Source organism: Pleurodeles waltl, chromosome 5 (assembly GCF_031143425.1).
Source record: "Pleurodeles waltl isolate 20211129_DDA chromosome 5, aPleWal1.hap1.20221129, whole genome shotgun sequence".
In the NCBI taxonomy this organism is placed as follows: domain Eukaryota; kingdom Metazoa; phylum Chordata; class Amphibia; order Caudata; family Salamandridae; genus Pleurodeles; species Pleurodeles waltl.
Window position 1 is genome coordinate 1,621,141,966 of NC_090444.1, and position 72,089 is coordinate 1,621,214,054.

The window sequence follows — 72,089 nt, forward strand, 5'->3', positions numbered from 1 at the left end:
GAGCGTCGGTGCAGTGATTCTTTCATTCATAGGCAGGCTGTGTATTGATTCCGCCAGGCTGTGCATCGATTTTCAATGCACAAGGAGTTCTTTGAAAGGGAAGAAGTCTTTTTGGCTCTGAGACTTCAAGAAACAGGAGGCAAGCTCAATCCAAGCCCTTATAGAGCACTTTGCAGCAGAGCCAGAGGCCAGCAGGGCAGCAGGGCAATAGCAAGGCAGCAGCCCTTCACAGCAAAGCAGTCCAGGTGAATCCTTTGGGCAGCCAGGCAGCTCCTTTTGGCAGGTTGCAGGGTCTGGTTCAGAGTATCTGTCCCAGGAAGTTTCTGAGTTGGTAGGGTCAGCTTCTTCAGTGCCCAGACCACAGCAAATGCTTCTCTTTTAATAGCAGTCCACCTCTGTTCCCATGGTAATAGACTACCGATGGTCTAGGCCCTCCGCATTCAGCTATGCTCTGAAACGTCTGTCTGCACAATTAATTCTTTGGAGTAGTCAGGGGCCTTGAGCACGGGGGGCGTAAACATGGCTTCCTTCAGGGAGGCAAAGGCTTTCTGACAAGCCTCTGTCCAATTCACCAACTTAGGTTGCTTTTTGGAAGTGAGCTCTGTTAAGGGGGCCACTATGGTGCCTTAACCCTTAACAAATCATCAGTAGTATCTGGTGAGACCTAAGAAGGCTCTCACCTCTCTCTGGGTTCTGGGTGGTTGCCAGGGCATGATTGTTTCAACGTTGGCCTGGAGGGGCCTGCACCTTGGCACCAACTACTAGGTGTTCCGAGTACACCACTGAACCCTCCCCAATCTGCCACTTACTGGCCTTGATGGTCAGGCCTGCCTGTTGCAGGGCCTGAAGCACGTCCTTGAGGTGGAGCAGGTGCCCCTCCCAGCTGGAACTATAGAGGGCGATGTCATCTAGATAGGCTGTGCAAAAGGCATCCTGACCAGCTAGGTCCCCGTTAACCAACTGTTGGAACGTAGAAGGGGGATTTTTCAGTCCAAAGGGCATGACCCGGAATTGGTAATGACCCTCAGGAGTAGAAAAAGCTGATCTCTCTTTTGCCCCCTCAGTCAAGGCGATCTGCCAGTACCCTGACGTGAGATCAAAGATACTGAGGAACTTGTCAGAGCCTAGCCTGTCTATGAGTTCATCAGCTCGGTAGATGGGGTAAGCATCTGTCTTTGTGACAGAGTGAGGCCCCGGTAGTCCATGCAGATCCTAAGCTCTGGCTTGGCACTGGGAGCGGCAGCCTTGGAAACCAACAGCACTGGGCTGGACCAGGGTCTGCTGGACTTCTCAATTACCCCAAGAGCCAGCATCTTGGCAACTTCATCCTTGATGCTAGACCTCACCTTATCTGCAATCCTATAAATGTTATTCTTTACAGGGGGACTGTCTCCGGTGTCAATATCATGAACGCACAGGTGTGTGAGCCCAGGGGCGAGGAAAAACAGGGAAGAGAACTGCTCCAATAACTCGTAGAGGTCTCCTCTCTGATCTAGGGTCAGGGAGTCACCAGAAGCATGCTGACGTCAGACCTCTCAAAATGAGACTTCAGTCTGTTCTGATGGAGCACCCTTATTGGGCTTCTAGGGGACTTGAGGTCCACTAAGTAAGTAGCCTCCCCCTTCCGCTCCTTGATCTCAAATGGGACAGTCCAGCGGTCCTGGAGAGCTTTAGGCTCTGCTGGCTCCATTACCCATACTTTGTCTCCAGGTGAGAATTCTACCAGGGTGGCCTTCTGGTCATACCATTGCTTCATCACCTCTTGACTGGCCTGAATGTTGCTCTTGGCCTGTTTCCAGAAGCGTTGCATCTGTTTGCAATGGCAGGCCTGGAACACGTTTAAGGGGCTACTTATGTGGGTGGCACAACCAGTGCTGTAGGCCCACTAGCAGCATTTAAACTAAATATCCCAGGGGCACATGTAGTGCACTTTACTAGGGACTTATAAGTAGATCAAATATGTCATTTGGGTGTGAAGCAATGTTACCATGTTTTAGGGAGCGGGCATATGCACTTTAACACTGATTAGCAGTGGTAAAGTGTGCAGAGTCCTAAAGCCAGCAAAAACAGTGTCAAAAAAGTTGAGAGAGGCAGGCAAAACTTTGGTGGTGACCACCCTAAGGCTGTCAGGTTTAACAGACTGTCACTCTGCTGACTTGCTGCTTGAGTAATTGGCTGGACGTGCTTCTTGAACACAGGACCACCAAAGTGACTCCAGTGGTTAGTTAGCTAGCCTCCTGATCAGAAGCTTCATGGTCAGAATAGGCTTCCTCCATCTTCTACTCTGTACCTGGACACTACCAGCGGTGAACCCTATCCTGCCAAGTGGTTCCAACTCACTGCTGGACCCTTGGAAGTGGGTCTAGTGATGCTCTACCAGCTCTGGCATTTGGACCCAGCAGAATCAACACATCAGAGCTGCAGCGCCACAGATCTCAGTCTAGAAACTTTGCCTCGGAGCCACTGTATGATGCATCGCCTCATCAAACACGCCTCAAAACTGCTGTGTCTCTTGTCTCCAATTCAGCACATTGCACAGCCTTGTAAGAACCACAGCTACATGATGCTTCCTCAGTGCAGTCCTTCACATTGCAATCTCTTCGATGAGGGCATCCTTGATGATGATGCAGGACTTAGCATTGCAAGTTCTATAAACAACTTTTATAGGCTTAGACTTACTATTTTTCTGCTGGTGGGGTAATATTAATTTCTATACCACCGAGCAAAAGAAACAGTCATGTTTGTCTGTTCACTTATGAATTCTATGCATCCATAGATATTATATGATATGGGCTTCACAGACATACACACATCTTTGATAAAGTAGTACATGTAAGGCATATCATCAAGGGGGAGGGATGGCCAGTGAAAGAAGAACATTACACAGACTAGGAACATCAACAGAACATGCACCTGAGCAATAACAGTATCCGTCTATAGAGACTAAACTACTAATGGCACTATGAGATTATGTTATGAATCCCTCCTTTGAGTGTTACTGGAGACACGTATGATTTTCATGTTGCTGTGCAGTTTTGTGCTGCACTTGCAGCCATTTTTTTGTTAAGTAAAACAATGCAATGTTTGGTGTCACAATTATTCACTTTATGTCAAGTAAGTAAGAACAACCATGAAAACTATCAGTGAAAACCCCTTTGTGTCTCATGCGAGAAACCTTTTATATGGAATTGTTCCTCGTCACTATGGGGGCCATAGATGATACACAGTTTGCAAATCAAGAAAAGTCCAAAATGACCATTTGCATATTTAAAGTGCAAGAGATACAGCATCTTCAAAATAAAACAAATTTGTAATGAAGGCATACATTAAATGCTTCTCTTGTTCATGAACATGAGGGTCTCCAAATTGAATCAACTAGAAGATAATGAAATTAAGTTCTAATAGCTGAATCCGCTTGCATGAACTACAAGACCCCAGATCTAACAGTTATGTTATATGCATTTGTTGAAAATTCAATCACCTCAGAGGTATCCTGGCACTTGAGCAGGAGCAGCATTGTCAGGCCTAGGTACAAGTTGGAGGAGTGTAGTTAAATATCTACATATTCAGCATCCTGTGGACTAAGAGTATTGAAGAGGTGGTTCCAATGTCAGCAGCAAGCCCTTACAGGCTTTTGGAGCAATGTAGGAGACAGCCCGCCTGCAGGCTCAGAGTAAGTGAGATGTGCACACTAATAGGAGGTCTTAAGGTGGCAGTGGTCCGGCCCAGCAGCAGTCTCTTGTGGGTTTGTGGAAAGTAATGCAGTTTAGCCAGCCTGGAGGGATGTTGTTTAACACCTGAATGTGTGTGTGTAGAGTTTGAAAATAGCTTGTTTTGTATGGGCAGTCAGCCGAGCTCACAGAGGTGTGTAGTAATGTGCATGTGTCGTGGAAGGTTGAGTGTTGTTCTGGCTGCTAAATTCTGTACAATTTGGAAGTGTCTTATCAGTTGTGTGCTGATTAGTTGGAGAAGGTTTTACTGTAATCTGTTGATATTGGATTGATCAATGACAATGCTCACGTCAACAAGATATTTTTGGTAACAAACAGATTTTCATACATAAAGGAATTCGCATCACAACTGTTAGATATCCCCCTTGTGAACTCTCTGTCAGCCCTAGCATGTAGGAACATGGTCAGGCAGGCTCTCAGACCAAGACCTGAAGGTTAATGACTGACAGATCACAGGTGGGATAACACTTAGCCTGCAACCACAAAAACAAACATGAAAACTTAGATCAGATCCCACAGAGAGGCAGGAACACCACAAAAGTCCCCAGATATTGGCCCCAGTAAAAATCACATGGCCAGAGGTGTACGTGCATTCCCAAAACACTGTAAATGTTAGATGCCTTCTGCAGTTAGGTACACTTAGCAGTAACCACACACCCCTCAGGCCGGACATCTGGACACATACTTTCTGACCCACATTGTGTCCATGCCAGGTCAAGGCCCACCTGCATTTCTATTGGAATTTCGTTTACAACTCCTTGGAAACTGTTTCCATTACTTAGCAAGGGAGTCATGTTTTTTATGACTTTATTGCACCCGGAGAAATGTATAAAACTTGCTTCAATTCGATGTACGACATTCAGTCCTCAGAATGTGGTTCTGTAACTGCTCTCCCAATCCATTATATTTAATTAAACAAATAATTTCCTGCTTTGCTATACACCTTTTGTCTTTTTAAGATAAATTTTCATTTCGAACAACATATCAAATGTGTTGGTAAATGAGCTAAGGGTTCTGCATGTGATGATGGGTGCCATTGACAGCGTTGACTTGGATGGTCATGGTAAGTTGATTGTTGAGGACAATGCAAAGATTCTTGGCATGGGCGGTGGAGGTAGGACCTATTTCTAATGGCAGCCATTTAAGTTGGCGTCTTATAAGGGTCATGTAAGTGTTGAAGAAGGTCAGGCTAAGAGATGATCTTTGTGGTACTCAATAGATGTGTTTGTGGGCATTCGAGCAGTACTTGGGCAGACAGAGTTACTATTTTCAGTCCGGTAGGAAGGAGCATATCCAGTTGAGTGTGGGTGCTTGGATGTCAATTTCATAGAATCATATGATGAGAATAGGGTGGTATACCATGTGGAATACTGCGGAGAGCCCCAGTATGATGAGGGCTGTGATTCCTTCTCAGTCCATTATCATCTGGATGTCATAAGTAGCAGCAATGACGGCTGTTTCCATGCTATACTTAGGTCTGGTGATGTGGTAGGAGGATGGTGAATCTGATGAGGCTTTGGGTGTGGGCAATCCAGGTGATTGTCTTAGGCTTGTTTACATGATGTCACTTAAGGTGGTAAATAATGGGTCTACTTAGTATCGTGTGGTGCAACTGGAACCATCCACTCCTTGGGTGAGGAAGTGGTTTCCCAGGTCTTCAAATGGGGCAGTGGTGTTTGGGTCAGTGTGGTCTAAGGGAAACTAAATTCTTCAAGAGAATGAAAAGGTTTGATTCAAAGATGAGGGGTGTGACAAGCTTAGTACCTTTTCTATATCTTTCTAATTATTTTAGCATGTGGCCTAGAGTTCCAAAGGGCCATTTAGCCAGTTGGCCCAGTACTATAGTCATCAGTACATGAAATAAATGTTTCAGTGGTATATGTTTTTAAAACTTAATTTTGGGCAGGGATGGCATTGGATTGCATTTAAAATGGTGGCTATTTTTTGCTTTTCAATTATTTTGCAAAAAGTATATATATTGTGGAATAATAATATTTGATGGCATAGAAGGATGTTGTTTGACCATGTGGCTGGCAGTCATTTTGTGCTTGCAGCCAGTGTCCCTTTGCCATCGGCTTGCATGTTTTCTTTGTTTGCCATGTGTCCTTTTCCTTGTTGTTGTTTGATCATGTGGCTGGCAGCCATTTTTTGCATGCAGCCAGTGTTCCTCCCTTTTTCATAGGCTTGAATGTGTTCTTTGTTTGCCATACCTCCGAGCTCCTTGTTGTTGTTTGACCACGTGGCTGGTAGCCATTTTGTCCATCTAGCCAGTGTCCCATGCCATAGGCTTGCATGTGTTCTTTGTTTGCCATGCCTCCTTGCTCCTTGTTGTTGTTTGACCATGTGGCTGGCTGGCAGCAGTTTGTCCATCCAGCCAGTGTTCCTTGCCATAGGCATCTGTTCTTTGTTTGCCATGCCTCCTTGCTCATTACTGTTGTTGTTTGACTAATTGGCTGACTGGCAGCCATGTTGTCCATTCAGTCATTGTCTCTTGTCATAGGCATGCATGTGATCTTTCTTCTCAATGCCTTCTACTTGTTCCTTGTTGCAATTGTTTGATTTGATCATGTAACTAGCAGCCATTTTGTGCATGCAGCCAGTGTTCCTCCCTTTGCCATAGGCTCGCATGTGTTCTTTGTATGCTATGCCTCCTTGCTCCATGTTGTTGTTGTTTGACCATGTGACTGGCTGATAGACATTTTGGCCATCCGGCTAGTGTCCTTTGCCATAGGCTTGAACGTGTTCTTTGTTTGCCATGCCTCGTTGCTCCTTGTTGTTTGATCATGTTGCTGTCAGCCATTTTGTGCATGCAGCCAGCGCCCCTCCCTTTGCCATATGCTTGCATGTGTTATTTGTTCACCATGCCTCCTTGCTCCTTGTTGTTGTTGTTTGACCATGTGGCTGTCTGACAGCCATTTTGTCCATCCAGCTAGTGTCCCTTGCCATAGGCTTGCATATGTTCTTTGTTTGCCATGCCTCCTTGCTCCTTGTTGTTGTTGTTTGATCATGTGGCTGGCTGGCATCCCCTTTGTCCATCCAGCCAGTGTCCCTTGCCATACGCCTGCATGTGTTCTTTGTTTACATGCCTCCTTGCTCCTTGTTCTTTGACCATGTGGCTGGCTGGCACCCATTTTGTCCATCTAGCTGGTGTCCCTTGCCATAGGCTTGCATGTGTTCTTTGTCTACCATGCCTCCTTGCTGGTGTTGTTTGATCATGTTGCTGGCAGTCATTTTGTGCATGCAATCAGTGCCTCTCCCTATGCTATAAGCTTGCACGTGCTCTTTGTTCTCCATGCCTCCTTCTTGCTCCTTGCTGTTGTTACTTGTTGTTTGACCATGTGGCTAGCTGGCAGCCATTTTGTGTGTGAGCCAGTTTGTGTTTAACACAGGCTTACACAAACATATTAATTATTGATCATTTGTTTTTTACGTTTTTTTAAGTTTTTCCATTTTAATTTACAAATTTTTATTTTTCATTTACATTTTTATGCCAGTTCTTAAAACGTTTGAATTCCTTCTTTATTTCATTTTCAGTATTTTTATTTTTATTTTTTTTAATCATTTTTAATTTTTATTTAACTCTGCATTTTGGCTTGCTCCATCCATCCACGTTCACCCGAACCATTCCTTCATCCATCCACAACAGACGCACATCTGCACTACAGCATTCACTTTCTTAGGTGTAGTTCCATTTCCGTAATGACACCCTTGCTGAGGAGCATGGCAGACAAATCAATTTAAAGGATTATTCCATTTACCCATGGATCTCTCTCTGACTACCCCAGATGTCTTTTTACAACAGATGGACATAAAGCAAAGAGCTAGATCTGATTGTTGTGCTGTCTGATTTGAAATGTATTTTTTTATGGTGTGGTTTGCCTTTACAATGTTTGATTAAATAAGTATATTACATAAGTAACCAACCACACTACGATTGCATCTGCACTACAGCATTCACTTTCTTAGGTGTAGTTCCATATCCATAATGACACCCTTGCTGAGGAGCATGGCAGACAAATCAGCAGCATAATTCATTTTGTTAATGATTATTCCATTTCCTCTGGACCACCTTACTGGCATAGGTTATTTAAAGGATTATTCCATTTACCCATGGATCTCTCTCTGACTACCCCAGATGTCTTTTTACAACAGATGGAGATAAAGCAAAGAGCTAGATCTGATTGTTGTGCTGTCTGATTTGAAATGTATTTTTTTATGGTGTGGTTTGCCTTTACAATGTATGATTAAATAGGTATATTACATAAGTAACCAACCGCACTACGATTGAATTTTTCTGTACTGTTGTCAAACTGCAACAATGCCACGTTTCACTAACTACATTTTTATTTTCTTCGTTGTTTTTAGGTGCACAAGAGAAGAGACCCCACATCACCTGCAGTATTGCCAAAGAGAAGGCCTTACAGTTACTTCAGTCCACAAGTACCAAACTCTTTCACTTGTGCAAATTAGTGCCACTGCCAACCTAGAGTTTAAGATGGTCCCAAAGAAAGTTGCTCTAAAATAAATGGGCCAGTGAGAAACAAAAGCAGCTTTATGCCAGTGGTATGCCAACCACACGGTTTTGCGGGAGACTTGTGCCTGCCACACCGGCCTACGGGGAGGAACGTGGGAGCAGCACTCCTGCATCAACAGCACCACCCAAACGCAAGCCGAAGGCCATGTCTGTCAGTGAAGCAGCCAGTGCAATCATGTTGACATTGACGAGTAGTGATGTTGAATTGGATTTGGCAGTTTTGCAAAGTAGTACCCAATTGTTTCAGAAAACTGAGCAAAGTGGAGAGCAGCTGCAGCTAGATCTTCCTGAAATTGAAGCAGAACAGGAGGTTGAGCTTCCTGCTGAGCAAGAACCTCTTCTTTTAGAATCAATGGCTCCCAGATCTCAAGCAAGAAAAAGTAAGGTGTAAGAGGTGTGGGTGTAGGGGGCCGCAGACAGAATAGAAACAAGTCGGGATATCAGAGAAACAAGTCGGGATATCAGGTGTATTTTTATATTATTTTAAGTGTTTCTTTTATGTTGTCTGATAGGTCCAAGTCCCAATAGTTCTTATATCTAATGTCCTTTCTCTCCTTCTTCCCAGGTGAGTCCTCCCAGGTAAAGGGCCACTGTGGGCACCAACCAGGTGAGGATCCAGTGGTGTTGGTTGGTCAGCAGAGGAAGCGGGAAAGAGAAAAGGAAAGGTAAGTCTCAGATTTTGGGGTCCTGGAGTGGGATTAGAAAGGGAAGAGTGCGGTGAGGTGGGAGGGGTCTTGGGGTACACATCAGTCCTGTATATGCTTTACCCTATAGTGTTGTGCTCCCCGTGATCCAGAGTATGTTTATATACCAACAAGGACAGTTCAGATACAAAGAAAGAAAAAAAAACTAAATATATCTAGTGATATAGTGAGAGGGGGACTGTTGTTAGCACAGTCCACCTCAGGACGACATGCAGTGAATTAGAGGGGCAGCTTATCTTCATTGATGGCAATAATTAATTTATTTTGGAGGGAAAGGAAAAAAAAAACAGAAGAAAATAAAAGAATAATCAGGCACATATACGTGTGGCAGGCTTTTCTACTTTTATCCTCCCTTCCCAGCCGTGAAGTCGTCCCCGCCTAACCCTTCCCTCCTCCTGCTCCCTCTTCCCTCCCAAGAAGTGTTTGATAGCTGCTTTGGAAGCAGGAACATACCTGCCTTAGCCACGCCTTTCCAGGGACGTGGCGGACAGTGAGTCTCCCAGGGTTTCAGTGCCCCGTGTCGTCGGATGATCCTGGTTCGCATTGCTTTCCTTCTCCGTCTCTAGAGGGGGGTTCTCGTCTCCGTGCATCCTCGTCCGGCTTCTCGCTTTCTTCTCCCGACGCGGACCACGTCGGTCATCCATCCTTTATGTTTTCAGAAACCCAGACTTCCGGGTTTCCGACGGCTTCCTCTTCTGGGTTGACGTCAGCGGTGCCCCTGGGGCACCCTTTCCTCCAGTCGTCGCGGCCATGAGTAGCCGGGCTGTGAGCCACCCGGCTACACATCCCTCCCCTAGATGTGGGTCCGCAGGGGACGCAGCGGCAGGAAGCTGAGAGCGGCTCAGAGAGAGCCGGCAGGGGGGAGCACACAAAGGGGTGAAAAGGCACAAAACCAGAAAAAGGCACAAGACGCGAAGACAATGGCAAAAACAGCACAAAGAGCAAGGCACAATAAAAAACAAGGCACAATAAATGCAGGCACAAATGTACAGGTCTAGAACACTTACCAGAAGCCCACTAGACACCAGGGATGAGGCACAGGCGTTTCCCTGTGGGTGGAGGAGTGCCTCAAATACACAAACAGCAGCGTGGGCGGGGGACAGGGACACAGGTGCAGCTAGGTGGTGCTGCGAGCGTGGGAGAGCGAGCTCCTGGCCAAACGTAGGTCAGAGGTCGCTCCACAAGTACAGGATCCCACCACTGCACACCAAAAATGTTGGAAAATGGGTTATTGGTAAGGGTAGGTAAGTACCTACACTTAGCAATAGGCCATTAACCTCCACGTAGGTCCAGTCAGGTCTCAGTAAATTAAACCCAGCTCAACCCTTGGTAGCTTGGCAACGAGCGACAAGGCTTAACTTCGGAGACAAAGCGTAAGGCATTCAAATATCACAAAACAGTAATTAAATAAAACACAGGAAATAGTATAAAAATCCGAAATCAATTCATAAAAATAGATTATTTTTTTATCTTTAAAATTACACCAAAACGAATAAAATCGGATAAGGGGAACCGGAGATATGATTTTTTTAAAGAATTAATGCTTTCTAGAGAATAGAAGCAACTAGTGCTCAAAGGGTTAAAAAAGGTCACACTGGAAAGGAACAAATTCCAGAGATCAGGCCACCCACGAGGTAACACTGTCACACTTACTTTCAGAAGTGTTTGATTCAGGAAAGTGGTCCACAGCACCAGCCAAGGGTTCAGAGGCTCTGGTGTGCCTCTTGGGGACTGGGACTACAACTCCCACAGTGCACCTCTTCAACTTATGCAGTTGCACCAAACGTCTCCAAACTTCTGGATCTTCTTCCAGAGGTCCTTGAAGTGTCCTTGATATGTCCACAACTTGATTCAAGGATCCAGAAGCTCTGAGTTGCTCCTTGGGAGTTGGGACTACAATTCCCAGAATGTACCTGGTCAGAATCCTCAAATGGCCAGTGGACGCTGGTCAGCTGGGCTCTGTTTGCAGGACTTGATGCAGGGGACTCTGGGCAGCTCCTTTGTACCTGTAGCAAACAGGGAGTCCCTTCTTGAAGCAGTAGAAGACAGGTAAAGTCCTTTTAGTGGTGAAGCCCAAGTGTGAATCTGGTGCAGTCTTCCAGAGTGCAGTGTCCAGGTGCAGGTCAGGGGTCCAGCAGGACAGTCCTTCTTCTCCTGTAGTTCTTCCTTGTTGGAATCTGATAGGGATCTGAGGTGTGGGTGCAGGTCTGCCAGTTTTATCCTTGCTCCTGGGTGAAAAACATGGGGATCCTGGTTTTCCAATCAGGGGCAGGGTCCTTCCCCCTGTGATGACCACTTCCTGGGAAGTGTGGCAAAAATCAATCCCAGGGAGCAACATTCCTCAAAAATCCATCATGGTTGAAAGTGATTTTTGTTACATCTAGCTGAGCCCACCCACTGGTGTGGCTAAAAATCCTAAACACGCCCCTCTCCTGCCCTCTCCTAATCTAATCAAGGGGGCACCTAATTGTCTGGGTTTGCAGGATGTGAGGGTGTTGCTGGGTTGCTCCAAATGTCCTTCTCTGCCTTTGGAAACCAGTTTGGCAGCCCTCCCCCTTCCTGCTTCACCATCTGCTGAGGAGAGATCTCCTCCCCTAGGCACATCTCTTTGTGCTGAGCCAGGCCCCTTCACACCACATCAAGTCAGCCTGGCCAGGCTGCCAGAGGCTGGCTAATCAGAGCACAGCAGCAAAAACACTGCAGGACTAAAGTTGGCAACTTTTCAGGTAACTCTTTACCTGAACAAGTTAAATGAAATCCAACAACTGGAAGTTGTGGGATTTAATAGGACAATTAATTTGATACCAAACCTCTGGTATGTGGTACTTAAGGGGATTTAGAAAATTAAAATAAAGTCTCCACATTCTAGCCAATGGAGGCCATTCACTACAATGGGGAAAAAACGAATTTGGCTGTTTTACCTCACCAGGGCTTATACAACTATTTTTATAAGGTCCCTGCTTATAGTTACATGGCACCCAGCCCTAGGGGCACATAGGGCACACCTTAGGGGTGACTTATATGTAAAAATAAGGTCGTTTAAGACTTTAGAACTACTTTTAATTCCAAAGTTGAATTTGCATGTAACTTTAATTTAAAAGCAGCCAGCAAGGCAGGCCTGCTTTTAAAATGACACTGGGCACCTCAGCAGTGCACCTATGGTGGCACTACCTATGCTGGGGTCCCTAAACCTCCATGCCCTACCATATACTAGGGACCTATAGGTAGGTTAATTTTGCCAATTGTAATTAGCCTAATTTGCATATCCACTTTACAAAGAGCACTGGCCCTGGGACTGGTAAGCAGTACCCAGGGCACAGCCAAGAGTCAGTAACCACCAGTACCTGCCCAAAACATTTTTGCGGTGAACAGGGCAAACAAGGAGGACTTTCCTGCAGCAGCTGAACTATGGGAAGAGGAAGAAGGAGGTGAAAAACGGACACTAGAGTAGACCTAACAACTAAAGACTCAAATACAGACGGTCTGGGAAGATGTACGTACACATCTTGAGAAGGCCCAAGAAAAGCAGAAACACTATTACGATCAGGGTACGAAGCTACAACAGTTACAACCAGATGACACGGTCCTTATCCCACTTCCTAGATCGGACAATAAACTGCTAGCTAAGTGACAAGGACCGCATAGAGTGGTGAAGGCTATAACCCCTGTTTCTTACCTGGTCGAGCTGTCAACGGATCCTAGAAAGACACAAATCTATCATAATAATCTGTTAAAAAAATGGGAAGACCACAACATATCACTTCCGTCTGTGTCCACGGGGTTCCTTGTGACCCCAACAAAAGAACTAGAGATAGAACTTTGCCCTACAACTCACAGTTCGGGGCCTGACAAACCCTAGATGAGTCCTGCATTGCTGCCACATCAGCAAAAACAACTCAATACCCTTCTCCATCAACACAAAGGGTTTTTCTCCTCAAAACCTGGGAGAACCTGTCTGACACAGCATCGTGGAAGGTCGTTCGCCTCCTGCCGTATCGTATCCCAGAAGCCCTGAAGTACTTAGTAGAACAAGAGGTAGAGAAAATGTTGCAATTGGGGATAATAGAACCCTTGGTAAGTCCGTAGTGCTCCCCAGTCATCCTGGTTCCAAAACCGGATGGCTCGGTTCGGTTTTGTATTGATTTTAGACAGTGAAATGTGATATCTCATTTTGATACCTATCCCATCCCTCAGGTAGATAAGCTGTTAGAAAGATTAGGAAAGGCCCGTTACTTGTCCACTCTGGACTTGACTAAGGGATATTGGCAGATACCGTTGGTCCCTGAAAATCAAGAGAAAACAGCCGTCTCCACGCCTTCGGGTCTTTATCATTTCACTGTACTCCCATTTGGACTGCATGGGGCCCACGCAACCTTTCAGAGACTTATGGACCAGCTTTTGAGACCTCACTATGCGTATGCTGGTGCGTATTTAGATGACATAGTGGTCTATAGTGAATCTTGGGAGGACCACCTCACTCACCTAGACAGAATGTTCCACTTACTATATGCTGCCGGCCTCACGGCCAACCGTTCCAAATGCCACCTTGCCTGCAATGACATCGCATATCTCGGTTACTACATAGTAAAGGGGCAAATTCAACCTCAAAAGAATTAGATAGAAGATATCCTACAGGTACCTGTCCCATCCACAAAAAGGGAACTCCGCTCCTTCCTTGGACCAGTAGGGTACTATAGGAGATTTATACCCAATTATTCCACCCTAGCTGCCCCACTGACCGATCTATTAAGGAAGGGACAACTGGTGAAGATATCAACCTTAACACCTGCTCAGCTGCATAGTTATCATACCCTAAAACAAAGTCTCACCACCGAACCCGTGCTGCGCTGCCAGGACTTCACAAAGCCATTCCATCTCCAGACTGACACTTCCGATGTGGCTATAGGGGCTGTACTCTTTCAGAAGGACGAATCTGATAATAATCACCCCATCGTGTTTATTAATCGAAAACTCCAATCCTGAGAACAACATTATCCTATAATTGAGAGGAAATGCTTAGCCATCAAATGGGCCATTGAAAACCTTCAATACTACCTGCTAGGGCACCCCTTTACGTTGTATACAGACCATGCTCCCCTTACTTAGTTGTCCCGACATAAGAACACAAATTCCCATATTCTCCAATGGTTCATGGAACTACAACCCTTTTCTTTTCAGGTACAACATATCCCAGGAAATCAACAATGCACAGCGGATTACCCATCCTGAAATCCCATGTGCTCAGAACTCCAACAGTCCAGAGGCACGCCAGAGGCAAGCCTGTCTGTGCCCGTCTGCGCCTGGACCGCGCCCAGCGCCGGTCCCCCTGGCCCACGGCCCTCCCACACCACCAAACGAATTTGGCTGTTTTACCTCACCAGGGCTTATACAACTATTTTTATAAGGTCCCTGCTTATAGTTACATGGCACTCAGCCCTAGGGGCACATAGGGCACACCTTAGGGGTGACTTATATGTAAAAATAAGGTCGTTTAAGACTTTAGAACTACTTTTAATTCCAAAGTTGAATTTGCATGTAACTTTCATTTAAAAGCAGCCAGCAAGGCAGTCCTGCTTTTAAAATGACACTGGGCACCTCAGCAGTGCACCTATGGTGGCACTACCTATGCTGGGGTCCCTAAACCTCCATGCCCTACCATATACTAGGGACCTATAGGTAGGTTAATTTTGCCAATTGTAATTAGCCTAATTTGCATATCCACTTTACAAAGAGCACTGGCCCTGGGACTGGTAAGCAGTACCCAGGGCACAGCCAAGAGTCAGTAACCACCAGTACCTGCCCAAAACATTTTTGCGGTGAACAGGGCAAACAAGGAGGACTTTCCTGCAGCAGCTGAACTATGGGAAGAGGAAGAAGGAGGTGAAAAACGGATACTAGAGTAGACCTAACAACTAAAGACTCAAATACAGACGGTCTGGGAACATGTACGTACACATCTTGAGAAGGCCCAAGAAAAGCAGAAACGCTATTACGATCAGGGTACGAAGCTACAACAGTTACAACCAGATGACACGGTCCTTATCCCACTTCCTAGATCGGACAATAAACTGCTAGCTAAGTGACAAGGACCGCATAGAGTGGTGAAGGCTATAACCCCTGTTTCTTACCTGGTCGAGCTGTCAACGGATCCTAGAAAGACACAAATCTATCATAATAATCTGTTAAAAAAATGGGAAGACCACAACATATCACTTCCGTCTGTGTCCACGGGGTTCCTTGTGACCCCAACAAAAGAACAAGAGATAGAACTTTGCCCTACAACTCACAGTTCGGGGCCTGACAAACCCTAGATGAGTCCTGCATTGCTGCCACATCAGCAAAAACAACTCAATACCCTTCTCCATCAACACAAAGGGTTTTTCTCCTCAAAACCTGGGAGAACCTGTCTGACACAGCATCGTGGAAGGTCGTTCGCCTCCTGCCGTATCGTATCCCAGAAGCCCTGAAGTACTTAGTAGAACAAGAGGTAGAGAAAATGTTGCAATTGGGGATAATAGAACCCTTGGTAAGTCCGTGGTGCTCCCCAGTCATCCTGGTTCCAAAACCGGATGGCTCGGTTCGGTTTTGTATTGATTTTAGACAGTGAAATGTGATATCTCATTTTGATACCTATCCCATCCCTCAGGTAGATAAGCTGTTAGAAAGATTAGGAAAGACCCATTACTTGTCCACTCTGGACTTGACTAAGGGATATTGGCAGATACCGTTGGTCCCTGAAAATCGAGAGAAAACAGCCGTCTCCACGCCTTCGGGTCTTTATCATTTCACTGTACTCCCATTTGGACTGCATGGGGCCCACGCAACCTTTCAGAGACTTATGGACCAGCTTTTGAGACCTCACTATGCGTATGCTGGTGCGTATTTAGATGACATAGTGGTCTATAGTGAATCTTGGGAGGACCACCTCACTCACCTAGACAGAATGTTCCACTTACTATATGCTGCCGGCCTCACGGCCAACCGTTCCAAATGCCACCTTGCCTGCAATGACATCGCATATCTCGGTTACTACATAGTAAAGGGGCAAATTAAACCTCAAAAGAATTAGATAGAAGATATCCTACAGGTACCTGTCCCATCCACAAAAAGGGAACTCCGCTCCTTCCTTGGACCAGTAGGGTACTATAGGAGATTTATACCCAATTATTCCACCCTAGCTGCCCCACTGACCGATCTATTAAGGAAGGGACAACTGGTGAAGATATCAACCTTAACACCTGCTCAGCTGCATAGTTATCATACCCTAAAACAAAGTCTCACCACCGAACCCGTGCTGCGCTGCCAGGACTTCACAAAGCCATTCCATCTCCAGACTGACACTTCCGATGTGGCTATAGGGGCTGTACTCTTTCAGAAGGACGAATCTGATAATAATCACCCCATCGTGTTTATTAATCGAAAACTCCAATCCTGAGAACAACGTTATCCTATAATTGAGAGGAAATGCTTAGCCATCAAATGGGCCATTGAAAACCTTCAATACTACCTGCTAGGGCACCCCTTTACCTTGCATACAGACCATGCTCCCCTTACTTAGTTGTCCCGACATAAGAACACAAATTCCCATATTCTCCAATGGTTCATGGAACTACAACCCTTTTCTTTTCAGGTACAACATATCCCAGGAAATCAACAATGCACAGCGGATTACCCATCCTGAAATCCCATGTGCTCAGAACTCCAACAGTCCAGAGGCACGCCAGAGGCAAGCCTGTCTGTGCCCGTCTGCGCCTGGACTGCGCCCAGCGCCGGTCCCCCTGGCCCACGGCCCTCCCACACCACCAAACGCCGCTACACCACTGAGGATCTCCTCGCCCTCAATCCAGGACGCTCCCCGACCTGCTTCCAGGCCACCCCCAAGCCTGCCACTTCACCTGCACCTCAAAACGCCTCAACAGACCTGCCAACAACCACTTGAACTGCATTCTACTCAACACCCGCTCCATCCACAAATACGCCATAGAACTTTGGGACCTGCTGACCTCCACATCACCGGACATCACCTTCCTTACCGAAACCTGGACTAACTCGGTCTCTGAACCGGACAGTGCCATTGCCATCCCTGAAGGCTACAAGATCACCAGGAGGGACCGCACCAATAAACCAGGAGGAGGAATCACCATAGTCCACAAAAAGCACCATCAAAGTCTCGACCAGCACCCACGACACCCTCAACTCCACCGAACACCTCCACTTCAACATCTATGTGAATGCTAACACCACCCTCAAAGGAACACTGATCTTCAGACCCCCAGGCCCCCAACCACAATTCTGTGACACCATTGCCGACGTCATCAGCGCCCAGGCCCTCGCATCAGCAGATTACATCCTCCTCGGCGACAGGAACTTCCACCAAGAAAACAACTGCAACGTCAAAACCAATCACCTGCTGGACAACCTCGCTAACCTTGGCTTCAAACAACTCGTCACGGCACCCACCCACATCGCAGGCCACACACTCGACCCCATCTTCGCTGCCAACAGCCACGTCTCCTTCAGCCACACCTCCAAGCTCGACTGGACAGACCACCGCTGCATCCACTTCACCTACCAGAAACCAACTACTCACCATCACCGCACAACCCCCCCCGATGCAACTGGAGCAAAGTCTCGACAGAACAACTGATCTCCACCCTCGCCCAGACCCCACCGCCATGAACCTCGGACCCCGACACAGCCGCCACCGACCTGTATCACTGGTTAGCTGACTGCACCAATACCCTTGCGCCGCTCAAAAAACCCTCAAACACCCTGCACAGCGCCAAGGCCATCTGGTTCACCCCTGATCTTCAGAACTCCAAATGAGAACGCCGCAAAAGAGAGAAGGCCTGGCGCATGGATCCCACTGAACCTATCCACATCGCACTCAAGGAGTCCATCCGCAAGCATCACCAACTGATCCGCACCACCAAAAGAACCCACTTCAAGAACCGCATAGACAACAATGCCCACAACAGTAAAGAACTCTTCAGCATCGTCAGAGATCTCTCAAACCCCAAGTCCTGCTCCAATGAACCCCCTCTGTCGCAAAATCTCTGCAACTCCCTCGCAACCCACTTCTGCCGCAAGATAGAAGAAATCCACAACAGCTTCATCCCCAAACAGACCACAAACATCCACGAACCCGACACCCTGAGCAACACCAACCTCCTCCACAACTGGACCCTCGTCAGCACAGAAGTCGTCACTCACACCATGGCTTCCATCCACTCCGGATCCCCAGCGGACCCTTGCCTTCACCACATTCTCAACAAAGCTAGCAACATCATTGCCCCCCCAACTCTGCAACACCATCAACAGCTCCTTCGAATCAGCCACCTTCCCGGAAATCTGGAAACACACAGAAGTCAATGCACTACTGAAGAAACCCAAGGCAGACCCAGATGACCCGAAGACCTACCAGCCGATCTCCCTCCACCCCTTCCCTGCCAAAGTCATTGAAAAAGTCATCAACACCCTGCTCTCCTGTTTCCTAGAAGACAGTAAGGCGCTCAACACCTCCCAATCCGGATTCTGAAAAAACCGCAGCACCGAGACCGTACTCATCGCTGCCACAGACGACATAAGGACCATGCTCGACAAAGGAGAAACCGCAGCACTCATCCTGTTGGACTTCTCTGCCGCTTTTGACACAGTATGTCATCACAACCTCCGCACACAACTCCACAACGCTGGAATCCGCGACAAGGCTCTCAACTTGATCTCATCATTTCTCACTGGTGAACCCAGATAGTCCGCCTTCCGCCATTCCTGTTAGAGGCCTCCAAGATCATCTGTGGCGTCCCTCTCGCATCCTTACTCAGCCCAACGGTCTTCAATGTCTACATGGCCCCCCTCGCCAACATCGCACGGACATACCATATCAACATAGTATCATATGCAGACGACATCCAGCTGATCCTCTCCCTCACAAAAGACCCCACTGCTGCCAAAAACAACCTACACAATGGACTTCACGCCATCTCCAACTGGATGGAATCTAGCCACCTCAAACTAAACACCGAAAAAACTGAGATCGTCATCTTCGGCTCCAACCCCTCAGCATGGAACGACTCCTGGTGGCCCAACTCCCTAGGCACCACACCCTCGCCCATCACCCATGCTCGCAACCTGGGCTTCATCCTGGACTCCACTCTCAACATGACCCAACAGGTCAATGCAGTCTCCTCCTCCTGCTACAACACTCTCCACATGCTCCGCAAGATCTTCAAATGGATCCCCGTTGAGACCAGGAAAACCGTCACCCACGCACTGGTCAGCAGCAGATTGGACTACGGCAACACCCTATATGCAGGAAGAACGGCCAAGCTACAATCCAAGCTACAACTAATCCAGAACACTTCCGCCCGCCTCATCCTTGACATCCCGCACCACAACCACACCCCCCCCCCCTCAGAGACCTGCACTGGCTACCTGTACCGAAAAGGATCACTTTCAAACTCCTTTCCCACACTCACAAAGCTCTCTACAACACCGGCCCAGCCTACCTCAACGACAGACTTACCTTCCATGCTCCCACACGCCTTTTCTGCTCCGCCAACCTTGCTCTTGCCGCACCACCGCCAGAGGAAGATCCTTCTCACACCTCGCCACCAAGACCTGGAACTCACTACCTCTCCAGCTACGCCAGACCCAAGACCCCCTAACTTTCAGGAGGCGCCTCAAAACATGGCTTTTCAACCAGTAGCTTCCCCTCCCCCCAGCGCCTTGAGACCCTAACGGGTGAGTAGTGCGCTTCATAAATATTCTGATTGATTGATTGTGTTCAGTATCACATTACAGTTCTAAGTAAAACAAATGAAAAATCCTTTAAATTATCCTAGTGCAAAAATTGTTTTTAATTTTTAATTTGGATTAATTTAAATTATTGAATTTTTGTGATTTTTCTAAATTCTTGTTTCCAATTTTTGCTAAAAGTTTTTTGTTGACACAAAGCTAGGGAACCATGGAGCTTGATTTGGCTAGCCTACCTACACTGACAGTAGTCCAGCTTAGGGGGTTGTGTACTGCAAGGAGGTTGCCTGCAACCACTGACCTCAGGAAGCATGTCCTGATTAAATCCCTGACAGCATGGGCTGAGGCCCAAGAGGCAGGCTCAGAGGAATCTCAAGAGGAGGAAGAAGCAGGGGAGGATACTAGCTCCAACCACTCAGGGGAGGGAGGGCATCTGAGCCTAGGTGAGGAGGAGGAAGACCGGTCCTCACTGCACAAGGTCACTAGGGTCATACCCAAAGCTAGTTGGGGGGAGGGGGTCCCTTCAGGAGGAGTGAACCTGTCCATCAGGGAAAGAGAGCTGGAGGCCCAGCTAGCATTTATAGCTTTGGAGGCAGAGAAGCAGGCCCAAGAAAAGTAAAAGTGAGCAAGGGAAGAGAAAAAAAGATGGTGGCAGTGACAGAGAAGCTGAGGTGTCCATGGGTGGGGGGGGGTTTGCCCCAGATTACCCATGGGGGTGGTTACTGCCTATGTAAAGGGGGATGACATAGATAAGTGGCTGGGGGCCTTTGAGAGGGTGCTCCAGATGAGGAGAGTTAAGCCTCAGTACTGGGGTTTACTTATTTGGGAGTTGGCCCCCAACTCATGGAGGGATAGGCTTCTGACCTTAAGTGGGGAGGAGGCAGATTCATACCCTAGTATGAAGAGGTGCTTAACCAAAAAGTTTGGACTGACCCCAGAGCAGTATAGTATGAAGTTCAGGGACACCCAGAAGGTCAATATTCAGTCTTGGGTTGACTTTGTAGACACCTCACTTAAGGCAGTGGAGGGCTGGATTCATGGTAACAAAGTAAATACTTATGAGGGGTTATACAATCTGATCATGAGAGAGCACATCTTGACCAATTGTACCCAAGAAAGGTTACGCCAGCATCTAGTGGACTCTAAGCTGACCAACCCTAGAGAGCTGGGGGAGGCAGCTGATGAGTGGTTGAGAACAAGGGCGGTTGTCAAGTCCCAGGGGGAAGACTCCAAGAAGGAGGGGTCAGGTCCCCAAAAACCTAAGGAGGGAGGTGGTAAGCCCACCACAGAGACTCCCTCTGTACCCCAGAACCCTAAGAAGGAGGAGAGTAAATCCCACTCTACTCTGACAAGCAATTAATTGTTATAATAAATCCCACAACTTCCAGTTGTTGGATTTAATATAACTTGTTCAGGTAAAGAGTTTTAAACTTGACCTGAAAAGTTGCAGTGTTTTTGCTGCTGTGCTCTGATTAGCCAACCTCTGGCTGCCTTGCCAGGCTGCCTTGATGAGGTGTGAAGTGGCCTGGCTTCACACAAAGAGATGTGCCTGTGGGAGGAGATCTCCCCTCAGCAGATGGTGAGGCAGGAAGGGGGAGGGCTGCCAAACTGGTCTTCAAAGGCAGAAAAGGACATTTGGAGCAACCCAGCAGCACCCTCACATCCTGCAAACCCAGACAATTAGGTGCCCTCTTGATAAGATTAGGAGAGGGCACAAGAGGGGTGTGTTTAGGATTTTTAGCCACACCAGTGGGTGCGCTCAGCCAGATGTAACCTCCAAAAATCACTTTCAGCCATGATGGATTTTTGAGGAATATTGCTCCCTGGGATTGATCTTTGCCACACTTCCCAGGAAGTGGTCATCACAGGGGGAAGGACCCTGCACCTGATTGGAGAACCAGGACCCCCCTGTTTTTCACCCAGGAGCAGGGATACAACTGACAGACCCGCACCCACACCTCAGATCCCTATCAGATTCCAACAAAGAAGAACTACAGGAGAAGAAGGACTGCCCTGCCGGAACCCTGACACTGCACTCTGGAGGACTGCACCAGCTTCACACTTGGGCTTCACCACTAAAATGACTTTACCTGTCTTCTATGCTTCAAGAAGGGACCCCCTGTTTGCTACAGGTACAAAGGAGCTGCCCAGAACCTCACTGCATCAAGTCCTACAAGCAGAGCCCAGCTGACCAGCGTCCAGTGGCCATTTGAGGATTCTGGAGTGGTGCATTCTGGGAATTGTAGTCCCAACTCCCAAGGAGCAACTCAGAGCTTCTGGAACCTTAGATCAAGTTGTGGACACTCCAAGGACACAAAAAGGACCTCTGGAAGAAGATCCAGAAGTTTGGAAACATTTGTTTCAACTCCATAAGTTGAAGAGGTGCATTGTGTGAGTTGTAGTCCCAGACCCCAAGAGGCACACCAGAGCCTCTGAACCCTTGGCTGGTGCTGTGGACCACTTTCCTGAATCAAACACTTCTGAAAATAAGTGTGACAGTGGTACCTCGTGGGTGGCATGAACTCTGGACTTTGTTCCTTTCCAGTGTGACCTTTTATAACCCTTTGAGCGCTAGTTGCTTCTATGTGCTAGAAAGCATTAATTATTTAAAATGTCATATCTCCGGTTCCCCTTATCCAATTTTATTCGTTTTGGTGTCATTTTAAAGATAAAAATATATCTATTTTTATTAATTGATTTTGGATTTTTAAACTGTTTCCTGTGTTTGATTTAATTACGGTTTTGTGATTTTGAATGCTTTACGCTTTGTCTCCTAAGTTAAGCCTTGTCGCTCGTTGCCAAGCTACTAAGGGTTGAGCTGGGTTTAATTTACTGAGACCTGACTGGACCTAAGTGGAGGTTAGTGGCCTATTGCTAAGTGTAGGTACCTACCTGCCCTTACCAATCACCCATTTTCCAACAAAGCATATTAGCTGACAAATATCTGGGAGAACAACCAAAGTTTGAGGATTAACTCTGTTTCCCAGATTGAGTATGCCAGTGCTACCAAAGATTATTTTTTCATTAATTCTTGTTCAGCTTCTTTTTCTCTTTCTTTCTTTGCAAAACAGAAAAAAGGAAAAATATGCTAGTGTAACATTATGTTAGTGTCGATTTATGCTGCCCCACCATTGATATTATAGTCACATATAAACCAGGAATGGATTTGGACAAGTGTGCAGTGAAGAAACCCCCACATGCCCTTCAGGACATTGGGGATTATGCCTGCTTCTCTCACATGCCATTGCCTATCCTATTTTTACATCACCTAGCAGGGCTGCCCTAAAAGATAATTGATTAAAAGACTACCAGTGTCAATGCCTAATACCAATGTGTGGATACCATCAAAGATTAGGGGGGTCATTCCGACCCCGGCGGGGTCGGCGAGCACCGCCAACAGGCTGGCGGTGCTCCGCTGGGCATTCTGACCGCGGCGGTACAGCCGCGGGCAGAAACGGAAAGTCGGCGGTGTACCGCCGACTTTCCGCTGCCCATGGGAATCCGCCATGGCGGCGCAGCTTGCTGCGCCGCCATGGGGATTCCGACCCCCTCACCGCCATCCTGTTCCTGGCGGTTTCGACTGCCAGGAACAGGATGGCGGTGAGGGGTGTCGTGGGGCCCCTGGGGGCCCCTGCAGTGCCCATGCCAATGGCATGGGCACTGCAGGGGCCCCCGTAAGAGGGCCCCACTTTGAATTTCAGTGTCTGCTCAGCAGACACTGAAATTCGCGACGGGTGCCACAGCACCCGTCGCACACCTTCCACTCCGCCGGCTCCATTCGGAGCCGGCTTCATCGTGGAAGGGTGTTTCCCGCTGGGCTGGCGGGCGGCCTTTTGGCGGTCACCCGCCAGCCCAGTGGGAAACCCAGAATGACCCCCGCGGTCTTTTGACCGCGGTACAGTCTTCTGGCGGTCCCAGCCAGGCCGGCGGCTACCGCCGCCGGCCGGGGTCAGAATGACACCCTAGGTATTTTATTCAACCAACATGCTTGGATTGGAAAAGGTAACTGAGTAAACTATTGAACCAATGAGTGGTGGTATATTTATTGATTGTGATTGTCAATTTGTGAGTGGTAACTGATGTATCTGGTGGCTGACAGTCAGGGAGGGAGTTCAACAAATTTGTAAACTTGCTTTTGATGATGTGTAATGTTTGTGGGCTGATGGGTGGTCATTTTTTTCCTGAAAGTGATTGGCCTTTCAAAAGTAGTAAAATTTCCTGCAGGGTCTACTCCTTTTTTTCTGTTTCCTCATAACAAACCAGCCACTTTAGTTACTGCTTTGCTTTACTGCTGACAGAGCTGAAATACACACACACTGAAAAGAATCTCTTGAATGCACCTCTTAGTCTAGAGAAGACATTTATTAAAACACTCTGCAAGGTTCGTAAAGGAAGGTGAGTACAACCGAAAGTGCATGTTTAGAATGTGCGCAATAATGAATTGAAAACATGTACAAAGAATCTTCAGTCTATCAACAGCAAATATATATATGCAAAGATACAAATATGTATATAGATATATATATATTCATACACTATGCAAAGCAAATAATTAGTAAAAAGTCATCACCATGGGGCACAGTTGCTCCTTCATTTTTCTAATCTTCCCACCGTCAACTCTGGGTCTCTTATACCTTAAACAAGCCAGAGAGGAAGTTTCTAGAAAACCCACCCTCGCTCTGCAATTTGTTAAAAAATGCTGGCAACTTCAGGTAGGTTTGGAAAGGAACACATTCGAACTTGCCAAAATCCCAAGGTGCCTCTCCCAAAACCAAACAGTTTCCTGCCCTACCATCAACATCATCCTAGCACATTCTTATCTGCCTAACTCCCCCATGTTTTGCCTTAGCTCTTGATGAGAAAGAACACGCAGACATGTAGAATAAATACATGAGTGAAAACATGTTGTGCACAGAAAAATACTTGCAGTTTTAACGTGGCGGTGAAGCTTAGTCTACGATAAATACAAAATGGAGTCTGTAGTTGGTGACCGCTAATGTGGTGGTGTAGAAGTTAAGCTAAGTGCAAAGTGGTGCAACATGGAGTCACAGGTCAAAGTACAAATATCATTACATTCAACCCTTTGACCAATGACTCACAAACCCTATAGGCCTAAAATTAACTTTTTCGGTCTAAACATTGCAAGCAAATTATGAATTCATTTATACAGCAACATAATGATATAATAAGAGCGTTTACCACAAAAATTCCACCCAAAACCTTGCGCATCTGGCCAAAATCAGTTAACCACTGAAACAACCAGTCCCACTACCCTTGATCTACATCCTGTTGTACTCCTTTCACTGGTGTATATAATGTATGAATGTGGGCTTGGATGGATTTAGAGTGGTCTGAAAGGATAAAACAGCATATGCCTTCAAATTCTGCACAGCCGTGATTATGTTTTAACAACAGTCTAATGCAGCCCTGTTTTGTAATGCAGTTTTTTTAGTACCACATACATCCATTAAAAATTCAGATAAAGCAATAGAAGTGTGATTAATATGTTTAGCCATTAGACATGCTAACTTGTTGATCAGTCTGGTATTATATACAGCTAAACCAGGCACACCCACAATAGAAAGACTTAAGATAATATGGGGGTCATTCTGACCTCGGCGGTAAAAGCCGCTTACCGCCGGTCAGAAGGCCGCCACAATACCGCCGCGGCCACGGTCAGCCGCCACGGACATTCTGACCCACAACTGCAAAACCTCCGAAAATCCGCCCTCCACTGCAGTCCGCCACATCAGCGACCAGCGGTAAACTGGAGAAGAACAAACCTCCACTGCCACGGCAACAGAAATACGCCCATCCCATTATGACCCGCAAATCGACGCGCCGGTCATTCAACCGCGGTATTCCATTGGCGGTAGACCCCACCGCGGTCAAAATACACACACCTTTACAAACCCCTACCACATTGGACAATTTGAAAGGCACACACCTGAAACCCATACACACACCACTCCCACACATCCAATACCATATAAAACACACACCCACATCACCCACAAACCCCTACCAACAAAACCAGAGACGAAGGAGAGAGAGACACACATCAGACACACATCAGAGAATAGATAGCCAGACACACAGAGGCACACCGCAACATCACACACACCACATAGAAGCACAAAGCACCACACACCAACACACACATCATCACATACACCACCCAACACCTCATACACTCCACCCCATGGCACCACAAAGGCACCCACGCTTTTCGGACCAAGAACTCCGGGTCATGGTGGAGGAGATCATAAGAGTGGAACCCCAGCTCTTCGGCTCACAGGTCCAGCACACCACCATAGCGAGGAAGGCAGAGCTCTGGCAGCGGATCGTGGACAGGGTCAACGCGGTGGGACAGCATCCCAGAAATCGAGAGGACATCCGCAAACGATGGAACGACCTACGGGGGAAGGTGCGCTCGATGGTCTTGCGACACAACATCGCAGTGCAGAAGACTGGCGGGGGACCCCCACCCACTCCACCCGAATTCACAACATGGGAGCAAGAGGTACTCAACATCCTGCATCCTGATGGCCTCGCTGGAGTACACGGAGGAATGGACTCTGGTAAGTACAAGGCCAACCACTTCACCCCACCCCCAGCATGCTAACCCCCACCCTCACCCCCAACCCCCCAGCACACATCCTCCCTGAGAATGTCTCCCCAGCACAACCCACCCAACACCAACCCCTGCATGCCACCCCCAAACTATGGACACCCATCACCTAAGCATGACCACTGCACATACCCATCACCCCCCCCCCCACAAAACACCCTCACAACACCTCCCCCAAGGGAATGCCAGCACTGGGGGACAAGGGCACCTATAAAACGCAAGCTAATGCACACACAGAAACAATAACCATACCCTCTTACCCCATGCAGGACCCGAACGACAACACACCGGTCAGGAGGGACCAGAAATGTCCATCCCACCCCCGGAACAGGCCACTAGTGATGACAGCAGCTCTGTCGACCTGGAACCTGACGACCAGCCCGGACCATCGGGGACTTCTGGGCAGTCGGTTCCCCTCACCCAGACACAGGCCACTGCAGACCCAACCCCCTCTGGGAACAACCGCACAGCTCCCACCCATGCCTCTGTCTCTGGGACAGGTCAAGCAGCGGTGTGTCTACCACTACAGGGCCCCCAGGGTAACCCACCAACCCAACAACAACAGGGACCTGGGGGCAGTGGGAGTGGGCACACCATCCAGGGGACAGAGGCCCAGGGAAACAGGGCAACTCGGAGGGCTGCTGTGCGACAGGGGGGGGAGGAGAGGCCCAGGGAACCCACTCTCCAAGAGGCCCTCACCACCATCATGGCTGCCTACCACCACTCACAAGAGACGATGGCGACGGTACTGGCCAGGTTCCAGGAGATCCAGGCACAGCAGGAGCAACGCTACATGGGGTTCAGCGACCAACTAACCAACATCTCAACCGCTATGGGGAGCATAGTCCAGGCCCTGAACCGCATGGAGGACACGTTTCGGGACCATGTGGCATCACACAGGGCCCCTGTCACTACCCAGGAACAGGAACAGCCTACCACCTCCGCCGGCGCTAGTGGACAGGAGGCCCCACCACAACGACAGCCCCCCAGAACCCCACCTCCTGCTGAACAACAACCGCCCCGCAAAAGGAGCCTGAGATAAAAAAAAAACGACAGAGTAGGATGTCAAGTCCCCCGCCAGCATCACATACCCCCTGAAGTCCTCCCACTGTCCCACATGGCCATCCTGCCAAACCTTGAACTGCCCCTGCTCCATCCTGCCACAGGCGTATGGACAATGCACCTGTGAGACTGAGAACTGGACTCCGCCATGGACATTACTCCACCCCCACCCATCACTGTTTCACCATCATGTACCAATATCTATGCACTAATAATAAATCACACATTGCACTGAAATCAATCAGGACTCAGGCTGTCTTATTTACAAATGTATGACACATTACATATCAATTACGTATTGTGAACATTGTGAATTACACATACCGAGGTAACTTAGCATTAGTCCATGGGCCAACCAAGCCGAGGTCACGCAGTGGCTCATACAGCACAGAAAAGGGAAGGGAAATTCAAACATCATGTCCATAGGTCTGGGGGGAAACCGACAAAGTTGAGATGCAGGAGGCTTTCAGGAAATGTAAAATGGCATAGGTGATCATTACCTGTGTGCTACTGGAAATACTGTGCTATTACTCTGTCCCTGTTGTCTGTGTCGTCCTCTGAGTCTTCCTCCTCTTCACTCTCCGCAGGCTCCACAGCTACTTCAACACCACCATCTGCACCATCCTCCTGCAGGAAAGGGACCTGACGTCGCAATGCCAGATTGTGAAGCATACAGCAGGCCACGATGATGTGGCACACCTTCTTTGGTGAGTACATCAGGGATCCCCCAGTCATATGCAGGCACCTAAACCTGGCCTTCAGGAGGCCAAAGGTCCTTTCGATGATCCTCCTAGTTCGCCCATGGGCCTCATTGTACCGTTCCTCTGCCCTGGTCCGGGGATTCCTTACTGGGGTCAGTAGCCAAGGCAGGTTGGGGTAACCAGAGTCACCTATTAGCCACACACGTTGTCTCTGTAGCTGCTCCATCACATAGGGGATGCTGCTATTTCGCATCACATACGCGTCATGCACTGACCCTGGGAACTTGCCATTTACATGGGAGATGTACTGGTCAGCCAAACAGACCACCTGGACATTCATCGAATGATAACTTTTTCTGTTTCGGTACACCTGCTCATCGTCTTTTGGGGGTACCAAAGCCACATGGGTCCCATCAATGGCACCAATGATGTTGGGGATATGTCCAAGGGCATAGAAATCACCCTTCACTGTAGGCAAGTCACCCTCCTCTGGGAAAATGATGAAGCTCCGCATGAGTTTCATCAGGGCAGACAACACTCTACTCAAAATCTTTGAAAACATAGGCTGAGACATTCCAGATGACATGGCCACTGTGGTCTGGAATGACCCACTTGCCAAAAAATGGAGGACTGATAAAACCTGCACCAGAGGGGGAATCCCTGTGGGTTGGCGGATGGGGGACATCAGGGCTGGCTCCAGCTGGGCACACAGTTCATGGATAGTGGCTCGGTCAAGTCGGAATCGTAGTATGATGTGGCGTTCTTCCATTGTCGACAGGTCCACCAGCGGTCGGTACACGCGAGGATTCCTCCTTCTCATCGCAAGTCCCAGCGGACGGTGCCTAGGAAGGACAACATGGAGCACAGAGTCAGCCAAACCACAGGTACGTACAGACAGCTTGCACAGTTAAAGAATGGCAATGGGTTGAAAGGCGTGTATGTGTGGCAATGCAAGGCGTAGGCCTGTGTGTCGCATTCAAAATCAAGCCATGTAGGCCCTTGAAATGGCGGCTGCCTGACCTGCGAAGTGGGACAATGGGATGTGAGGTCAATGCGCTGGCGGGGCACACCGTGGCGGTAGGCGGTCGAAGACCGCTGCGCAAAGCCGCATTGGTTAACATTGAAGCCTATGGGTTTCAGGAGCCAATGACGAAGTGCGCCGGCGGTCGCGGTACGCACCGCCGCGGTACGCACCGCCGCGGGCGTGACCGCCATTTTCTATCTGCTTAATCACTCGAGACCTGATCATCCACAGGAGAGGATCCTATACTGCAAGTGCTGCTGTGACCTCGGTCTGGAAGATACAATGGCTGCTGCGACTGGGGAAAGGGCCCCTGCCTTCACGTCTGAAGAGTTGGAGAAGCTCGTGGATGGGGTCCTCCCCCAGTATGCAGTACTCTACGGTCCTCCAGACCAACAAGTGAGTACACCGGGTGCACATGGAATGGGCTATGCCTGTGTGGATTGGGGTGGATGTAAGTTGGTGGGGTGGGGGGCTAATGAGGAGTGCAACGCCCGACACATGAGAGCATGTGCCATATGGCAAAGTTGGTGGGGGGGGCCAATCACATCTAACATGCAGGTCATTGATGAATTCCTCCTTTCCACCCTGTACATGTCAAATAGGTCAGCGCCCATCAGAAGATCGAGATTTGGCGTGCCATCGCCAAGGAAGTCCGGAACTTGGGGGTCCACAACAGACGGGGCACCCACTGCCTCAAGAGGTGGGAGGACATCCGCCGCGGAACAAGGAAGACCGCAGAAACACTGCTGGGGATGGCCTCCCAACCTAGGAGGGGTGCCAGTCGCACCATGACCCCCCTGATGTCCCGGATCCTGGCGGTGGCTTACCCAGAATTGGATGGGCGCTTTAAGACATCACAGCAGACACAAGGGGGTGAGTATCAGCACATTCTCCTATCTTTCTGCGCAGTGGAGGCGTCTGGGTGGGGGAGGAGGGCTGTGGGTGACATTAGGCCAGGGCGCTTTCTGTAGTGTAGTCCTCTCCCTTAGGCATGGCCCTGTGCCCCCGGCCCCCACCTCGGTAGGGTGACAAGTACAGCCATTGAAGGTCCAGCATCTCCCATGTGCGCGTTTGACGTCTCTTGGCCTGTTGTCCTAGTCAGTAGTACTGAGTAGTGTACCCCGAATGCGCGGCTTAGTGCATTAGGCTCCTGTGTCTGTTCTCTCCGCCAACGGTGTTGACATTGCATGCACTCAACCTGGTCTTCTTTTTTCTCCCCCCACCCTTTCTCTTCATCTTCTTGTGCATGTGTGCATTAGCATCATCAGGCGGAGGAGATTTGGCATCGGAGCACGAGGGAGCTGCAGGACACAAGGCCCCGGTGGGCCCAGGAACAGACACCGAGGGCACCAGTGATCCGGAGGGCGAGGGGAGCACCACGACGGGGACCGCTGGTGAGAGCAGCGAAAGCGACATGTCCTCGGACGGGAGCTCCCTAGCGGTGGCGGCAACATCCGTGCCCCCTGCCTCTACAGGTACAGCCGCCACCCAGCGCACCAGCCCCGCCCTCCCAGCAGCCCCTCAGTCTTCGCTCCATGCCGGTTCGCCCAGGAAGGCGCGCGTCTCCTTCGCCCCAGGCACCTCAGCCCCTGCCCCTGTTGCCCCTGCTGCCCTCAGTGCGGAGCTCATTGACCTGGTAAGGACGCTCATTGTTGGGCAGACGACCCTTTTGAATGCCATCCAGGGAGTGCAGAGGGAGGTGCAACAGAGCAATGCGTACCTGGAGGGCATTCATTCGGGTCAGGCTGCCCATCAACGAGCGTTCACTGCTCTGGCCTCAGCACTGACAGCAGCCATTGTCCCTGTTTCCAGCCTCCCTCTTCTTACTGCCTCCAGCCTTTCTCTGTCTCCTGTTCCTCAGCCTATCCCATCCACACCATCAGACCAGCCTGCACACACCTCAACACCCAAGAGCAGCTCATCCAAACACAAGCACCACAGATCCCACAAACACTCACCCAAGCAACACCCAGATGCAGACATGCCAACAGCCACTGCCACCCCTGTGTCCCCCTCCTCCTCGTCTCCCTCCTCCCTCCCTGTGACGTCTACACTCACACCTGCATGCACCCCAACATCAGCCAGTGCTTCCATCCACACCTCACCCTCCAGTACAGTCCACACTCGTGCAGTCACCACCCCCACTGCCATTTACACGTCCCCTGTGTCCTCTCCCACTGTGTCTGTCACCCCCTCTTCCAAGACACACAAACGCAGGCAGCCACCCACCCAACAGCCATCCACCTCACGACAGCCTACAGCACCAGCACCTTCACCCAATGACAGCACACCTGACTCTCCTACAACCACCTCCTCTACCTCCACTTCCATCTCCACTTCTCCTACCTTTTACCTTGGCCCTAAAAAACTTTTCCTGGCTAACCTTGACCTCTTCCCCCCGATGAGCTCCCCCATCCATCTTCAAAGAGTCCCAAGAGCACCGCAGCCACCACCAGCCCAGCTTCGGGTGTCACTGTTGTGCATGGGTTCTGGAGCCCACCCTTTGCCAGCAGTGACACATCCATCAGCAGCAAGGACACGTCCAGCCCCCCCCCCGGCAAGAGGACCCGCAAAAACAAGGGCCGCCGTGCGAGGACCGACAGGGCTGCCCCCAAGGAGCAATGTGCGGCCACTTCACCACCCACACCATCTAGGGGAGGCAAGGGCCCGAGTGCCCCATCAAAGGAGCGGAAGGGCAGCAGGAGCGCAGAGAAGGTGGACCCCACATGCCACATCCCAGCTGGGAAGGAGGACACTAAGGAGGCCAGGAGTCCGTCCCCGAAGGGTCCAGAAACGTCACGGTCCGAGGGCGACTGAGCCGGGAGTCCAGGCCAGGTCTGGCTCCCTTGACCTGCTGGATGAGCACCGCTGAACCGGGCCCGCGGGGCAGAAGAGCACCGCTGAACAGGGCCCGCCGTGGAGATAGGCACCGCTGAACAGGGCCCGCGGTGCAGAAGAGCACCGCTGAACAGGGCCCGTGGGGCAAAAGAGCACCGCTGAACAGGGCCCCGCCGTGGAGATAGGCACCGCTGAACAGGGCCCGCGGTGCAGAAGAGCACCGCTGAACAGGGCCCCGCCGTGGAGATAGGCACCGCTGAACAGGGCCCGCGGTGCAGAAGAGCACCGCTGAACAGGGCCCCGCCGTGGAGATAGGCACTGCTGAACAGGGCCCGCGGTGCAGAAGAGCACCGCTGAACAGGGCCCCGCCGTGGAGATAGGCACCGCTGAACTGGGCCCGCGGTGCAGAAGAGCACCGCTGAACAGGGCCCCGCCGTGGAGATAGGCACCGCTGAACAGGGCCCGCGGTGCAGAAGAGCACCGCTGAACAGGGCCCCGCCGTCTCAAGCACCGCTCCGCTGGGCCCTTCATCTCAAGCACCGCTCCGCTGGGCACCGCTGTCTCTCCACCTCTCCGCTGGGCCCTTCTTCTCAAGCACCGCTCCGCTGGGCACCGCCGTCTCAAGCACCGCTCCGCTGGGCCCTTCATCTCAAGCACCGCTCCGCTGGGCCCTTCCTCTCAAGCACCGCTCCGCTGGGCCCTTCCTGTCATGCACCGCTCCGCTGGGCACCGCCGTCTCAAGCACCGCTCCGCTGGGCCCTTCTTCTCAAGCACCGCTCCGCTGGGCACCGCCGTCTCAAGCACCGCTCCGCTGGGCACTGCTGTCTCTCCACCTCTCCGCTGGGCCCTTCTTCTCAAGCACCGCTCCGCTGGGCACCACCGTCTCAAGCACCGCTCCGCTGGGCCCTTCATCTCAAGCACTGCTCCGCTGGGCCCTTCCTGTCATGCACCGCTCCGCTGGGCACCGCCGTCTCAAGCACCGCTCCGCTGGGCCCTTCTTCTCAAGCACCGCTCCGCTGGGCACCGCCGTCTCAAGCACAGCTCCGCTGGGCACCGCTGTCTCTCCACCTCTCCGCTGGGCCCTTCTTCTCAAGCACTGCTCCGCTGGGCACCGCCGTCTCAAGCACCGCTCCGCTGGGCCCTTCTTCTCAAGCACCGCTCCGCTGGGCACCGCTGTCTCTCCACCTCTCCGCTGGGCCCTTCTTCTCAAGCACCGCTCCGCTGGGCACCGCCGTCTCAAGCACCGCTCTGCTGGGCCCTTCATCTCAAGCACCGCTCCGCTGGGCACCACTGTCTCTCCACCTCTCCGCTGGGCCCTTCTTCTCAAGCACCGCTCCGCTGGGCACCGCCGTCTCAAGCACCGCTCCGCTGGGCCCTTCATCTCAAGCACCGCTCCGCTGGGCACCGCCGTCTCAAGCACCGCTCCGCTGGGCACCGCCGTCTCAAGCACCGCTCCGCTGGGCCCTTCTTCTCAAGCACCGCTCCGCTGGGCCCTTCTTCTCAAGCACCGCTCCGCTGGGCACCGCTGTCTCAATCACTGTTTATGGTTCACTGTGCCCACCATGCCTCCTCCTTGACCAGTGGAGACTGTCATCCACCTGATGGACTGTGGCTTTGCACTCCCCAGGATGGTCCAGTGGGCAGCCCACCCACTGTAGAGACATTGAGAGACTGTGGCTTTGCACTCCCCAGGATGGTACAGTGGGCAGCCCACCCACTGTAGAGACATTGAGAGACTGTGGCTTTGCACTCCCCAGGATGGTACAGTGGGCAGCCCACCCACTGTAGAGACATTGAGAGACTGTGGCTTTGCACTCCCCAGGATGGTACAGTGGGCAGCGTCGTGGACTCATGTGGCTGTGGTGCCCCCCCCTTCCCTTCCCCCTGAGGTGCCTGTAGTTTTTACATCTGATGCCCCTGCAGTGTTCTCTCCAAAGGACTCAGGTCTCCTGTGTGGGCTTTGCCCTTATTTCTCAAAACTTTGGCCCACGGACATGATGAATTCGTAGGATGTGCAGTACTTGTTACTTCAGTTATACACTGATGTGTATGTCATTAGTTTTGTTGTGAATATCTTTCATGGTTGTACGATAATTTTCAGGAGCTTTTTGGTACATAAATATTTATTCCAAATTTGATTATGTCCTAGCATTTTTCAGGGGTGTTTGGGTGGTGTCACTGTGACTTGTTGCTCTGCATTGGTGTGTACATAGTTGGGGGGGGGGGGGTCGCATATGTGTGTGCCCGTAACCTTTCGTCCTCCCACTCCCGTGTGTCGTAGGTGCAGTACTCACCGTTGTCGTCTGCGCCGGACTTCGTACTCGTGGTAGATGAGAAGGTAGACGAGAGCAGGTAGGATGTTTAATTCGGGTTCCATGCTGTCCTCCTTCCTCCTGGAGTGCGTAGTGGTGAGCGTTTTCCCGTCCGTAGTCTGTTTCTGCCGTGTTTTTATCGGCGGTGCTCCCGCCCCGGAAAAGGTGGCGGATTGGTGAGTTGGAATAGTGTGGGCGGTACATTGGCTGCCGCCTGGCTGTTGGCGGTGACCGCCGCGCTGTTTGTTTGTACCGCCGTGGCGGTCGGAGTGTTAAAGTGGCTGTCTGTGTTGGCGGTTCCCGCCAGGGTCAGAATCCCATATTTTTTACCGCCAGCCTGTTGGCGGGTTGGCCGCCGCTTTAACACCGACCGCCAGGGTTAGAATCACCCCCTATATTTGGATTTCAGTAATATTTGAATATCTGAATCACAATCTTCACTTAATTGCATAGTGTCTCTAGGATAACAAGTATGTATAGAGATAGATGGAAACATCATGAGTCCTAGGTGTTGAAAAGTACACAGTCTGCCTGTTATGTTAGCTGGAATGTAGGTAAAAGTGAGGTTCCCACATGAGTACAGCCAAACAACTGGCAACTTGCCATGTTTGATGTGACTGGCAGCAGTCACCAAATGATGACAAGCCATGTGATTGGACATTTTTGACAATGTTGATCAGTTCGTTAAAAACACAACACTTTGTGTTCCCAAGGCATGTCTTGAGAAGTTGATGTTGTCTTTTCTAAATGCAATTGAATGCATTTCCTAACATCACAAGGACTGCAGGACATGTAGTAACACACATCACCGGTAGTAATGTTGTATGTGATTATCTGATTGAGATTGTCCCACTTTTCATCAGTTGTTTCTTGACAGTCTCTGCAATACTCATAGGGACCGAATTGGGTTTCCACATCATGTTCTTGCACATCTTTATCCTGGTTGGTGGAATTGAAACTTTCTAACAAGATGCTTGTTGGTGTCGGTATGGCGATTAAGCAAGTCGACAAAACATCCACAGTACTTCTCATGGAGCCCATGCAGAAATCAGATCTGTGGAGCACGGTCTATGCCAAATGAATCCATATGTTGTCATTCAGATGCAACAGGGGTGTTGCGCGACATGATCGATCAATCAGGTTGAAGTTTGAGGTGTTGGGTCCCTCTCGACCCCACACGCACACTCCCAAAAGGAGACAACATGGCACACTCATGGCAAAGGCAAGCTGTAGTATGATCTGTAAAAGAAACAAGTATGACCATTCGCACAAATAACATTTGTCAGCTAGTTTGTCATTTGTTTTCTTGGTTTCATGATCAGGAGGCCATTATTGGGGCCCTTTGCTATAATTTCTGCAGGTTCTGGAGGGCCATTTGGGGATTCCACCCACGTACAGTAAGAAGGGCCGGGCCAGTCCCCTTCCTCACCAATCCTCCACGCACTGGAATTATGACGAGTTGGGCAATTCTGTCTCCAGTCTGTATGAATACATCAGCTTCTCCGCTATTCAACAGAATAGCTTTGATTTCTCCTTGGTAATCTGCATCAATCACAACCCCTAAAACCTGAAAACCTTTGAGGGCCAACCCAGATCTGGGAGCAATCAATCTGAAATGCTCCGGGGGAATCTGTATTCCACAACCTGTCTCACACAGTGCCATGTCTCTAGGTTTCAGTCTGTAAGCTTCTAAAGCATGTAAGCCAAGACCTGCAGATTTGGGTGTGGCTCTATAAGGAGCTAAAGCTCTTGATTTTATTTCCTGGTATGTGATTGTGTTGGTGACCACATGTGGTTGTATCTGCGAAGCTGGGGTTAGCATTCGCATCAGGGGTGTTTTAGCATTTGTTAATGGTCTGGTATTCAGAATATGGAGGGCTTCATTTAAATGTTCTCTCCAGTCTTTTCAAAGTCCCATCAGATAAATTTTGCAACTGAGCTTTCAGTAAGCCATTAATTCTCTCAATCAGTCCTGAGGGCTGTGGATAATAAGGGATATGATATATTCACTTGAAATTGTACTGAGAACAGTAGTCCTTCACCAATTTTCCTTTGAAGTGTGACCCATTGTCACTCTGGACCTGGAGTGGTAGTCCATAGTATAAGTCCAAAGTTCTGATGCTGTTGTGGTGAGGTCTGATGGTGTAGGCGTATTGACACCCACGACTAATTGGTAGTGGTCCAATATAGTCAATTTGCCATATCTGTTCTGGTAACTTTCCTCTCCCAAATTGACCTTTGACAGTTTGCAAGACAGATCTCTCTTGTATGTGCTGACAAAAAGGACATTGCAAAATCACAGTTTTTATCAAATCTAGGGGAATGTGCATCCCTCTAATCCCTGCCCTCCTGTAAGTGGCTTTTTCTCCCAGGTGTCCACATTTTTGGTGCGCCCATTTAGTCATCCCCACCAAGTCAGAATCCTGTGTTGCCACTTCTGCCTCTGAGATTTTAGCTTTGTCATCTGCAAGGGAAATGAACCAGCATTCTAGTGAGTCAATGGGACAATGAGCATCTACATAAGACACAGTAACAGTACTTTGCTCTAGTATTTCCCAAATTCCTTGCCACAACTCTTTGCCCCACACCTCATTTGAGTGGATGAACCAGTTATGTGCATGCCATGTGGGAAGCCAGGGGTCTAACCCATTGGCAGTGGACCAAGAATCACTGTAAATATGCCAAGTTCCAGGCAGCTCTTGTTTTAGAGCCTCATACACAGTGTACAATGCAGCATATTGGCTACTTTTCCCTTCTCCTGTAGTGGTCAACAACTTTTTGGTGACTGGATTATATGACACTGCTTTCCAATGTCTTTTGGTACCCACCTATTTTGATGAACCATACATGCATCCTATCCTCAGGGGATAAGGATTCAAACGGTGTACCCCATCTCACTGGGGACTCTTTTATCTGTGGTACCTCCTACACCCTCTCCTTATCCTGTACAGGGGCTTGTGACACCTGTTCATGTAGGACTGCAGTGCCTGCAGGTCCTACGTGAGCCCTGTCTTATATGTACCATTTCCAGCATATTATACTAGCCTCTTGAGCATGTCCCATATGGTGAGATTTAGGTGAACTCGTCACCCACCTCATTATTGGTATCTCAGGTCTCAGAATTACATTACGATCTAGTGTTTTTTGCTCAGTATCCACTAGAGCCTAATAACAGGCCAATAGCTATTTTTCAAAGGAAGCATAGAGCTCCCCAGAGCCATGTAGTTTCCTAGTCCCGAACCCAAGGGGCACTCTTGTCCTTCCTTGTTTTTGCCACACACTACAATTGCATATTGTCCCTGAACAGTTACATGCAACTCAATGTCTCCCTCCTGCACTGGCCACAAGACTAAAGCCTGTTGATTTGCTTCTTTTGCCAAATCAAAAGCACACTGATGGTCTTCACCCCATGCCAACTCATGTTGCTTCCTTGTCACATTTTACAGAGGGGCAAAAATCTGACTGAAATGAGGGATATGCTGTCTCCAAAAACTAAACAATCTAATGAATCTTTGTGTCTCCTGTTTAGTGCGGGGAGTGGCAAACTTGAGAATCTTTTGCTTTGCTTGTGGCAACACCTCTCTGTGTCTCTGATTCCACTGAATCCATGAAAACTTCACATTTTGAGAGGGTCCTTTTGTCTTGTCTGTATTAATCATCGACCCTTTACTCTGCAAGAGTTCCACCACGTGCTCCAACTTAGTCTCCCCCTGTTCTCTGTCTCTCCCTGAATCTTCACATCATCAATGTAATGTGTGAATTGCACAACTGAAATAACAGATACTTCATCCAGGTGCTCTGCCACCAGCCAGTGACAGATGGTGGGGCTATGAGAATACCCTTGTGGTGAACAAGAATTGTACTTGCCATTCAGTGCCAAGGGTATAGAGAAGAACGCAATGGTGATATCAATGGTGGCATTCCATGTCCCTTTATGTTTCTGTATTTGTTCAATCAAAGTGATGGTGTCTGGAACTGCAGCTGTCAAAGGGGGTGTATGTTTATTTACCTCTCGGTAATCATTTGTGATTCTGTACCACCCGTCAGGTCGTTTAACAGGCCAGAGGGGATTGTTCCATTCAGTAGTAGCTGAGGCTATCACACCAACCTCAATCTTGTCTTTTATGGTTTCACTTATTTCATCATGCCCGCCAAGAATACGGTACTGTTTCAAACAAATTACCTTATTTGCTGAGGGCACCTTCATTGGGGGTATCTTCAAGTGACCTACTCTCATGGCTGCCACTGAAATATACCTCTTTGTTCCAATTGAGAACAACCATCATCCAGATTCAAAATGTTAGTTCCTGGTATGTACTCTAAAATGGGCACAATCAAAAAAATATAGGCCCTCATTCTGACCCTGGCGGTCTTTGACCGCCAGGGCGGAGGACCGCGGGAGCACCGCCGACAAGCCGGCGGTGCTTCAATGGGGATTCTGACCGCGGCGGTAAAGCCGCGGTCGGACCGGCACCACTGGCGGGGTCCCGCCAGTGTACCGCGGCCCCATTGAATCCTCCGCGGCGGCGCAGCTTGCTGCACCGCCGCGGGGATTCTGACCCCCCCTACCGCCATCCAGATCCCGGCGGTCGGACCGCCGAGATCCGGATGGCGGTAGGGGGGGTCGCGGGGCCCCTGGGGGCCCCTGCAGTGCCCATGCCACTGGCATGGGCATTGCAGGGGCCCCCGTAAGAGGGCCCCTAAATGTATTTCACTGTCTGCTGCGCAGACAGTGAAATACGCGACGGGTGCAACTGCACCCGTCGCACAGCTTCCACTCCGCCGGCTCGATTCCGAGCCGGCTTCATCGTGGAAGCCTCTTTCCCGCTGGGCTGGCTGGCGGTCTGAAGGAGACCGCCCGCCAGCCCAGCGGGAAAGTCAGAATTACTGCCGCGGTCTTTCGACCGCGGAACGGTAACCTGACGGCGGGACTTTGGCGGGCGGCCTCCGCCGCCCGCCAAGGTCAGAATGAGGGCCATAGTCTCTTTTTGGTGTTCTCCCTATTTTCATTTGTACTGTAGTTTGCACAGTGGGGTCTGCCTTCCCTCCAACCCTATGATGGTGTAATGTGGTCCATTAAACTTACTGAATTTAATTCAGCAAACTAAGTGGCCTTGGGTTATAAAGAGCCACATACTACAGGCAAATGCATGTCTTGCATTATTCTGAATTTTGCATGTTTTATTTTCATATCCAACATGATTTTACAACTTTCTTTAATCAGTCCTTCTAGCCACTGATTAGGAGAGGTCTTCTGCCTGGATTATTGCACAAAATCCTACTAGCGATCCTGCCAGAGAGACTGCCATACTGCTGCAGCATCTATTCGCTTGCTGAGAGCCGATACCAAGGCAATTCCAAGAGGAGAGGAGCTGCTGTGTGTTTTCCTTTTGGGGGAACTCTCTCTCCCAGCCTTAGTCTGATAATCACAGCATCTTTGCTGTGAAAAGGTATGCAGTGCAATGATTCCCAAGAAACACTAGATACAAGTTAATTAATTCACCCTCTCATAGTATAGCACATATTATAGCACATAAAAGTATTCTTTAGGGTTTCTAAACCCATTTCAACTATCTTAGAAAAGATCATATTAATCTTGCTGTTGGCAACATGCATTGGGGCTGTTTTAATTATAGTTTGTGGTTATCACTCATATGCTAAGATGAGAAGACCGTTGAAAAACACAACCAATACCAATGCAGTGTGGCTCAATTTTTTAAATTAAATTCAAGCCTGATCCTCAGCACTCAACCCCTGGGGATTAACTGCTTTAGAATCACCAGTCCTAAACATAAAACAAAGCGTTGAAGAGGAGCGCTCAGTTATAAAGACATGCTTCCCTAATGGGTAGTAGTAGTCCAAATCGAGAGAGAAAATCTGCTTATATATGGAAAGTTCTTCTTAACCAGTTTAGCAGTTTCATCAGCCAAGTATCAGTGAGGAGCCAACACGTTTTGTTCAAAGAAGAACTTGATCAGGGCTGTACATTTAAAAACAGACATCAAAATCGGACACAATAAAATATATAAGATATAACAATTTCCATATATTAAATCATTCACCACATAATTACAAACATATATAAATACTATCTCTTAAACACATGGCTCCCTATATATCAACCACAAGAACCTCAACTCATTTCGAATTTGTTACCAGAAGCGTCAATTTAGATCATTAGATTTATGAAATGAAAAAAAATGAGTGATATTTGTTCAACCCATTTTTTTTTACCCAAAGAAGAAATTAAAAGCAATTATATTGCAGTATTTCCATCCTAATATATTCTTTGAAATTCCCAAAATTATGAACCAAATTGAATTATAGCCATATTCTACATACTCTTTGTATCAGTAAAGTCACATTGCTTGTATTCTTCCTGTCAGATAAATCCCCCACAATCCAATACATAGGAGAAATAGTAGCTTGCCCAGTTAAGATCTAAACACAAAAACATGAGCACTACATTCCCATTAGAATAACTGACTGCCTCTCTTCCCGCCAACAACCAAACTGACCTATATCAGCTGACTGGCACCAAGTGAAAAGATCAAGCATCTCCAATCATATCATCCCCAACTTGTTTTATACTTAAGCAAAGCCAATCCTGCAATCCTACACTCCCAAGCACTTGCCATATAGATAACTAGAAAGCATCTAATCAAATTCTTCCATTCTTTCATTGGGTAAAGATCTTTCAACCAATGGGAGCTTAAGCTCACATTTGCGGTTCCCAAACTGGTCAGGTAAAGAACCAGGGTCAATGGAAGAACACTAGCATTCACAAAACAGCAAGGCTTGTTACCAACTAATAGAAGTGTGAGCCATACTGATTTGCAAATGTAGGTGCCTTACTGGGTGGTTAAGTATGTGAAAACGATTTATCCAATCTTACCATGGTTTAAGAGTCAGGACACAAGCACTGTGAACATTGTTCCAGTTTGCAGAGTTAAAAATACAGCAGCATTCATCCAATGAAATGGGGGTGACCATGCAAAAGAGGCAATTTGTCACAGAAGAAATTTCTCTGTCATGACTTGGGCAACTCATACTAAAGCCAACACTGTTTCTTGTACCTCACTGCAGTTGCTCCGGCAGCCCCAGTAAAGGACAATGCAGTGTGTCCATGGCAGAGGAGGTGGATGGACATGTAGAAAAACTTCAGCTCAAACAACTACATGAAAGGGTTTCAAAATAGCAAGCCCTTATGGAAAGGAGATTCCCGTATAGCAGTAGGTCAGTACAAAACAAAAAATTGGAAATTTATTGGGTGTGGTGCCCATATGTGAGGGCACCAAAGAGAAGTGGTACTCCTTTCCCCAAAACATGGCCCATGTTGCAAACTCAATGCTCCACGTCTTCCTGGCCTGAAAATCCAGGACCCAGGGAGAATTTTTCCAGTGAATTAAGCACTCCCAGTGTTTGGTTTCTCTGTTGCTCAGCAGCATATTTAATTCTTTGAGTTCCTGTGCCTTCTGTGGTCGCTAGCAACCTGGTTTTGAGGTAGAATTTAGACTTTTACCAAAATATGGTCAGACAGGTAGTAACATTCTGCAATTTGTCACACCATAGAAAACTTTGTTATTGCTGAATGGCTTGTTTTGTACTTCTGATTATATGGTGAAACTTTATAATGAAGACAGTAGCGTAGTAAATTAATAATAGCATATGATATTTTTGTTATAGAGATATGTGGTTTTAGGGGTTAAACATGTTGGTGTGCAACAGATGCCTCGTATTTCTGTGGCCTAGTCCAAATTTTTGAAATTATTTGACCTTTGTGTTTTTTCTTCATTCACACACTGTGACAAACAGTTTTCTCTTTTTGAGGAACTTTTAATGAACTTGCCATAAAAATTCAGAGCCCTAAAAAAGAAGCCACGTTATGCTCAGTGTTTTGGTACTGGGGTTTTAGTAATAGCCTCATCCGATCCTGGTTGAGGTTCAACCCCTTTGCTTGAAATTACATGTTCTAAGTATTCAATACTGCTTTACTCAAACTCAAATTGGCAACAATCCCAAACTTCTCTAATCTATTCATTACAATATCCATCATTGTTATGTTCCTCGCAACTCTCCGCCACAACCAAAATGTAATTCTGAAATGTTTCTGGGCTTTTGACCCCCTGAAGAATGGTTTCCAAAATACGCTCACTTTGTGTTCTCTCCCAAGGTTAACATAAACCCCTCAGTTGCTCATTTTGTTTTCTCCCTATCACCAATGAGGACAAAAGCAAGATGGAATCTACAGGCTCAATGACACCCTCCTCACACATTTTCTTAAGAACATCAGCTATATCTTCCTGAACACTAGAATGCACATTCCTTAACTTGTGTTTAACAAGAGTCACCCCACTTTGGAATTTTATCTTATGTTTGAATCCCTTCATCGTGCCCAACCAATTACTAAAAATGGCTTCTGTCCAGTTATTACCTGGGAAACTGCACAGATTTTACCTGCCCCTTGCCTGTAACCAGTGTCTCCTGAACCTTATTTCCTGGTCTCATAGTCATGCTGAATAAACCTTGACGGTATCATCCTAAGATGTTCTAACCTTTCCTTTCTATGTAGACTTTCTAAAAAATTACTCTTCCTCTGAAACTCGTGTGACACTCGAAATAATCCTGTCAACTCAATTTTTCTTCCATCATAATTCACTGGTTTTCTATCAGGTGGAGACAAATGTTTAGCCCCCCATTTTTAATGAAACAACTCATCAGTAATCATTGTCATCCTTGCTCCTGAGTTGATTGATATATTCAACAACTTTCCATCAATCACAATGTTTTCATGAGGATCAACACAATTTGATTCACCACCCTGCACTACTAGTACAATCTCCCTTTCATTTCCCTGTGCAACTTCTGAACCTTCACTGGTCACTCCATCAGGTACAGAATTCACCTTATCTTTTGTGGATTGACATACCTTGGTGAAAGTCACACCTAAAACATTCTTCTGTCTAAAGAAAGCACCTTTCACTTATTTCTTTTTATTATATTTCTCATTATGTGCCCCTTGTTTGTAATTACATGTGTCCTTCACAAGTGCACCACCACTGTTCTCCCTGCATGTTAATCCTTTACATGACTTTTGTGACAATTCTATACACTGTACAATTGCTATTATCTCCAAAGGGCTGGGTTCTTCAACTTTTCCTGCACCTTCCTGTCCCAACACCTCAATATTAGCTAATCACCTATAAGTTGGCAAGTAAAATTCTCAGACTCACATTTGACTGCAATAATGTGCAGGGCTGCAACATAACAATGAATCGATTCTTCCTGATGCTGTTCTCTAGTGAAAATGTAATATCTGCTAACAATCAAACTGGGTTGGACATCATACTGTTTTTCGAATTTCCTCACAGCTAATTGATATCCAGCTATATCTTCCCTATCCTCCAACAATTCATATGATTATAGGTGTTTGTAAGTAGACTGTCCCTCAAACCCTAAATTATGTTCTAACAAGAACCTCTTCTCTGTCAGGGCAATATCTATTCCATCCAATGGCACCTATTTCCTTGTAAATGCTCTAAACCAAGTCCTCCATGGAATAGGTGGATCTCCCAGGGTCTCTAGAAATGGAGGAGGAGCATTAACATTCTGCATAGTGGTAAAACAGTACTCTAAACCTGTAAAAAAATAAATGTGCATTAAACCCAAGGGAGCGAAACAGAATCCATGCAGAAAGACCAGATCTATATATGACTGCATTTCGACCTGCACACAATACTTACATTTTATACTTTGTTGAACTATGTACGTACCACAGTATGTGTAATCTTGATACCAAAATAACTGTTCTCACCCATATATGGGCCCTGGACCATGGCCTACTCATCACTAATACAGTGGTTGTCTTAACATCCAATGTACAAAATGAACCCACAAGTTTGAAGAACAGGTTTATTGTCCACAGTCTCCAACAGCATCAGGATACCAACTGACAACAATAGATCATTTGTATTCAACCCCTCAAACACATTCCAGACTCTTAAGAACTCTGAGCATGTAATGTGGAACTTAGAATGATTACATCATCAGAGAAAGGCATCACACCTCAAACATGAAGGTTTACTGCTACTGCACGTCCATGAAAGGAGTTGGGACATATTGACAATCTATTCTCATTTAGCCGAATAAAGGTTCACATCCACTATTACTACTCCCTTTTGAACTTAGGGTTCTGAGCACCATCAATAGTTAACAACATGCATGCAAGTGGCCACTAAGCTCTTGCCAGCCTGGTCAATGCAAGCAGCCAGAATACCTTCAGCAGCAACCCCACCTTGGTCTAAAAAATACCCTCCAGATCCTTAATGTGAAATACTGAGAATCCAAAGGACAAGTCTTTATAGTGACTTTCTCCAGATGGTCTGCAAGACATATAAGTCTTGATTGACCTTTTAATATCTCACAGGACTTGATTCCAAAGACTTGCATTGGAACACCCCTGAATGTTAATATTCCTTCATCCTTTGCAGTTGTTCTTTTACAGTGAATAATGTCTGGACCTTTTCTGAGAAAAGGGAATGTGAAGCTCAAATATCCTAATAGACTTCCACATTAGTAAACAGCATGTTGACAGTGACTATCTCCTGTTCGCTACAACACCACAACTTGGATGAGGAAAGTGTTAAACCAGGGGTCACTATGGGCACTAGTTTTACTGGGTGATTCCTGATAAACGTTTTGACCCAGATTTCTCAAAGTGTTTTTCTTCATAAATTATGGAGGATGAAGAATTGGATTAGCCCCAGATGAAAATGGAGATTTGTAGTAGAAAATACTGCAAGCATATCAGAAGAAAACAAATAGCAATTTACTGTAACACTGTTTTTAAAGACACATATCTATGATGAGACTTAACAGATACGTCAAAATTAAATGGTAGTATGTTTTCTTATTTTTTCACAGTGTTTGACTAATTAAGAAATCCAAGATATGTTATCCTTTTTCAAGTCTCTCCAAATTATGAACCTATTTTTAATGTTCAAGTATTTATTTTAGTAAATATAAATAATAATATCCCACACTTCTTAATGAAATAAGAACTCTTTTGAAACATCCAAAATATATTTGAATTTAGGGAGTTTTCCTAAACTATTCCAATTAGATATGGGCATTGCGTACTTTTGAGTACAATCAGACAATCCTGATTTTTTAAAACATAGCCAGCTACAAGGCATAGATAATGCATATTTATGTAACCAACAAGAAGCTTGTAAAATGCAAAAGGTGTATGTTAAAGTATGTAATCAGGAATCCTAACATCAAATTCAATTTTAGGTCCATTTGCTTTGTTAACCCAATTCATGGAAATGTGTTAACCACAAGGAAATATAGAAAGATTGACTCAATTGTTTTTGAAAAAGTATTTGGGGAGTCTTATCTGAAGTATTGAGAGGAAGTAATTAAACTTGGAAAGAACATCATTTTGATGGAATCAAGCCTGCCCCACCAAGATAGAAAAGATGGTTACCAACAATCAACTTTTCCACAATTTTGGATGCATTATTGGAAATACTTTAATCTTCACCAGGCTTTGTTGAAAACTTGATGAGCTGTACATTATATATATATATATATATATATATATATATATATATATATATATATATATGCCAACAAGAATTGCTGCACTTCCAGAGTTAAGCAGAATTTGTGGGGAGAAGGTACATACCCTCCCTCTCAGAATCTGTTAGAGACTATGGGGGCCCTATAACCTGGGTCCTTCTTTTTTGATGAGGAGTAAGAACCCCCCCTTCCTGAAACTCACAAAGGCCCCAAGGAGACCATCCTTCAGGAATGTACTGTTTTTTAAGTTGAGATAGTGTCAGGAACCTTATTCCCCAGAGCCTGGTTAAGCAGTGTACTAGGGAATCCATACCTTGTACACTGTATTTCCCTTGCATAACCTCCCTCACAACTTTGTATCTGCCTGAAGTGGAGCAGATAAAAAGCTGCTCCCAGCTGGGCGGGGCAAAGTAATGAAGCTGGCTCCTGCTAGCAGATAGTATGGTGCTGGCCAGGGAGCCAGGTGGCACAGTGAGGGCCATGGGACTGCCCCAGAAATCCCAATAATGAAAACATTGTGGGTACCCCAGGTGAGCACGAGAGCATCCAGCAATAATCTAAACACCCAACAAATATCGCATTGTGAGTGTGCCAGGTGGGCACCGGGCTACCCGTTTCTAAAAAAATAAAATAAAGTACAGCAGCTGGAAGCCAACAGAGGCAGCAGGACCTTATGGCTCTCCAGCAGCCACCACCTTGAAAAAATAGGTGTGGGTGTACAGGGAACGAAAAAAAAAAATACATATATAAAAAGGAATACAAAGAATATTAGTTGTGTGGCATTTATTATTTACTGCTCCAGAGAAGAAGCGTTCAATAATTAGGCCTGGGTGGAACTGGAGATATTTCACAACTCTGAATTGCTCTTTACAATCCGGACTTCCTGCCAATTTCTACCAATCACGTTGTGGCTGAATTTCGGCCCCTGTTTGAGCAATGCAATGATAACGGGAACAATTTGGAGCTTCAGAATGGGAGCTGGTGAGTTCAAGCAAGATTTGATGTCTTCTAACACAATTTCTGGTCACTAGGTGGACTTCTTGTGAGATTTCCTAACCCGTGTGGTCACGGTCAGAGGACTGTTTCATGAGTAGATTTTCTTCTGAAGCAGCATCAAAATCAACTCAAAAATGGTTTTTAAGTAGGTATTCGACTCAAACAGATGGTTTAGGTAGTTTCTTTAGTGAAAAAGGCATTTTTTCATTTTAGTTTATTGTTTAATAGGAAGGAAGTCCCACATAGACTCCAACGTACTCTTCCACTCTAGGAGTCTCCTCCCACCGTTTTGTCTATCCCTTGGTCACATTATATTTTGCTTTGAAGGGAAAGGAACACTCTCTTTGTCCACAATCCCTGCTGTCTGTCTGTCTGTCTGTCTGTCTGTCTGTCTGTCTGTCTGTCTGTCTGTCTCTCTCTCTCTCTATATATATATATATATATATATATATATATATATATATACACACAAAAACCAAAGGAAAACTCTGGGAAGTTCCCAATTTTAGGTGGAGAGCAGCTCTAGTAAGGAATATCCTGCAACACCAGCGACACTCTAGATTTGCTCACCTCAAATGTCTGCTTATCTAGCAAAGTTGTTAAAAATAGGATCAGCACAGTGCTATCCACGCCGAGCTAGAGAGTGACAAAGTCTTTTGCCATTTGTACAGCAAAATCTTTAAGCAAAGGATTGACACAGGGTCATCCTCGCCGAGCTGTAAATTGACAAAAGCCATTTACCACTCCAGGAACAGTTTTACTGCTTTGGACTGGTCAAATACTGGAATGTGTAAAGCAACCCCTGACACGTGTTTCGCTCTCATTAGAGCTCTTCAGAGGGGTTTAGCTTTGTCCAGACACAAGGGAGCACCCAGTATAAGTCAAACCAAGGCCCTTTCAGGGTTAGAGTGACACATAAATTATGCAAAAAACAAAGGAGAACTCTGGGAAGGTCCCAATTTTAGGTGGAGAGCAGCTCTAGTAAGGAGCACCCTGCAACACCAGCAACACTCTTGACTTGCTCACCTCAAATGTCTGCTTATCTAGCAACGTTTTTAAGCATAGGATCAGCACAGTGCTATCCACGCCGCTCTAGATAGTGATAAAGTATTTTGCCATTTGTACAGCAAAATCTTTAAGCATAGGATTGAAACAGTGTCATCCTTGCTGAGCTGTAAATTGACAAAAGCCATTTACCACTCCAGGCACAGTATTACAGCTTTGGACTTTGTCACTATCTAGCTCGGTGTGGATAGCAGTGTGCTGATCATGTGCTTACCTGTAAAACCATAGAAATTCAGCATTTATAGTTTTACTTATGTGAAGAAACTATAAGTCATTGCCTAAAATTACCTTCAGGCATAAGTTATAGTTTCTTCTGATAAGTATAACTATAAGTATAACTGTAACTGCTGAGTTTCCATGGTTTGACAAATGCAAAAACAACAGTTGATGGACGGAATGTAGACCAAATCAAACATTCACCCCCTGTCACAAATCTGGGTTTAATCCATCAGTTTTTTTGCTCACCATGCCGTTCCAGTTTGGACCCAGCCATATGCCAATCAGTCTTGACCCTGTTCCCTATGGGAACAGTCCAGCCCGAACTGCCAGGCCAGGTCCTCCCTGGACCAGAAACAAGCATCCTGGGACTGGTTTCGGGGTATCACCCCTCTTAGCCAGGCTAGCTTGAATCTGGTGGCATAGTGAGCACGGGACCCACGTCTGGGCATACCCTTCCCACTTAGGGTGACAAATGCAAAGACAACAGTTGATGGACGCCGGGTATGCCCAGACGTGGGTCCCGGGCTCACTGTGCCACTGGATTCAAGCTAGCCTGGCTGATGAGGGGTGAAACCCCGAAACCGGTCCCAGGATGCTTGTTTCCGGTCCAGGGAGAACCTGGCCTGGCAGTTCGGGCTGGACTGTTCCCATGAGGAACAGGGTCAAGACTGATTTGCATATGGCTGGGTTCAAACTGGGGTGGCATGGTGAGCAAAATAATGGATGGATTAAACCCAGATCTGTGACTGGGGTGAATGTTTGATTGGTTCTGCATTCCGTCCATCCAGTTACGCTATCCCACAGCGTTTGTGTTTTGCTTTGAGTTTCCATGGTTTTGCATGAGTAAAACTTTACCCTAACTATAACGTCCCTGTAATCTTCATTTTTTTCAGTGAATTTCTATGTTTTTTTAACATTAACACGCACGTTAATATAACAACCACAGTGCACAGCCTTTGGCACGGCGGGGGATGGCTTCCTGTCTGACCCAACCCTCCTGCATGAACCCAAACCCAAGTAGCATAGGGTTGGATGCAGCTGGTGTATTTTTTAATTTTCCTCCGGATCCAGGGATACTTCGCGAGTATATATACACACACTCACACACACCATTGGATTTTAAGCTTTTTTATGAGTAATCAAGTAAGTTAAAAAACTTTAGAATACGTTTTTTGTTTGGGGAGGGTATGTATGAGTATTTTTTAACCTTTTTCATTTTTTCTTAAATTTGGTTGTGGTGGGCTGGAGTTGTAATAGGGGCCTATTTTGCATTAACATTTGTAGTTTTTTTTTTCTAAGGAAAAAGTTTGAAATTTTTAAGAAGGCTGGGAGCCTGGTTTCAAAGTACTTTTTCTCCATTTTATTTTGTGTCGGTTGTGAATGTTGCTCTATTCTGAGTCCTAGTCTGATAACGGGCCACAGCAAGCCAGCTCTAGGCATTGGGAGTATTTTAAAAATCTTTCTGGGGCAGATGTAACAACTCCCGGTTTGCATTTATGAAATAGCGAATTTTAAGAAATCGTTATTTTAGAAACGCAAAATGGGATGTATCAAAATTGCGAGTTGGTAATTGTGATTTCTTAAAATTTGCAAATACTGAATCGCAAATCAATAGCGATTCGGTATTTGAAAATCGCAAATTGCAAAACGGCAAACCGGAACAGGGTGATGATATCACAACCAGGAAGTGAGTCACCCCATGCTGTTTCCAGGAGCCACGCCCACAGGAGCAGGCAGAGAGACACAGCCCAGCACCAGGGAGCCAGCTATGTGAGCCTGCCAGGACCAAACTGCAACATGGTCAATGATGGGAAGGTGAAGGACAAAGGAAACCGGAAGCACAAGCTCAAATTCAGTGAGCAGGAATTGGAGGTCCTTACTGAGGAGGTTGTGAGGAACCATGACAAACTCCTTGGGAAGAACTCAGTGCAGGTACCTGAAAATGAGAAAAGGAAACTGTGGTCGGAAATCCAGACAAAAATATGCGCAGTGGGTGTTGCACAGCGCTCTGTGGAGGAGATATGCAAGAGATGGTATGGTTCCCATGCCAAAGAAAGGGTAGCCAACAGGCTAAAGGAGGCAAGGAGCACCGGAGGAGGACCACCCACCCAGACACCATCCACACCAATGGAAGACATGGTGGAGTCCACAATGCTACCGGAAGCCGTCAGTGGTGTCACTGACATTGACAGGTACCTCAGGGACACCCAGCACCAGCAAAGGTAAGGCCAGCAATAATGTGTATCCCCATATGCGCATGTAGAAACGCCCCTTAGGAAAGAGCTGTTACTCAGATGCATTGTGATAAGTAGTCCATGCCACATCTTACATACCATGCAACTATGCCTTATGGGAGTGGTAGTCTACAACACTAAGGTAAAAAAAAACACATTAAAATCAAGTTGGTGTTCAGCCACATAGAGAAACAACACACACTAGTCACAGTGATACGATGTCAGAGTACAATATTTACTATTGTACAATGTATTGTGATATATGCATAAATGACATGCTTCACATTGTCGTTGCAGATGTCCCGGGCCCTGTTGCAGCAGAAGGTGGATTTGTGGGGGATGTCAAAACACAGCCACCGTCCGACTCCAACACAAGTGAGTCTTTCAGTATTGCACCAACTAGACACAGGGCAAGGGAGTTATCTCTCCCAGATTACAACCTGGACTCAGATGAGATGCCAAATGAAGTCCCCACACCACCCCCAGAGGATAGATCCACCCCAGCGTCAGACAATTCCTCACAGGAGGTGTCACGATGCAGGCAGACATTGCACAGAGGAAGGAGAGGGCCCATCAATCTTTGGCGGCCTTGAAGCTTCCATGCTGAAAGTGCATCACCTGCAATGCAAACACATGAGGTCAATGACCAGGCAGTTGGTGTCAATCAATCAGAACATGGGCATAATGAACAAGCAGTTGGAGTCTCTGAATGAGGGACAGCAAACAGCAGCCGAAAACACAAAGGAGTTGACAAATGCCATTAGAGACCTCTGCACTGAGATTCAGCAGGAGCGTGTCAGCCACCGTAGGCACCATCAACAATTTATGGGAAGGTTTGATGGGTTCTACAGATAAGTCAATCTTCTTGCTAGCTCAACTGCCTTGTGCTGTGGGCCTACAGGTGACGATGGCACACTGCAGTCGGGACGTTGCACAGGGATTAGTCCAAATAACCAATGTCCTGGATGCAATGCAGAAAGCATGCAGTGCTACTGAGCACTCAAGTGGAGTGCGTGGACGTAGGGAGTAATGTTAAGGCCTACAGTGGACTACTGTAACAAGTAGCTGTAGAGTTATACTATGATGCTAATAGTGTGACATTCTTTTTCGCACATGGCGGCCTATGGTTCATGGCTATGTCCTATTGACACATACGTTACCTGAAGTCAAGGTAATAAATTTGCTAACTACAGAAATTCATAAAAATGAAGTGGTGTTGTTAATACTTACATCAGAAATGGTTGTGCATGATGTCACCACCTCTTTGCCTGCCCTCCGCTGCACTGGTCCTGTCTACTGGGTGGTGTGGTGGTAAGGGATCACCATCTTCATCTGAGTCAGGCTCCATTGGTTCAACTGGTATGGCCCTTCTCATTGCAATTTTGTGCAAAATTGCACATGTGGCCACAATTTTACATTTCGTCTCTGGGCTGTGTTGTAGTGCCCCTCCACTCCGATGGATGCACCAGAATCGGCTCTTCCGCAGACTGCGGGGTGCCCTGAGTGCAGCATTGTACCTCCTCTCTGCAGGCGTTTTTGGGTTCAGGTAGGGCATGAGTATATTGGTGCACACTGCATAAACACTGCCTCCTGGAATAAACAGAGGGTAAAATGAGTACTATTGAAATCTGCAGTCACTATAACTTCAATGCAACATTATCAACTATTACTTTACCCAGTAGGTATCCTTCGACAAACTCCCAAGCTAGCAGTCTTATGTGAATCCCGCTGTGGTGAAAGATGAACGAGTCATGAGTGCTACCTGGGTATCTGGCCAAAAGATAGGTTATTATGTTAGGGGCATTGAAAATCACCTGTATGTTCAAGGAATGATGTTTTTTATGGTTGCGATAAACATATTCGGTGCCCAATGGTGGACAGATAGCTAAATGTGTCCCTTCAATGGCACCTATGACTTGTGGGAATTGTGCAATCTGATAGAAATTTATTTTCGTTTGTTGTAATTCCTGTGGGGTGTTGGGGAATCTTATGTGCTCTTGTATTTTGCTCAGCGTGGCATTGAGAAATACATTGAAGAAGCGTGACAAGGCACTCTGTGAGACTCCTCCAGCTGCTGCTATGACCCCTTGATAGCTCCCTGAGGCTAGGTGCAGGGAGCATAATACCTGCACATGGGTGGGTATGCTATTGGTCCTGTGTGCAGTGCTCTGCAGTAGGGGTTGTAGATATGCTATCAGGTCAAGTATCATGGCTGAGCTTAACCTGTACGTCTCATAGATTTCCTCCTCTGTCTGGTCAAAAAGGGTTATGTGCACTCTGAAAATGCACTCCTGTCTCCTCCCTCTCCTCAAGTCTGCCAAGATCCTCATTCTCCTTGCCATCACATAGAGTGCAGCCACTGTGGAAAAGCGGCAGAGTTATTCTGGGCCTCTTTATATAGGTTGCACCTGGTTACCACCTGATTTCAATCCGTGGTAAATTGCATGTGCAAAAGAGCATTCTGCGAATTTTTGCAATTTATGAATTTTTCATGCATCACACTGCAACATGGTTTTGTGTGTCGCAATCTGCATATCGCAAATTGTGCCAGGATTTTGTGGATCGCTATATGCGATTCGCTAAACTGTGTCGCCTTAAAACAGCAGAACGCAGCAAGCTAGTGAGATACACACCAATCCCTTTAGGTTCCCAACTATACAAACAATGGGACATTCAAATGTCCTTAGTGTGCAGCTCCACCAAGGCACCTGCTGCAAAGGTGCTAGAAAGGTTAGAAAAATACGATAATGAAAACTATAATGGTGGTGCACCACTTGTTAAAAATTATCAATTCACATATAACGAAAGTCCAGTTCTCTTGATATATGGATACGACAAATCTTCTCTTTATTTTCTCCATTCAGTTATTTCCTTCCATATTGTTCTTGATGATACATAATATACATAGTAGCAACAGCCAATGCATTTCGTCTTTCAAGGACACCAAACGGCGGCGGTAAATTTGAAAGCGCGCCGGGGAATTGCAGATGGACTTTTCCAGCCTCAAATGGTCCCCTAACCACAATGAGGGCCATGGATAGTTTCTCACTGGCACTATGAGCTCACTTTGAATATTTGGATTCACTACGAATATGTATGTGAAGACATGACTAACTCATAACCAACCAGAAACTGAATAGCTCTGAAGAAGCCTTATGTTAAAGGGCGAAACACGTTGGCTGTTGCTACTATGTATCTTATGTATCACCAAGAATAATATGGAAGGAAATAACTGAATGGAAGAAAATAAAGAGAAGATTTGTCGTATCCATATACTACTACTACAGTACTACTGTACTCTATTCAGAATGGGCATTCTTGTTCTTAACTTTATAGGCGAATGTCAGGAATTAAAAAAATCTATTAGTTAACTGGGCATAGGTCCCACTTAGGCATGCTTATAACACATTTTGACATTGCCTACTTGCTAAGTGGCAAAATACTGGCGTTAACATAAAGTGCCTTAAAGCTTTGAATTTGTTACAGATACAAACTATATGCAGCAGTGATTCAAGTTTGTAATTACACAGTCCACAGTTCAAGGCCTCTGTCCTTTTCAATAGATCATATTTGTAGGTTTTTAGAGGTACAATGCTGCATCTTAGACTGATTAGATCATTTCTCACCTCAAGACTCATAAGGCTAGATAGATGGACTGCCCTCTCTTTGGACTGATGGAGGGAAATACTCAGATTTGTGTGGGCCTTTACTGATAGTTCCTGTTGATCATCATCATTGGACATCAGTCTTGCATTTTAAGTGATTATCTTAGCACATACTTTCTATGGAGGGTTAATGTCAATGATTTCTCGGGTGCCCACAGCGTTGATTGAATTAATTGTTTATGCTCTCAGGCAAGTTTACAATTCTGCATACTTGACAATATTAGCTCCCTCAGCGAGCCAGGTGGGGCAGCCTTAAGTTTGATATAATAATTTATTAATCTTATTTTTCCTTTGGTCACTTTCTTGCTTAAGTTGAATTCTAGGCGAACCTGCGATGGAATAGTCTCCTATAACAGGGGAACTGGGCCTTGTCCAGCCAGAGGCCTTGACTATCTTTGAAGATTAAGAAGCTGTATGACAGTATTGGAATAAATTTGGCATCAATGTCTCAGCAAATTGCAGACAGGTCAGGAAGTCTCATGAGTTTGAGCAATTGCTGAAAGTTGATAATTTTTGCGACTGTCATTCCTTTCATCACCCCAAGTTGCACATGCTTCGAGCCATGCTGATTAAAATAGACACCAAAGTAGTTCAAGCTAGGTACCTGTTCTGTGATAGAGATATTATTTTATTGCAGTAGAGAGACAAGGCATTCAATGATCTTTGCAGACCAACAGCAGTAAGATCATATAAAATTGTATTGTCTGCATATTGCAAACATTAGCGATGGGAGACCGCAAACTTAAGTGGAAATGCGATCACTCCTGTTAAGGCATCATTTAGGTCAGTTAAATAAAGATTATATAATGGGGGGCTAATAAGCCTCCTTGTTTCAGCCCTTAGTTTGTCTAGAACTTGTGCGTCACTCTGTTAGTGGAAATCTTGACTCTCACCCTGGTCTTAATGTGTTCATGATGGGGCACGACAGTGTGGATTGAATGTCCAAGTTATGGAGCTTCTGCCACAACCTCGCTCTGTCTACTTTATCAAAAGCTGTGGTGTAGTCGATGAAGGCTACTTAAAAAGTTGGCACGTGTATTTCATTTGCTGCTTCAATCAGAGAAAAACAATCAGCAGGTTACCTTCTGTGCTTCAGCCTTGTCTAAATCCTTGCTTTGTAATTGGTATTAATGCGATGGGTGTGGCCAATTTCTCTAACTCTGCGTTGAAAGCTTTTGCAAAGCATTTCCAGTCTACATCTAGCAGGGCTATTTGTCTGAAATTAGCTGGCTGATTAGTTGGCCATTTTTGGTGTAGTGGAGGTAATATAGATCTGCTCCAACTGTCTGGAACCTCATTTGTTAAAATGCATAGCTTGAACAGTGAGCATAGAAGTCAAATTTAATCTTTTTGACCAATTTTGGTTAATCTAGTTGGTAGACTCTTAGGCCTATGTGCTGCAGCTGAGTGAAGGGAGGTGATGATTAATCGTAATATGTCCATACTGTTTTTGTTAATCTCCCATTCTGCCTGGGTGCTCACAGAGGACACAGTGCCAAGGGTCCAGCCTCATAAGCCGGCTTTCTGTGTTTGTGACATATAAGTTTGTAACATAATCTGCACAGTTTGCTGCTTATATCAAAGGCTGTACTTTCAAAGGCTGTACCTTTTGACCTCTGCTCACCAGCCTCCAGAATTTATGGGAATTTCTTAGTTTCAAAGCCTCATATGGTTCTACCCACTGTCTTTCTTCACTCATTTTGCTCAGTTTCCCTATTGTTGATATATAGGCCTATCATTGTTGAGGGTACTCAAGTTGCTGATGATATGGCTCCTTCTCAATAGATTATTGTTAGAAATAGAATCCCTAGCTGGCAGAGGTATTCACCCTTGTCCAAGTAGGGACCAAAATCCTAGTCATGGTAAGTCACAACACAACCCAAGTTATCCTGTTCTCACCCTGTAGTAGCTTGACAAAGAGCAGACAGACTTAACTTAGAAGGCAATGTGTAAAGTATTTGTGCAATAACTCATAGAGTAACATAGTGAAAACACCACAAAAATACACCCAACAGGTTTCAAAATACAGATAACAATTATCTGAATAAAATAAAATCAAAACAACAAAAATCCAATATGCACAAGTTGAGATATCACTTTTTAAAGGTGTAATAAAAGAGTCTCAATACTTAAGAATCAGTTGTCGTATCCTTGCAACACACAGTACCTGGGATGTGTCAAAAATAACAAAGCATGGGGACAGAGAGTAGAAGGTGCGTTTAAAAAATTAGGCGCTGCATCAGATTTTCAGTTGTAGCACAGACAAAGTGATGTTTCTTTCCACCCTGCAAGGAAATGTGTTGATTTACAGGAGTGCAGCCTTGGTTCCTCACTGCGATGTGGGGACAATTTAACGCCCAGTGATGATGCGTTGAAAATCCTGGACATGCTAGTAGAAAGGAGCAGGTGCACTGGCAATCGGGTAGGCATTGCAGTGATTTTTCAGCTGCAAGGCAGGCGCTGTGTCAGATTTCCAGTTGCGAGTCTGTCGCTGCATCATTCCAGTCAGGGGTGTGGTGATTTTCCAGCTGCGATGCAGATGCTGCATCAATTTCTGCAGGTGTTGCAGTGAACTTTAAATGCATGAGGATTTCCTGAAGGGGTGAAGTCTCTGTTGGCCCTAAGACTTGAGAAACAGACGGCAAGCTCAATCCAAGCCCTGGGAGAGCACTTTAGGAGGAGTCAAGAGCACCAGGCAGCAGGGCAACAAGCAGGAAAGCAGTCATTCAGAAAAGCAGTTCAGATGAGTCCTTTGGGAAGCCAGGTAGTCTCTCTGACAGAGTCCAGGGGTAGGTTGGGAAGTGTCTGATTTGGTGGGGTCAGAGACCCTATTGATATAACCAAGAATGCCTTTGAAGTGGGGGAGACTAGAGTAGTTTTGAAGTACACAAGTTCCCCTTTCAGCCCAGTCCTGTCTGTTAGGATCCCTGTGGGTTGTTATCAGTCCTTTGTGTGAGGGCCGGCCACTGGCCTTTAAAGTGTAAGAGAGAGCCCTCCACTCTTCCTACCCAGGGAGACCCATTAATTATGCGGATATGACTGAGTGTCCTGTATTGAAGGCTGTCTCGGTGGAATGCACAAGTGGAGCTGTCAACCTGCACAGACCAGACGTGAACTGGAAACAGGCTGTAAAGCACAGATGGCAGTAAAGCAGAGAAATACTCACTTCCTAAAAGTGCCATTTCTAAAATAGTAATATTAAATCCAACTTCACCAGGAAGCTGGATTTTCTTTTAACATTCTGGGCATACTAAACATGACAGGGCTACTCCTTCCAGATCAGAATCTACCACTTAAAAATATTTGAGTGTAGTTTTAAAGCTAGTCCATGAGAGGAGCACACCTCACAGTAATGAAAAATAAATCTGTCAGTTTTTCACTAACAGGACATGTAAACATTAGTACATATCCTACCTTTCACTTACAAGGCACCCTGCCCTATGGGTTACCTAGGAAAAAGGTGTGTTTAAGGCTTGGCAAGTAGTTTTAAATGCAAAGTCAAAGTGACAGTGAGACTGCACACACAGGCCTTGCAATGGCAGACCTGAGACATGGTTAATGGGCTACTTATGTAGGTGGCACAATCATCACTACAGGCCCACTAGCAGCATTTAATTTACAGGCCCTGGGCACATGTAGCGCCCTTTACTAGGGACTTAGAAGTAAATTAAATATGCCAATTAGGTATGAGCTGATGTTAACAGGTTTTTAGGGAGAGAGCACCTGCACTTTAGTACTGGTTAGCAGTGGTGAAATGCCTATAGTCCTAAAGCCAACACAAATGAGGTCAGAAAGAGAGGAGGAGGAGGAAGGCAAAAAGTTTGGGCTGACCCTTCAGAGAGGGCCATTTTCCAACTATTCTTAAACTCCTTTTTCAGTATTCATCATTCCGTTGATGAAAAGGCCATTCTTTAGGTGGGCATAACCTTTAAGTGGGTTTTGAGAAATGAGTTAGTAGCTTTGTCATTAGGGAATGCCATTGCAGTGGAAATGAATCCTGGCCAGCCAATCCTGGCATGAGGAGTATCTTTAGTTTCTCTGCTGGTTCAGACGATATGTTGGAGGTCCTGTTAATTCTGCAAAGACAGTTCACATCTTCTTGAGTGACTATTACTTCAACCAGGAGCCACCTGGACACACTCAGAGAGAGAAAAGACTAACATTGCATGGTTACTAATCAGGTCAGGGATCACTTGAAAGCAACTTACTTGTCAACGTTCTGAGCAGATACCTACACTTAGGGCCTGATTTAGAGTTTGAAGGGTGAGTGACTACATCACAAATGCGATGGCTGTTCCCTCTGCCCTATTATGATTTCCATTAGATATTATGGAATCGTTATAGGGCTGATGGGATATCTGTCACGTTTGCGATGGAGTAACACCCTCCGCCAAATTCTAAATCAGATCCACAGGATCTTAACAATGAACTATTTAGTGAAATGAATGTGCACCCTGGTGGATTGTTTAGGACACTTCTGCCATTTAAAGCTCTAAAACCTAACTGGGTGAGGAAGGTAGCAAACCTTCTCTCTGCAGGGTCCTTCTTGGTTTTACCTAGGGAGATTTCAGGAATTAACCATGCAGCGTCTCCCTCTTGTACTCATATCGTGGGCTCTGCTGATTTTAAAGGAACATGTTAAAGTCTCCTGCAAGTAGCTACATGGCCTCCAGATATTGCTGCCTCAAAGCCTTAATGGTTTTTATAACTTTGACCACAGCTTTTCTTTTCTTTGGTTGCTTTGGATTAATGTAAATTCACCCTCTGATAATTAGCAACTTTTCCCTGAAGAGTTTTTCAGTGGGCGATGCTAGTTTTATGAACATGTAAGCTTCAAGGCTGCTTGCCGTACTATTACATTTGTCGCTAAGATTTTCTGAATTAGAATTGAAACCCACCTGAGGGATGACCTTCTTTGGAGGAAGGTTCAGCTGGTGCAAGATATTCAAGGTAGTCTGACCATGTTACTTCAGCTAATTGCCATTTTTGTAAGGAAACGTATACTGTTCTTACTGATGTCTGTGTTACATCATTGTTGATAGATAAAGTGCTTGAGCTACGGATGTTCCAAGAGCAAAACTGCACAGTTCTTAGGTGTTTGGCTTCTGTGTTTCCCAGGCGCCTTCAGTACAAATTGCTTGCCATCTAGCATTCCCATGCATTATTAGGAAAATCCTTTAAGACCCATACTGGATCAGCACCCAGCCTTTTGTTTTCCAAAACCTTTTGACAATGGAGAACAGATGCCCTCTGAGGCAGCCATGGATATGTCTTGGAAAATATCCAAGGGCATTTTAGGGGAGACCGTTTACTGAGTTTGATACCCCATTGAGACCACAAATTTGCCTGCTCCTTGATGTATTGTGCAATCTCTAGATGACTAAACTGCACTTCAGTAGCTTCTCCTAGATGGTTGTGGGTACCAAGAATAAAGGCAATGTATTCAATCTCTTTTTTCTCAATCCTATTGATATGGGGAAGAGCAGATCGTCATTTTTAAAATGTTACTTTGGTTTAGAATATCTTCACTTCCTAGGAGATGTATTGTAGGTGGGAGAGTAATGTTGTACCTCCCTGCAGTTTGTTTGGTGGGGGACATCAATTCTGTTTTCATCTGAGAGTACCACTCCACCCTGATAGTCTCCTAGGATATTTGTGCCCTGAAATGAACACTGTCACCTACAAGTTAAGCAGGAGTGTGGAATTTTTCCACCCTACCAATCTCATTACTCTCTTTTAGATGATGTATAATTGTTCTTTCCTGTACAGGGAGGGGAGCAAGCAGTGATCAATTAATACTGCTCATATTGCCTGTCTTCTGTGGCATGCAAATTACTTGAGGTATACTTGTCCTTGAATAAGTGAATTGCCCATCAACTTGTGATTCTTTCTATACTGGCTGGTGCATAGTGTGACACTTTTTTGAGGATTTTAACAACAGGACCAGTTTGAGTTTGTATGACTTCACTTTGGTGTCTGATTCACAAATCAGAAAAGGTGCTTTCATTGCTACAGCAAATTGAATTTCACACTTTTTGCCTGGAGCTTTTTGTTCCATTGGCTTCAATTGTTTGTTTAGCGCCTTGAATGCGCCAATATCCTTCCTATCTTGTAAGCACCGATTAGAGTGATTTCTGGGAGGTTGAGCTTATGTTGATGTTCTTCACACCTCCCTCGCTTTTTCAACTATAGGGTAATATTTCTGCACTGCTTTTATTTGACCATTTAGTCTTTTGTTACGATTCCGAAGGCAATTATGTTTCTTCCTTGAGAGGTTGTTGAGTACAGTGTCAATGCCATTTAAATTATCTAATCCCGCATCAGACAAATTAATATCACTCTCTTTTTAAAATGAGGTTTGAGCTGTAGGAACCCAGTCCAGAGTCACCATTTGTCATGATCAATGTCTCTTTAGTGCTGACTTGGCTTGCAGCATTCTCTATTGACTTGATTTAGGTTTGGTTATTGCTTTGCATTCTGGACCTATTCAGAGATAATTTCAGGGAGGGCAGACATTTTCCTAATAGATGAGAGCAATAACTAGAGCCCATGGACTTGTCATTGGACTGCTGGACGTTGGTGATTAAGACATTGAGGTGATCTAACCGAGGATCAATGTTCTTGACATGAGTTTCCAATGACTGTAGGATATTTATTTTTATATATAGCTTATCAGCAGACATAACTGATGCTTGCTCAATAGTCGTGACAGCTTTGTCCATTGCATGCCACAATACCATTTTTTTAAATCCTGTTCTTGGTCCTTGCAGGGCTTGTAATCTATGACGAATTGTTTTGAATTTGATGGGCTTTCCAATATGTTATTTAATGTAGGCCTAATGTCTTGTGACCAAATTGAGGTAAAGACTTGACTTGCAGTCCTGATTCGGCAGATTGACTAGATCCATTATTCTGAGATTCTCCTTGTATCGACTTTGTTTGAATTGGTGAGGTTTTATCAGTTGGCACCTAGCTGTAATGCCAGAATGCTCCGGCAGTATGTCTAGTTGGGCTGCAGGGATGCATAGAGCACACTTGTTTTTTTTTTCCTTCTTGTGGACTTTACAAGGAATTTCTGGGGCAGTTTAATTAGTTAGCCAGGCCCCAACATCTGTGGGGCTGCCATGCTTCCTCACTCCTGGTCGACTGCTCCACATCGCCCAGTGAAGATGGTACAGAATAAGGTCACCAAGGGCTTACTGAAGAAGAACTAACAAGCAAATAAGCAGGCTCACATTGTGGAGCAGTATGGAGAGGTGTGGAGTGTTAGGGGAGCAAAGAGTCGACAGATGCTGGCAAATGTAGGGGAGATGTGGAGTAATAGGGGAGCAACGAGAAGACAAATGCAGGCAAATATGAAGGTAGTACACGTGGTAAAGGCAGTAAGCCCCCCACCAAATAAACCGCAGGGAGGTAAGCCAGATCCATACAATGATACTGAAGGCCATACGTCCCATCTGAAAAAACATCACACAATCCTGTGGGAGGAGCACCTTAAAAAGATGGCTGATGATGGTGGTGATGAGAAAAAGGAAGCAGGTCAGTTCACATTGAAAGAAGAAGAAGGTGGTCATGAGGAAGAAGAGAATAAGGCCATTAGACAAAGCAGCCCTGCTGCTATAGGTTTTCCCTGTAGTGTGCCAGTATCATCCACATCAGCAACATCCAAATGCACAAGACTCATATGCAGATACTGCCACATTCAATGATTCCCACTCTTTCAGCACTCTTTCATTAATTTGCAATTGGGTGGGCAAGCTATGCAGCAGAGTTCTGTTCATACTATCCACCTAACAACAGACATGTGGACCATTTGTCAAACAACTGATTACATGTGTATCACTGCACACTGGGTCCCTTTTGTTGGGTTTAGGCAATTGCTTTGGTAGATATCTACACTGGAATATGTTTTAAGGTTATTCAGAGGCATGCAACAGTAGCGACAATTGCAATGGAAACGTTTCATACAGCTGTAAACATCTTGGAAGAGGTTAAGAGCAAGGCATTTGAATGGTTTCAACCCAGACGTCTCTGAATTGGATTTATTGCAATGAAAAATGGCAGTAATAAAGTCAAGGCCAATGCAGATGCAGGATATTTAAGGGTCCTATGCTTGGTGCATACATCAACCTGATTGTACAAGGCTTTCTGTTAGGAATTGCGTCTCTAGTTGGCAGTGATAAACACCCTGTGTCCATGTTGGGACCTCAGACATAGTCAGAGTAAGTCAAATACAGACCTAAATTAACCTATGCTCACCCTCTGGCAGCTTGGCACAGAGCAGGCAGGCTTAGCTTGGAAGGCAATGTGTAAAGTATTTGTTCAACCCCCCCTATAATAATCACAAAGAGGCAGCCACAAAAAGACTACACACAGCATTAGGAAAATAGAAACTCTTTATTTATAGGATAAGACTAGAGCGACAAAAATCTAACTAACATATATCAGTCTTCAAAGAAAACAAAAGCAATGCTTGTAGCAGGATACGTGGCAGAAAGATGATGTGGTGCACTTTGCGATGCAAGTGAGCTTGGTTTAAGTTCAGTACGGTAATAATCCAGATGTGCTCTTTGCTGAGACCAGACGAATGTTATGTTCTCAAGCAAATTTCACCTCCACCACGACAACAAGAAAGTTGTCAAGACTAAGGGGGTGCAGTTAGGGGAGCCAGTGGCACGAGGAAAATCACTGCGGCAGCCACAGTTGGAGAGTTAAAGAGGGAATGCAGCAGTCAGCTGAGTTGAAGCCGCTATGCAGATTTTGACAAATTATGTGACAGACCTTAGGGAAGCCATTCTTTGATCCTTGTTAAGAGTGGGCGGTGAGCTACAGGGAAGGTGATCCACCATCTTGGGCAAAGTGGGAAGCGATCTGCAGGGAAGTCGCAAAGTAGTGCAGTCGATCCTCGGCAGAGCATCCGGTCAGCTGTACAGAGGCTGTTCTGCGATCCTCAGCAAAGTTGGCAGTGAGCTGCAGGGAAGCCACTCAGCAATCCTTGGAAAAGAGGATGGTGACCTGCAGGGAAGCTTCTCTGCAATCCTTGACAAAGCAGGAAGTGAGCTGCAGGTAAGCCGCTCTGCAATCCTTGGCAGGGCGGGTGGAGAGCTACAGGGAAGACGCTCGGGGGTCTCCGATATCCAGGAGACCCTTAGTGGAACTGAAAGCAGGCCAGCAAGCCCTTGAAGTCACTCTGGGGTTAGCTGGTAATTCTTGGCCTGTGGGCAGAGATCGGCAGGCATCAGGGCAGCACAACAAAAGCAGAGCAGAATAGTCAATCCTGGCACAATGGTGATCCTGGCACACTGTAGTCTTTACTCCATCAGAGTTTCCTTAAGTCCAGAAGTGTACTGATTTTTGTGGGTCAAACACCCCTTACTTATACTAAAAAGTGTCTTTAATGTGAGAAATGGCTTCAAATATTTTCTGTGAAGGGCACAGTTTCCCCTTTCTGCCCAGACCTAGCTCCAGAGTATCAGTGGGAGCTAATCAGCCCCTTTGTGTGGGCTCTGGCGACTAGCTTTTGAATTAGAAGTGGGAGCCCTTCCCAACCTCCTTCCCTGGAAGATCCATCATTATGCAGATGCAGTTGAGTATCCTGTGTTGTGGGTGTCTGAAGGGAATACACAAGTGTAGCTGTCACCTAACTCAGGCCAGACATCAATTGGAGGCAGGCTGTATACACACAGGACAATGAGGGCTTTCTAAAAGTAGCATTTCTAAAATAGTAATAATAATTCTGTTGTTGCCATTGTAGGGGATTTATCATGATTCCAATAATACTAAACATGATGAAGTTTCTCCTCTCTGATCAGGAATTAAAGCTTAAAAGTATTTTAAGGCATTTTCAATGCTGGCCTATTAGAGGGTCATGGCTCTCAGTAATGAAAAAGGAATTTGGGAGTTTTTCAATACCAGGACATGAAAAACCTAAAAATACATATCCTGCCTTTTATTTAGAATGCACCCTGCCTATGCACTACCTAAGGCCTACCTGGGGGGTGGCATATATATGTAAGAAAAGGGGAGTTTTAAGGCTTTGCAAGAGGTTTTCAAATGCCAAATCAAGGTGGCAGTGAAACTGCACACACAGTCTCTGGAGTGGCAGGCCTGAGTCATGTTTACTGATCTACTTAAGTGGGTAGCACAATCAGTGCTGCTGGCCCACTAGTAGCATTTAATTTACAGGCTAGGAAATCTGTCAACCTTTTTATGATGGAGCAATCAGTGCGCCGAAATCTAAATCAGTGCCCATAGTAAGAAATGTACTTGCCACCTGCCAAAGAATCTGACTGATTTCAGTTATTCTTTTAAATACCAGAAGTATTAGAGGAGTATTCAGCTAGAGTACCGCTTAAAGCGCTCATACAGGAAATACCAACACATTAGAACTGATCTACTACATGCTGCTGCATCTGTTTGAGCAGTACAGATCTATCACTGACTATGTCCTTCAAAGATGAGGGAATGCAACTGGGAAAAGCATGACAATGAAGGTTTACAAATGGGACTAGTCAAGTGTCGGACACAAATGCTACTTCCTTTTGAGGTTTTCACACAGGAAGTCAGCAAGGAGGACAGTACGATGAGCCAATCAAACACATTGTTGTATCTGCTACAGGGCCAGTTGAAAAAGGTAGTGCAACAATTTGCTGGTGTCTACAAAGGAGCATATGAGTTGGTTCAAAGCTCAATCCTTCCCTTGGCTGTTAATCTAAGTCTACAAAAAAGAGATTGTCTCCTCCAAACAGTACTTTATCTTTGGTACATAAAAATACTGCCCACATTCATTATTTTTCAGAAGAAGATGTTTAACTTGAAAAGACTTGGATTGTCGATCAAATGAGAGACCTAGAAGAAGGCAATCTGGTAGTTAGAGGCATAGGCAGAAGTTCTGGCATGTGGCCTTTAACCTCCAGAGACGGCAGTGCTATTGTCCCACTGTCAATGGTATCACCAGAACAGAATAGTTTAACCTAACTTCTGCAATGGCTTGGTTTCAAGTGGCTAGGCTTACGACAAGTGTAGAAGTGAAGGGTACAAAGGTCAAGCAATTGGCAGCACAAGTAACCATTCAGAGGATAGTACAAGACTATCTAGATGACCCAAAAGTGGTCTACCTGGATCAAAATGCATTGGTCAATTGATATGGGAAGATGTGAGAATAGCCAGAGCTCAGCAGAATGGCAATAAAGTATCTGGCTTGTCTGAAAATGTGTTCACTGCAGCTGGTGCATTTGTCATAGTCAGAAGGACCAGTCTCCTGCCTCAAAACGTGAAGATATTGTACATGAATAAAATGAATACACGTTGTACTAAAAGATTGCACTGTCCCTGAAACAGCACAGGAGGAGGATGATTGCAACTGGTCCTACTCAAGTGTGTTAACTGATAAACTTGTGGGTGACCCCCTCCTTTAGTTTAAGGACAAACTCGACTTCCCTGACTGAGTATCTCACAACAAAACTTGTATATATTGTCTAACTGATTTGAAATAATGTAGATAGAAGTACATTTATATATTTGGTATCTAGCTTACGGTTCCCCATTTAACATATATAGAGGTTGCCAGTGTGCACACAAGAAGCCTTCATTCACTAAAGAACATGAAACAATGCCTCCCATTCCCGTCTTTCTTTATTCACTACTTAGCTAGGCTGCCAGTCAAGATCGTACTAGACTGCTTTTGAGTGTATTATTCATCAAAGCTATATAAAATTACACTACAGGTCTTTCTCATTCAGGTCAGGAGACAAGACAAGAAGAAGAATGCAGATGCACCATCCACTTTGACATTTCATTCAGTCATTGTTTCCTTTATTTCTGTTCATTAGAATCATAAAAGCATCAATTAAAAAGAACCATGTACATGATTAAAATATTAAACTAAACAAGAATAAAACTAATTTAAATTAATTGTAGACTTGTTCAAAATGCATTGCAAATATAAAAACATATAAACTCAGATTTTCACCTCAGTACAGTCTTCAGTAACTGTTCTCCTTGGCATTTGCTTTTTGTATCCCAACATGCCAAAAAGTTGTTAAAATCTACCTACAGCAAACACAACAGGGCATAGGTACTGGTTCTTTACAGCCTCAAAGCAGAATGGCAATCATTAAGGGCCATATGTACTAAAGCATTTTCCCATAGACACAGAATGGGTAAAATCCTCTGATACATCTGGCCCCAAGTTCCAACAGTTTAGAAAGGGGTCTAATCCAGCGTGCCCTCTGTTTCTTGTAAGCTATACATAAAAACAAGACATGTTCAATGTTTTCCCGAGTCACACATCCCACAGGACAAGAGTCTGATGCCCCATGGTTCACTTTCCATCTGCTAGTAAAGGCACGTAAGGGTAAGGACCCTATTCTGAATCAGACAAAGTGCTCACGCAAAAGGCTGAAGGACAATGTCAAAGAAATGTTCAAATTCATAAAAACATTTGATACACAGAAAACTGTCAAACTGCTGAGGACACACATGCTAATTCCTCAACTTGGAATCTGGACCAGTAAATATCCTTAAGTAGTACTGAAACCAGAATTTCCAGCAACCCCACGGATAAACCTGCTGCTCTCTGCTGGTGAAGGGCTAAACCCAGAAACATGTGTCCAAAGATATACAGCACTAGCTGCACCTACTAAGGTGACAAACTATGGACTACTTAATGAAGTAAGAACAAACTTGTAAGCAAGAACGAAGTTGTACTACATTTACCATGATGCAATGGGGCTGACTGCATGCTTGAGTGTGAGGCAGATGGCTCCCAACTGTTTTCTGTTTAAAAAGGCTCCCTTAAGCTAGAGAGCTAACAAGCTCCGGTTGAAGCACCTGCCTGCCAGTGAGTGGTACTGAAACCTGAGAGGACTTTTGGCAGCATTTCCAGCAACCCCAGAGATAAACCTGCTGCTCTTTGCTGGTAAAGGGCTAAACCCAGAAACACGTGTCATGAGATATACAGCACTAGCTGCACCTACTAAGGAGAAAAACTACAGACTACCTAATGGAGTAAGAACAAACTTGTACTACATTTATCATGATGCACTGGGGCTGACCGCATGCTGGAGTGCGAGGCAGGGTGCTCCCAACTGTTTCTTGTGATTTAAAAGCAATATTCAAGCCACTAGGGGGCAAAGACTGGCTTCCATGGATAATACTTCTTCCACCAAATCCAGGCTAGAAAGTTTTATCTCAATTATGTCCCATTGTTCTGTTTTCTCTGAGTGGCGCTTTCAAATAATATGTCTGAATGAATGAACAATCGATCGACATTGTCTCACATGCCTTATCCAATGTGTGACCTTGTTTTTTTAACACGCAGATGACTGGGGCAAGGTGGTCTCACCCTCGGCCATGGTTCCCGTGTGCTGGGGACGAGACCAGCTCATCCTGTACCCGGCCCATAGGGGGAGCTCTAGCGCTCCCCCTGTGGGCCTCTCTCCCAAACCCCCACATGAGGGATGGAAGGGGAATTCATTCCCCTTCCACCCCCGACTTCCCCCTGTGACGTCTGATGTCATCAGATGTCAACTCCCATTGCGCTGGAAGCTCAGCTTTCAGCTGGGAGGTGGGGGCAGGCAGAGGCATGAAAGGAAAGGCCTTTGCTTTCCTTTCCTTTCATGCCTCTGTGAGTATTGCTGCAGACTGATCGTGAAGCGATACGGCTGCAAAAATGCCCACTGGACACCCGGGATTTTGTTTATTTTTTTATTTATGTATAAGGGGGCCAGCCCCTTTGGCTAGGGCCGCTCCCCAGGGGCTCAATTTACAATTAGGCCTTTTCTGCTCCCCTCCCCCAGGAGCAGATCGGGCTATTTTAATTTGGCCGATCTGCCCCTGGGGGGTGGGAGGGCAGAAGCCACTACATGCCAGGGATATATTTTTTTATTCGTTTTTTTATATGTGGGGAGCGATCCCGTAGGCAAGGGGCTCTCCCCTAGGGAAAAAATTAATTTTAGGCCATTTTTGCCTCCCTTGGGGACAGATCGGCCTACTTTTAGTAGGCCAATCTGCCCCCAGGTGGAGCAGAAACCACTAGACTAGGGATTGTTTTTTTGTTAGTCAGTTTCATGCAAGGGGATCGACCCCCTGGGTGGGAAAATTTATTTTAGGCCATTTCCGCCCCCTTTTGGGGCAGATTGGCCTATTTTACATAGGTCGATCTGCCCCCCAAGGGGGGCGGAAACCACAAGGCACCAGGGATTTAAAAAAAAATGTTTTTACAGATAGGGAGAGACCCCCTAGGCCAATCGGTCCCAAGGGGGACAGAAACCACTAGACACCTGGGATTTTTATTTTTGTGCCATGTCAGGGGAGTGAACCCTTAGGCAAGGGTCACTTGCTTGGGGGGCAAATTTATTTTAGGCAATTTCTGCCCATCTTGGGGGCATATCAGCCTATTTTAATTAGGCTGATCTGCCCACAAGGGGGGCAGAAACCACTAGGTACAAGTGACTTTTTATTTTTTTTATTTTTCACAGATGGGGAGCGACCCCTTAGGGAAGGGTAGCTCCCCTTTCGCACAAATTTATTTTAGGCCATTTTTGCCCTCCTTAGGGCCAGATCAGCCTATTTCTATTAGACCGATCTGGCCCCCAGGGGGGCAGAAACCACTTAGACACCGGAGATTGGTATGTGTGTGTGTGTGTTTTGTTTGGGGGGGCAGCCCCTTGGGCAAGGGTCGCTTCCCATGGGGGCACAATACTGTTGGACATTTCTGCCCCCCCCCCCCCTTGGTGGCATAACATCCTATTTTTGTAAAGCCCATTGCCCATCACAAGACACGGAAGAGTTTGTTAAAAAAAAATAGGGTGGGGAATGGCAATACCCCCACCTCCACCCCAAAAAAATGGGGTCAAAGTTGTTCTTACCACTGGTGGGCAGATTGGACAATTACCCCTGATCCACTCCACGGAGGTGGCAGAAAGCGTACTAGATGCCAGGGAATTCATAAAAAAATAAAAAATAGTGGGCTGGTGGCTACCAACCAGTATGGCCATTGCTATACCTCCACCCCAACTGAAGGGGGTAACAGTCTTTCAGCTCTCCCCCTGCACATTTGAGGTCATTTGATTATTTTGGGTTTTGGTGTTGGTTTTACATTTGGGCCATGAGAGCTTGTCTAACTCTCAAAATCGTCCACTTGGAATGATGAGGGCTACACTTTTTGGACTTTAGGCCGCTGCCATAGAGAAATATTAAGAGACCTAGGCCCTCATTCTGACCTTGGCGGTCGGCGGAGAGGCGGCGGTCGGACCGCGAACAGACCGGCGGTATTAAAAATGGCATTCTGACCGCGGCGGTCACCGCCGCGACCGACCGCCACTTCCCCACTCCGACAGCCACGGCGGTCATGACCGACGGGCTGGAGTCTGCGCACTCCGGTCCGGCGGTCGACCCAAGACCGCCAACGGTATCATGACCCTGCTTACCGCCGCGGTTTCTGGCGTTCGGGAACCGCCATGCAAACCATGGCGGTAGGCACTATCGGGGCCAGGGAATTCCTTCCCTGGCACTGATAGGGGTCTCCCCCACCCCCCACTGCCCCCCGAGTCCTCCCCCCACACCCTCCACCCCCCTGCCACCCCCCAGAGGTGGTACGAACCCCCTCCCCACCCCCACCCCGACATGCACATACACGCACCCCGACATGCACACACCCCCAACATGCACATATACACACCCCCTACACACACACATACACAACGGGGACACATACCCGCACACATACATGCCGACATGCGCACCCGCCGAACTACACACATTGCCCATAGGCACAGCAGCACTCCCCGCCCGCATGCACGCACTCACACACCCCCTCTACACACTCACACGCACACCCCCATGCACGCACACATCACACAACACCCCCCCACCCCCTCCCCTCACGGACGATCAACTTACCTTGTGCGTTGGTCCTCCGGGAGGCGACGGGAGCCATAGGGACGTGACCGCCAACAGAAGACCGCCAACAGAAGACCGCCACACAGAAATGTGGGTCGTAATTCTGGGGGCGGTGTTCTGCTGGCGTGGCGGTGGAGGTTGACCAGTCTCCACTTTCCCGCCGACCGCCAGTGTGGCTGCTGGCGGTATTCCGGCGGAACGCTCCCAGCGGTCGGAATACGCGCAGCGGCATACCGCCGCGGTCGGCGGTCTTTACCGCGGCGGTAACTCGGCGGTCTTGCGAAAAGACCGCCAAGGTCAGAATGAGGGCCCTAGACATCTGAAAAGTCTACATATGGGTGAGTCCAGGGTGGTGTGCTTCACATGCACCCCACAATGCCCTTCAAACCTCCACACATATTTCCCACATTTTTGTGCCGGCACCTTCCAGAATCTGCAGGAATCCACAAAATTCCTACCACCCAGCACTGTCACATCTATACCGATCTATACCCCTTATTTCAGCCTAAAACCCTTTTTTTTTTTCAAACTGCCTTTTCGGACCTGTTTTGGTTCCGCCTCATTTTCGACATGTTTTTGGCTCTTCCATGTCACAGGCGTTTGGCCCACCTACACAAGTGAGGTATCATTTTTACTGGGAGACTCAGGCAAACGTTGGGTGGTAGGAAATTTGTCCTGGTGCAGTGATCCCACACAGAAATGGTGAAAAATGTGATTTTTAAGCTAAATTTGTAGTTTGCTGAGGATTCTGGGTAAGAAAACACTGGGGAATCCACGCAACTCACACCTCCCTGGACTGCCTCGAGTGTCTAGTTTTCAGAAATGTTTGAGCTTGGTAGTTTTTCCTAGAGAGCTGCTGATCCCAGGACCAAAAACGCAGGTGCCCCCCCCACATTAAAAGGTAGTTTTTTATTTGATAACTTTGATGTGTCCACATGGTGTCTTGGGGGTTTTCCTGTTGCGGGCACTAGGCCTACCCACACAAGTGAGGTACCACTTTTATCTGGAGACATGGGGGAATGCTGGGTAGAAGGAAGTTTGTGGCTTCCTCAGATTCCAGAACTTTACAGCACCAAAATGTGTGGAAAAAGTATTTGTTTGCCAAATATTGAGGTTTGCAAAGGATTCTGGGTAGCAGAACCTCGTGTGAACACCACAAGTTTCCCTATCCTTAGTTCCCCTAGGTGTCTAGTTTTAAGAAATGTCCAGGGTTGCTAGCTTTTACTAGATGGCAGATGAGCTAGATGCCAAAATCCACAGCTATGCACTTTGCATAAAACAGGTAATTTTCTTTTGGAGAATGTGATGTGTCCACATTGTGTTTTGAGGAATTCCCTGTCGCATGCACTGGGCCCACCCACACAGGTGAGGTACAATTTTTATCAGGAGACCTGGGGGTACACTGTGTAGAAGGAAGTTTGTGGCTCTCCTCAGATTCCAGAACTTTGCCGCATTAAAGTGTGAGGAAAAGTGTTTTTTGTTTGCCAAATTTTGAGGTTTGCAAAGGATTCTGGGTAACAGAACCTGGTGTAAGCACCACAAGTTTCCCCATCTTGGGTTCCCCTAGGTGTCTAGGCCAGGTTTGCTAACTTTTCCTATGTGCCGGATGAGCGAGAGGCCAAAACCACAGCTAGGCACTTTGCAAAAAACAGGTACGTTTTCTGTGGGAGAATGTGACGCCCACGTTGTGTTTTGTGGCATTCCCTGTCGCAGGCATTAGGCCTACCCACACAAGTCAGGTATAAGTGTTTTTGGGAGACTTGGGGTACTGCTGGGTTTAAGGAAATTTGTGGCTTCTCTCAGATTCCAGAACTTTGAATCACCAAAATGTGAAGAAAAAGTTATTCTTTTGCCAAATGTTGAGGTTTACAAAGGATTCTGGGCAACAGAACCCAGTGAGAGTGCTACAACTCACCCCATCCTTGGTTCCCCTAGGAGTTTAGTTTTACAAAATGTACAGGTTTGGTAGGTTTTTCTAGATGCCAGCTCAGCTAGAGACCAAAATCCACAGCTAGGCACTTTCCAAAAAACACGTCAATTATCAATGCAAAAATGTGATGTGTCCATGTTGCGCTTAGGGGCATTTCCTGTCCTTGGGCACTAAGCCTACCCACACAAGTGAGGTACCATTT